This window comes from Pelobates fuscus, chromosome 11, assembly GCF_036172605.1.
Source record: "Pelobates fuscus isolate aPelFus1 chromosome 11, aPelFus1.pri, whole genome shotgun sequence".
In the NCBI taxonomy this organism is placed as follows: domain Eukaryota; kingdom Metazoa; phylum Chordata; class Amphibia; order Anura; family Pelobatidae; genus Pelobates; species Pelobates fuscus.
Window position 1 is genome coordinate 116,569,812 of NC_086327.1, and position 72,089 is coordinate 116,641,900.

Here is a 72,089-nt window from a genome sequence, read left to right on the forward strand (position 1 = left end):
AACACAATTATATCTATATGCATTTACTTGAATTTTGCTAGAGTTTTGCTAGCTTTTTAGGGCACAAATGACATACATTGATATTCCCCATGTAGGGAAACAGCGCGTGCTTGAAAAGACGTGTGCATGCTAAAAACACCAGGGCTAAAATTGGTCCAAAGTAGAATAAAATAAAGGCAAACCAACAAAATATAATGGATAAATGTGAACACAGTGAGTGAAAATAAACATATACAGTGGGGGTTGATGTCCTGCTTGCATTCAAAAAAAGACTGTGCAACCATTTGGAAATTATTTCTTTCACCTTAGATTATCATACTGTCAGGATTAATTTCCTGGATGTTCTTTTGGAGATAAGCAATACAACTATCTAAGTATTTGAACCAAAAATCTACTGGTAGAGTATCATATTTACAGGCTAGTTCCTGCCATCCCACGGTGTTTAAGAAATACTTACCATATGGACAGTTTGTTAGGACTCACAAAATATAATCTGATAATGGGTGCTGTAATGTTAGATCTGGTGAGTTGTAGCGGGCCATTACTTCCAGGGGTTATGCTCCCTTGGTGGTGACCTTGTGCAGCAAGAGAGCTAGATCTCTGGAACATGACCAGTTGCTGAAGAGGCATATGTGAGGCTTAATTAAATAATTACCCTGTGTGACTATTTTATTTTCTATTTACTTGCAAGAGATATGACATATAATCAACTAGTTTGTGTGTACAAAAAAAACTTTCTTTGCTCCCCTTTTGTGAGTACCTCTTATTTTTTTTTATTTATTTTTTTTAAGTGTGATTTTATACCAGAGAGCACTATTTGCTGTTTTATTTTTTCCATATAAATCTACAACGGTGACCCACTGCTTTAAAGTTTGGAGATACTCACAATTCCTACTGAAATCAAATCCAGATCTGTCAAGGCCCTACAAGACCACCACATCTATAGGTGGGAATGGTACCGCCCAGGTGCTACCATTTGGAGCTGATCTATAGCCCTTGAAAATTGTAATGTATTTTTATACTCCTTTTAGAAGATACTACACTATATTGTTTTCTCTTGGTTTTTTTTCTCCCCACATATCCACTGACTATCTCCTGGATTCAAGACTATCTATGAGGTGCTAATTTTAAACTTATATTTTTGGGCATTTTTTAGCACTTATATACCCCTCTTGCCAGCCATGATTGTTTATACTAACTGTATGGGCTACGTTGATTATTGTTTGTGTCTTGTTTTCTAGTAACTGTTGCCTGCAGATTGTCCTTATATATGAATGTATTTATACTTGACAGTTTTGTCTTATTTGTATTATCCATTGACTGCAATGTTGGACTAATTTTTCATTGTAATGTATAGTGTCTAAATTATTAATATGCTTATTATATATATATATATATATATATATATATATATATATATATATATATATATATATATATATATATATATATATATATATATAGATAGATAGATAGATAGATATATATAATCCTTTTCCAAGGATTATTCCATTCTGAGCATATATGCTCCTTGATAGATCTGTGAACCGGGAAAGAAGGTCTTCTCTTGTGTAGGTCTTCAAAGTGCCTATCAGAAGCTGAAAATTCTTTGACTTCCTCTGGTAAGTCCAAAGTTTGTTTGTCTGAAATCCTCATCAGACTGAATCCCAGCCAAAGCTCTCACATCTGGGCATTTTACCTCTGTTGGATTCTGAGGTACCCTCCACCACTGCTTGCTTAATCCAATAAGCTATGTCTTGGGCTAAATATGTAGAAGCTTGAGGAAACCTCCAATGTCCCGACTCTCCTGCAATCATGGATAAGCATTTAGAGCATAGCCTGCAGTTATCCAAAGGCCTTGCGCCACATGCTGGGCAGGCCACCGGTTTATCCCTTCTCCTAGATGGAGATCTAGGATCAGACCAATCTTGAGGGCTGCAAAACACAGAAGTCATATGACTGTACCCTCCATGCACTCTTTTTTGTAGAATGGAAAACTAATAAAGAAAATCTAAATGCTCACTTATGACCTAATGTAGATCTTGCAGATGGAGATGCTGGGTCTCTTTTTTTAAAAGAGGTAAATGTGATTTTAACAATATCTGAGTAGTCAGATGTATTAGACTTTCAAAAGTATAATCCATACCTGCAGAGTTGATAAGTAGCACCAGAGAGCACTTTAACTTTAAGGGAAAAGAAACAAGGGTATTATTTAATAGTTTTACCACCATTTCAAATGTCCTGCTCTGTGCCTTTAAGGGAGCGCGCATGTCTGCGACTTCGCCATCATTGAAAAAGGCAAGAGTTCATAAATCCGTCCGCATCTTGTGTGCATGTGCCGGCGTCTTACCGGAGTGTTGATTGTCTGATCGAGGTCTGGAAGTTCCGTCCTGGCTAATGCAGGCTCCAGATGCGGAGGGAACTTACCACCATGGCTCCCAGGGGTTCCCAACTCCACAGCAAATGGGCCTGGGCTTCCTGTGGAGAGAGGCTGACCTCAACAGGGAGAAGACCATATAGCATGATAAGGTGAGCATAAAAAAAAAAATTAAACAGATAACTGAGAACAAAAATAACTGTCCTAGGGCTGTGAGGACAGGAAAAAAAACAGGTGGAGTGGAAGCTACTGAGGTTCCCATTATACCAAAGGAAGGTATGCTTAATTATTTAATTGTTTGTGTTTCCTGTCCTGAGGGTTAGGGGGAGGAGCTAAACCCATATGTTAAATGCTGCCAAGATTAGCCAGAAAATTATTTTTTTTGTGACAGAGTTACTTTAAGTAGATTTTCAAGCAATGCAAAATAGCATTCTGGAATTACACAAAGCTCACTATTTAGCACAAAAACATTTGTCAATAGAGAAATGTTCTTTAAGAAAGAAAGAAAAATTACAAGAGCTCCCATTAAAGAATGAGCTGTGTTTGTTTCTTTATTTCTTGATTCATAATACAAGAACAGGTCTCAGTGTTTGGGATAATGAATTGCCAATAGAATGCAATATTAAAAAGACGCAGTGTAAAATCTCCAAAAACCTAGACTAGATGTTAGCACTTAATGAAAACATTTACAAAAAATGTTCAGTTTAAAATAGATGCTAACAAAAACAACAATATATGTGAACACAACCCAGTGAAGAAAATTTATAGATCAAAGCAAACCAGGACTTCCCTTAATATTCTAGGTGAAGCTTCCCAGTAAATCCCCGAAGACTTCCTCCTGTCTTCAATAGATATATGCACATAGGATAGGGGAAAATCTGCTAAATACAGACATAATAAAGAAACATAGCGTTTAACTGTGTGGGGACTAACACTGGTGTATAATCACAATTGGTCACTCACAAATTTGTAGAATTAAAACAGCCTTGAGTGGTATCTTTTCTTTCAGTATCCAGTGTATTGTTGTCCCTCCTCACATGTTCATCATAAAGCAGATGTGTGTATCTCAAAAGAGAAGGATATATACAAAAATGTAGTGCACTTCCAGAGTTAAGTAAAAAAGTATTTAATGACTTACATTTGAATATAAAAACAAACAGCTTGTCACCATACGTCCTACGCGTTTCGTCCCAAGTATGGACTTCCTCAGGGACTAGGTGCAATAAGGTGCAATGAAGAATAATAATAACAGCATACTGTTATTATTATTCTTCATTGCACCTTATTGCACCTAGTCCCTGAGGAAGTCCATACTTGGGACGAAACGCGTAGGACGTATGGTGACAAGCTGTTTGATTTTATATTCAAATGTTTTTATATTCAAATGTAAATCATTAAATACTTTTTTTACTTAACTCTGGAAGTGCACTACATTTTTGTATATATCCTTCTCTTTTGAGATACACACATCTGCTTTATGATGAACATGTGAGGAGGGACAACAATACACTGGATACTGAAAGAAAAGATACCACTCAAGGCTGTTTTAATTCTACAAATTTGTGAGTGACCAATTGTGATTATACACCAGTGTTAGTCCCCACACAGTTAAACGCTATGTTTCTTTATTATGTCTGTATTTAGCAGATTTTCCCCTATCCTATGTGCATATAAAATAGATGCTAATCTGGCTTTATATAATTTTACTTCAAGAAGGAATATGTTTTCAGCTCTAACTTAAAACACAAGGAAATATGACAATAGAGAACCATACACAGCCTTTCTAACTATGACTCACAATAACTTGATATTAAAATGTATTCAGTAAAAATTGTATTTCAATGAGTTACATAGTTACATAGGCTGAAAAGAGACATGTCCACCAAGTTCAGCCTTTCTAACATCTATTATTTGCTGTTGATCCAAAAGAAGGCAAAAACCACAGTTTGAAGCACTTCAAATTTTGCAACAAACTAGGAAAAAAAATCCTTCTTGACCCCAGAATGGCAGTCACAGTTATCCTTGGATCAAAAATGTATTACACCACAATTAAAAAATGATATACTTGAATATTATGCAAGTATGCATCCAATTGCTGTTTAAACATCTGTACAAACTCTGATACACCAACTTCTTCAGGCATGAATTCTACATCCTTATTGTTTTTACTGTAATTAGAACTTTCCTTTGCCTTAGACTAAATCTCTTTCTTCATAACTAAAACGTTCCATTCCTTTTATTAATTTTGTAGCCCGCCTCTGCACTTTTTTTAGTGATATAATATCCTTTTTTCGAACAGATGCCCAAAATTGCACAGCATATTCATGATTTATAAAGAGGCAAAATTATTTTCTCATCCCGAGAATGAATGCCCCTTTTTCTATATGACAGTACCGTACTGGCCTTAGTCACTAATCACTTAGTGACTGACATTGCACATTGTTGCCTAGTTTGTTGTCTATAACAGTTACCAAATGTTACTGATGTGTTGTTATCCCTAATTCACTACCATTTAGGGTATACGTTGATTGTGCATTCTTCACTCCAAAGTGCATAACTTTGCATTGTTCTACATTAAATATCATCTGCCATTTGAGTGCTCAGTACCCCAATCTATCTAAATCTCTCTGCAGCAAAGTAATATCTTGTTTACATTGTATTACTTGTCAGAGTTCCCAAACAAATTATAATATTTAGACCAAAATAGTCAAGATGGAAAACAAATCTTAACACTCAACTAAAATTAATATTGTTAAAATGTTTTTTGGAGAGTCAGAGCTTTACATTTTAATATTCAAATATACAGTTCAAGTAGTTACTTTATTGGTTTCTATTTAGGGCTCCCTTGTTTTAAATAATACTAATACAAAAAAAATGAATACATAAAAATCGATTGCCTGTAATCTAGTAGCCACTACAACCATAATGAGATCACAGTTCCTGGTGATGTCTGGTCCAGTTAAATGCTACTCATAGAGATGCTTCTCATAAAGAAGCATTTAGTAATTCAGTATCATAATGATGAATGTGAACATATTTAAAAGTCAAGGTCTTAAGGAATAAGTGCCTATAGTGTCTGTTTGTTTGTTTGTTTGTTTGTTTGTTTATTTGTTTGCTTGTCTCTCATTCACTAGAGACGTGTTCTCAGAAACATGTGAATGTTGCTTTTTATAAGAAATCAATTTTAAAATTATTTGATGTGTGTTCTTTAGTTGCATATATGGAGTGCTTATTAATCAATGAAATGTGGAGAGCTGACAAACTAATTGCAATTTTTTGTGCTAAAATAACCAATATGGAAGTATTTTTTAAGTCAGATATGTTTGATCTATTCAGCTTTTTAATTTGCATTTCCCTTGTCAGATCTTCACAAAAAAACAAACCTTTAGCTATTTATGAGATTCAGACACAAAACAATGAGATTACAAGGATTTAATAACCTCAAAGGAAAAAACTGTTTGTATTTTCAATATCTAATTTTGTATGAAATCAAACCTTCAGCGTTATTACCCTAATCTCAAACAGTATTCTTCTTAATGTTTTCATATCTTGCAATGTTTGCATTGCATTTGTATCAGCAACATGTTTTCCACTTGGCTAACCAGCCTGAGTCGAAAGTGGTCCTAGAGGAGGAAGCAAGCTAAGACACCAGTCTTATTACATACCTGCAGCTTTCAATTGCTCTGACTACTATTAAGAAGAGTAATTAAGATCAGGATAGAAGATGATGTGGAGTTAGGTGGGAATGCATCTAAGTGAAGCTGATCTCAACTGCCTGCTTTCTCCTTGGGATCTCTTCCATTCCTGATCATTGTTAGTTGCAGGCAAGCTGATATAGTGAACACAAAATCACGGATAGTAGAAATGAGGGACATCCGCCAATACTTTGAGAAATCATGAAAACCAAAATTTTCTCAGTGCACCCCCTTTTCCACCCAAGGATATTGTCAGCACTATGACATAGAGGATCTGGAGCTGTAATAAAACTATGTTGTGCCACAGACACACACACACACATATATATATATATATATATATATATATATATATATATATATATATATATATACAGCTTATGGGTGTATATGTTTCTTTCGCTGAACATTTATGGGTAACATGTGTGGGATATGCTCTCTAAACATAAATATAGCAGCAAATACATTCAGACAAACAGACATGCATACATGATCTTATATGACTACACACTGCATATTTACAAACCTAATTTGGGAGTTGTGCTAAGTTGAGGTCCTGTGTTGGCATTCCAATAGGGGTCAGGGCTGCATAATGTGGCCAGGTCAAGGAAGGCAGAAATATTTAAAGCATCTCAGTGAAATAAACAAGTTCCATCTTCTAGACTATCGATTCATCTCATATCATTAGACCTTTTAGATACTGAATAAAAGATGTGTGAATCATGGAAAAATTTGAGTTGTTAAAAAAAAAAAAAATGTTAGGAATGTCAATGCAGACAAATGTTGTCCATACAAGTGTGGCTGACCCTCAGACATCAATCATCCTTTTTCATCATTCATATTTTTTTTTTTGGTGCCATGTGTGTAACTCAAAATCATGAATTTAACTACCATGTTAATCCATTTTCCATTTACCTTGATTCATAATTCATCCATATAGCGTTTCAGAGTTAAGGATTGAAAGATGAATCAAAGATTGACCAAAACATCCAACGAATCGCAATCTGTTTGAAACCTAATGCACAAGTCTACTGAATAAACTATTAAAACGTTTCATATCAATGTCGTTACTAAGCTACATCCTTTTTTCATCTGTGCATCTTTTGTCCTAGATACATTCAAAATGTACAGATTGCAAGCCATTCGCATGTTTTAATCTTTACCTTTTGCAAAGTGTATGTAGTTGAGATAATGTGCATAAGAAACTCGTTTTACTTTGTGAGTTTTACTTATCAAAAAGAAGTAATGTCAGTTTAAGGTAAGGGCTCTTTAGCTTAGTTTGCATAAAACTTTCACTAAAGTGTGAATTATCATAAATATTCACTTTAATATTACTTGTCATTGTCATTATTATTTTTATTATTATCATTATTGGCATGTATATATCGCCAACAAAATCTGTAGCACGTTACAATATTATTAGAGGGGGAGATTTAATCATGAATACGACAATTACAAAAACTTACAGGAACAATAGGTTGAAGAGCACCCTACTCAAACAGGCTTATAGTCTATAGGCGGTGGGGTACAAAATACAATAGGTTAAAAACTGAAAGTGAATTTAAAGTCAGTTTCACATTTTAGGCAAACATAGCTATATAGAAAAAAAAATCAAGTCAACTGTGTTTTCTGCCGGCTATTTTAAATTAAATTTGAAATTCACTTTCAATTTATTTTTAAAAACGGAAACACACAACCATGTTAGATTGCTGAAATAATGTGTTTGGCATAACACATGATTGGCTATTTCTATTTAACCAGAAGTATGATCCATTAATATAGAGGCATCTGTGTATGTAGAGATTTTGAAAAACCCACCATACATGGTCTTCGTTTTTATGTATTATGCAGGTAAATATATACTAATTTTTTTTGTTTTTGACATTTTCAAATCTAGAGAATCAAAATACTCAAAAAACATTTTTACGTTAATAAACTCTGAGATAAATCTATGATTCCTTCATTTTTGTGGGTACTTTAAAACCAGCAGCAAATTAAAACATTTTTTCAATTATCACCTATCTTTTGATAGAATTGTGAATGCAGTGGAATTTTGTTTATTTGGATCTACATTAAATATAATTGGAATGTGATGTACATTGCAAAAGGATGTTTTATCTAGAGGAATTTGGTGCATAAATCAAATCCTTTTTTTCTCAGTCATTCCCTTTGCAGCTTCTTTACCTTCTCATTATCAAATAGATTAAATGGTAGATAACACATGCACGGATCAAACATGACTGATATACTGTTGCAGCATGTTTTGCTAGACCCCCTTTGTGTACTATCTTTTATATTTTTTTTAGACTTCGGAGATGCTAGAAGATGACCTAAATAATGCCAGTTTTATTTTTGTAAGTTTTAAAACCCTTATAAAACTGGTGGACAACTTTACAACATAATAAAACATGGGATAGTAGTTATCTATCTAAATCATAACGTATATTCCTGCAATGTTCTGCTAAAATTATTGCTTCCTTTTTTATCCTGCACTGGGTGTGAAGTTTGCCATCCACAAGATATCTGTTGTCAAATACACTCAATGTTGATATAATACTATATGCTTTGATTCAAGTGATACAGTGTGTCAGCTACTCCACTGTGAAAAGTGTTTGATGTCTCTAGGTAACGAACGAAAGATGGATGTGCATTTATATATAGACTCATGATGAATTATTTAACAACATTTTTTATGCAACGGGCTACATCAAAACCAGTTACAAGCACATAGAATATATGTGTCCTGACATTTGTGCCTTAACTTTTTCAATATAGAATGGATTACCTGTAACCTAGTGCAGTGCTAAAAACTTTAAACTTTAAAGTTTTTTCTTTCACAGTTTTGCTTGTGAATTCAAGAGAATTGAGTAATAAATAGTTTATTAACCTGTTATGGCATACTGGATGTCTATGTTGTTGTTACAATCTGGATCTTATAGGTTCACCTATGTCTTATAATGTTTTCATTAACAATATAATAAATACCAGTATTAGAAAAAAGGGGTCCATGCACTCGAATGTCTTTACTCACCGTTATTAGAACAAGTAGAACATTGCCACATTTTGACTCCCAATGGAGTCAATGTCAAGTTTTGTCAGATAAAAAAGATAAAGTTGATACCATTTATTAATAAATGTTCTACATAATGCATAAAAAAATATTAAACATGTAATTTGTCTTAAACGTTTAGTTTGACTAGGGCCCCGTTCCACGGCGAATAACGGGTCGAATAACGGGTAATTAACAATTTATTTGCTTACCTTAATTCAGCGCTGGGCTCCCTCAGTGTCAGGATCCCGCGGGCGGCTGTGAGGGAAGGCTGCAGTCCGCTCGCGGCACTCACCCTCCAGCCGTCCGCGGTCCCCTTCCTGCCATGTGTTCGGCGGGCGGCATCCTCCCAGCCACGGGTGCCGCCCGCGTCTTCTTCCGGGTCCCCCGGCGGCAGCATGCATGACGCTGCATGCTGGGAGACCTCCCAATTTGTTACACGCCGGGGTCAGTCACCTGACCCGGCGTTAAAGGCACAGTGCCTCAATCACAGTGGGAGGTTTAGATATCTCCCACGTGTGATTGTTAATTCTGATTGGAAATTGTCCAATCAGAATTAACCTTCTGGTTTAAATACTTACCTTTCCTCTTCCTCCTTGCCCTGTTGTGGTCTTTGCTTTATAGTATTGATTCTGAACGTGTGCTTTCTGGTTACGTACTCTCTGGCTTGTTATACTGACTTTGTGACTTTCTCCTACCCTTTGACCTCGGCTTGTTTCTCGTAATTCTGTTTTCTGGTTCCCCTTACTCGGCTTGTCTCCTGACTATTCTGTGTGTGCTCAACCCGGCCACTCTAAGGACCGGTACTGCACACTTTCTGTGTGTGTGTCTGTGTGTGTGTTAGCGTGTTGGGTTCCCCGAATCGTGACACTCAGTGCTGGTGACTTCTCCTCCTGCATCAACGTCAGCTTCCGAGTGGAGCCGAATGCTCATGCGCGGCCAGAGGCGCATGTACATTCAAACCCGCCAATAGGAAAGCATTACTCAATGCTTTCCTATGGGGATCTTTTTTGACACTGGACTCCATGAGACCATCCAGCATCAAATAAGTGTGATTTACTCCGTGTAAATTGTGAAAGCGGCCTCTAGTGGCTGTCAGGGAGAAAGCCACTAGAGGCTGGATTAACCCTGCAGTTTTTCTGAAACTATGATTTCAGCTGCAAGGTTAAAACTAGGGGGACCTGGCATCCAGACCTCTTCGTTGAGCTGATGTGGTCTGGGTGCCTATAGTGGTTCTTTAATACTTTTTGTATGAGGTCTACCATAACCTCCCACTTCCTTCAAGAGCTTATTGAAAACATAGACATGATTGAAACTAATTATGAAGCAGCACTTTTATTAGTTTACCAGCAGCACTAATAAAGTAAAATTATAGTGTTAGGAATACATAGATGTATTCTCATTAAAAAAACTTACCTGTTTCCATCACCAATGCCTCTCAGTGTTGGCTTCATCTCCTCCTTCACCAGCATCAGTGAGAGGGGGTACCTAGTGCACATGTGCAGTGAGCACTGTGTATGCATTAGGCCTTCCCAATAGAACAGCATTGAAACAATGCTTCCCTGTGGGGATTTGCAAGACACTGGACATCCTGATGCAAAGTGTGAGGATGCATAATTGCATTTCATGGAGTTAAACTATGGGAACCTGCAGGAAGTACAACTAATAACTGTCTACCGAGCAGTCTTAACCCAGTAACGTAAAGTTGCAATTTCTCTAAAACTTCAATGTTTTCAGCTGCAGGGTTAAGGGCACAGGAAGATTGCACCCAGTCAACTCTAATGAGATGAAGTGGTCTGGGTGCCTATAGTGTCCCTTTAAGGAACTTTTTGAAGGAGATATGTTTTGCAGTTATAATGAACTGGAAACTCTCTGCCTGAACATACACCGGCAGCGTATGGCTCATCTCATTGGCTGTGAGTCATTGGCTGACCCTATCAGCCAATAGGTATGTTGGCACTGCAGGGCTTAGGTCAGAAAAGCTAATTGAAGCTCCTAAGCATTTGCTTTCAGCTCTCTTGAAGGCTAAAACGAGGTGGGAAGCCGTAGATGAGAAGTCCAACCTCTCTGAAAAAATCTCTGTAGTGGACTGGCTATCGCGCTTGGGGTGTTCCTTTAAATAAATTGAACTAACAGTGCTGCTCATACATTTACAAACACTAAACTTACAAAAAAACATTATTGCTTGACAGAGAAATGCTCCACTTTGAAGCTAATATCATCCGTTTTACTTTGAGGTTTCCATCTATAGCAGTGATGACTAATCTTGGCACTTTATATATCTGTACAATACATTACTCTTAAAGTTGTCTGAGCATTATGGAAATCATAATTCAAAAATGTCTGGAATGGCAAGGTTAGCTATTAGTGACCTATGCCATTTTTCTTCTGTGGAGAACACATACCTCTCTCTGTATATTGTGCAGCCCAGACCTTCCTTTAGAATGTAAGATTGTAGTCAGGCTGCTTGAAACATTACTTAATTTATTCAACTATACAAAATGTGCCGCACTATATAAATAAATAATAATAAATACATTATTAGATACGGCCACATAACAAAATATATAAGGTTTGTCGCAATGCATTTATTATCATAATTGAAAAGACAAGCATAGTTTATCTTTGAAAATGCAAAAGAGCATATCACATTTCATCTGATAGCTGATTACTGCATTGGTATTAAAATCATTTTCTGCTACACAGCATTTGTACAAAACAGAAATGCCTTAGGGCATTTGTAAAAGCACAAATTGTTCAGCTTCAGGAAATGTATTTACTAAACTGATATTTTCGAGATAATTATATATATATACATACATACATAAAATGTACATGTATACAATTATATGTTCTCTGACTCCATGTGCATATTAATACTTACGATATATATACATAGCAGTGGATGGTAAACAGGGTGGATTGGAGATTCTGTGCAAACATTAATAAAATAGGACACCCATTGGTAGGAATGATTTTAGGTTTCCAGAGGCTTTAAGAGAAAGTGCTTATAAAAAGTGCAGAGGTGGACTTCAAAATGAATAAAAGGAATAGAACATTTTAGTTATGAAAAAAGGTTAACACATTTTAGTTTCCTTAATTTAGAAAAATAGTGTCTCAGATGGGATATGATAGCATTATACAAATATATTCAGGACCAATACAAACCATTGTCTGGAAATCTATTCATAAACAGAACTATATATATATAGCAGATGAGGTCACACATTTAGACTGGAAGAAAGGAGATTTTGTCTATAGGACAAGACATGCAGTAAGAACAATAAGTGTATGGAATTCTCGGCCTGAAGGTGGTTTTATCAGAGTCTGTACAGATGTTTAAACAGAAACTGGAGAAATAGTTGCAAAAGCAACTATTGTCACTATTGTGACGAGACCAATCTCGCCACATTGCATTGGAGGAGCCTGGTTGCCCGCCTGCTGCCTTTGGATTATGGACCGGCAGCTAAAGGGTTAATTTTACTGTGCAGAAAGATTTATTTTTTCCCTTTCTGCACAGCCATTCGGTAGATGCTATCTACCGAACAAACAGCCGTTTTTCAGACTCCCCAGAGCCGGGGGAAGCCGTCCGGTGCCGTTAATTGGCCACCCAGAAGCTGGAGTGTGCCCTCCATTTACATCCCTGAAGCTGCGGTTAACCGCAGCTTAATTGATTGTTACTGGGTGGCCGCGGTTACACTTAGCGGACACTAGATGGCGGTGTTCTGGAGCTCCCCGGGCAGCCAGCGCTTTTCTGAACGGCTTTCATGCACATAACCCGGACACTTTTACGTGCAGGCACCGCTGAACCTCCAGCCCCTGGTTCTAATTCGTATATATTTAACCGAATGCATGTAAATTCGGTAGTTTATTTTATGTGAATGTTAAGCCAGATAGCTATGCCATGGAGCCAATTCATGTAATTAAAGACTCTGGCTCCATGGCAATTAAACTGTATTCGTGTGGTCTGAGTGCCATTCACCTAATAATGTGCACTCAGACCTGAGCTATCTGGGGATATATTACATGTCTGTGTTTTATGTATAAAATGTGTCTTTATGTATTTTAATGTGATAGTCTGTCTTTGTGTCCCCACATGTGTAATGGAGTTTTTCCTTTGTCCTGGGAGATAATTGAATTACTTCTCCAGGGCAGAGAGGAGGAAGCCAGGATGCATTGTGGGGATGTTTTACTTCTGTATGTCTGTAATTGGTACTTGTCTGTCCGTTGTTACAGTCTTCCATCTGGTCCCCTAAGGGAGTGTCCACCAGGTGGGAGACCTGCATAAATACAGGGGCAGGTAGCCCTCAATAAACAGACCACTGCTTGACCCTCAACACGGAGCCTTGTCTCGTTCTTGGGGGGATTCACTGTATGCTGATAGGGACTGACTGCCAGGAGTGTAAGCTGCTTGGGGGCTTTTCCTGTTCGTCTGCTAGCAGCTATTCATGAGGTTCCAGTTCGGGAGTTTGGAGTGCTACCTTATCCCTTTGTATGCAGTTCAGGAGTTTGGTGATTCTACAGTAGCTGTGCCTGTCTTTGAAAAGGGGATTATCGCCTAAACGATTTTAACCCCTTGTCTGCTGAAACGGTCCGTTACAATAATATTCAGGGATATTATTTTTAAATTGTGGGGTACTAGCTTCTTGAGTGAAGTAGAGATCTGACTGCCGTTCTGGGATTAAAAAACTATTTTAAAAAAAAAATTATGCACAATTGGAAATCACTTCAACAGATGTGAGGAAGGCTGAACTTGATAGACGCATGTCTCTTTTCGGCTATGTAATTATGTAATAATGTTTATTTCAATTATTTTCAAATACAAGGAACATTATTCAGTTATCAAGGGAATTAAAAGGGACACGCCAGTCCCCAAAAGCACTTCAGCTTGCTAATGTCTAATTTGTATGCAGTATACATATTATCATGGTTATTCACTAAAGTGAGAATTCAAAGTGAATTCAAAGTGAATTTGAAGTTTTAAGCCAAAATTGCCAAAATGGAAACATAGCTGACTTAGAGAATCCTTTCAATTCAGCTATTTGGGCCTTAAATTTTAAATTTAATTTAGTAAAAACCCTGTATGTCATGTTCAATGTAGGTGGTAAGGTAGCAAGTGAGAGGTAAATAATCAAGTCCAGAACCAGGAGAAAAGTGGATGGGGAGGATGCATGGCAGATTGAGGGAGGGCATAGGTGTCCCCAAAAAACCTACTTAAATAATGGATGGGCCAGTGGTGGAACAAAATTTACAAAAATAAAGCAGCACTCTATAGACATCACAGAAAGCTCCACAAAGTTAGCAATGGAAGTTTCATTGTAGAGATCAATGCAAGGAAAATTGCACTGAATGCCATGGGAAAATAAACTCAGCAAATCTTGCAAGAGTTATTCTAAGTTCAGCAATGTGGCCAGTTTTAATTACACACAACTAATCATATTGCAGTGTAGGATAAGCTGAAGAATAAAAAAGCAGCAGATTCATAGATTGGTTTTAGGACAGCACTGATGGATTATTTTGTACAAGCACTATTGATTTAAATAAGTGATATAATTATTGTCTTTGCACATTACCGTGCAATGCATAGTTGGGCTTTGTGATATAGTTTTTCTCACAATCCATCACAGTGATCTTTGTTCCAGAAATGCCCTGTAGCAAACTCATACATAGTTAGGTCCGGAAATATTTGGACACTGACACAATGTTCGTAATTTTGTTTCTGTATGCCACCACAATGGCTTTGAAATGAAACAACCAGGATGCAAATTAAGTACAGACATTCAGATTTAAATCAGTTTACTTGAACATAAATATCGTATTAAACGTTTAGAAATTGCAACCATTTTCATACACAGACCCCTTATTTCGGGGACTGATATGTAAATAGACAAAGTAACACAATCATAAATAAAATGTATTTTGTTTATACTTTGTAGAGAATCATTTGCAGGCAGTGACTGCTTTAAGTCTGGAATGCCTGGACATCAACAAATGCTGGCTTTCCTCCTCTGTGATGCTTTGCCAGGCCTTTACTGCAACTGTTCCTTATTGTTTGTTCGTGTTGACTTCAGTAAGTAAAATGCATGCTCGATTGTCTTGAGATCTACTCAGCCATTGCAGAATACTCCACTAACTTGCCTTAAAAAACTGGGTTGCTTTCTGAGAATGTTTTGTGTTGTTGTCCATCTGTAAAGTAAAACACCGTCCAATCAACCTCACTGAAGTTGACTGAATCTGGGCAGACAAAATATCCCTATTGTCACATCCTGCTCTGTTCTGTGGAGATGTCTGGCTTTGGCTTCTGGTATCCAGTACTCTTTTTACAATTCTTGTTTTGTTTTTCTTGGTTTTTTGGTTTTCTAGTCTATGTCTGGTTTTCTTTATGCTGGGAATTCTGGGTTCATTCTTATATTCCGTCCCTGGATTTCACACTCTCTTGGATTCGAATCCAAGAGACTTTGTCTATTTACATATCAGTACCCGAAATAAGGGGACTGTGTATGAAAATGGTTGCAATTATTTATGTTAACTCTACTCTTTATGATAGACTTCGATAATGAAATGTCTACCTCCAGGAGAGTGTTCTTCACTGGACTGGATGCTGTGAAGCATAAGGATTGCCTGTTTCACTTGCATTGAGAGCTCTTTTGACCGCAAGTTGTGGGTTCTCAGCAACAGCGTCCAAATGTGAATTCCACACCTAGAATTAACTCCAGACCTTTTTCTGTCTCAATTTATAAAGAAATATGAAGGGATGTTCCACAACTGTCCATGAAACAGCTTTTGAGTCAATTGTATAATTACTTGAGGTCCCTTAAAAAATAGGGGGCTACATATTAAAGAGCTGTACTTCACATACCCTCCACCGATGAGACTGCAGTTTAAGCCCATATTCATTATTTAATCACAGCTTCATTGTTTGGTAAACAGACAACATAATAACATAATAACTTGTTTCAGTGTCCAAATACTTCTGGACCTAACTGTACATACAGCACATTACGGTGAGTTATGTTATGGAGTACTATAATATGTTCATGCACACTATGTATGCTCTGTCTTTATGATAGACCCAAACACACTGCTCATTAATGTTGGACAAAACCTCAGAAATATATTCAAACATACTGTACATTTCTGCAGCTTACTGTCTGTGTAATATATATACAGATTACTGTGGGGATTAGTCTCTTTTACATACTTATTGTACTTTTGGTATGTTTAGTTTTGTGCAATGTCATTAAACTGCTGCTTAGCAGTTAGGACCCAAGGGATATATATACTCAGGTAACCACAAATACTGCTGGAGCATCATAAGATCAGCTATGTTCATGCCATGCACGATCCCTCATCTAACGTCTGATCTCACTTAATAATTACTCACTTGCTAAATTGTGCATGTACTATAGTATACCCCATTGTTATACATATTGTATTTATGCCTGAGGATTGCCGTCGGGGTACCTCACGCACATCTGTTATATGGATATGCACTGCAAAAAATAAAGAATTAAAAAAATAAAACAAATAAAAAAATAAAATACATTCATACATACCAAGTGGAACTTGGTAATTCATAGTTTGACTACCAGTTTATCTGAGAGTTACTGGAGGCCATGCTCTAGACCAGTGTATTTTCCATGGGGAGACTGGAGAACTTCGAGTGCACAGCTCTGTAGCTATTACCAGTTAGTCATGTAATATCATCAGCAAACTAGGGGGTCACGGCATTGATATATTCTAATACTCTCAAAATAGGGTCAATTTGCTACACAGCAACTGTTAAAAAAAACAACAACAAAAAACACACTAGCATAGAAATAAAATACAGTTTGTGTCCAATGATTCATATTCAATTTAATTTTAAATACATTTTCTGTAAATCCAGTTATTTACTATCTACCTAGAAAATATTTTTACTTCTCTACTATGATACTTTTATCTGAATATCCATTAATGGAATCCTAGACCATTGTCCAGAAATTTAGTGATGCTCTGATTATTGTAGAGTTTAACTACTTTGCACCCTATAGTCACCCAGACCACTTCATTAAGTAGTTTAAATACAGTGTACATGTCCCTTTCACCATGCACTATAAAACACTGCAATATTTGAGAAAATGCAATGTTAACATTGCATGGTTAAGTCCTCCTCTAGTGTCTGTCAGTATGAAAGCCATTAGAGGCACTTCCACTGCACTGACCGGGTAAATCTCGGGATATGGAAGCCCCTAAGAATAGCTTGAGGGCATCTGCACAAGGTCAAAATGTTCCTCAATGAGGAGCAGTGGAATGGACCATGATGGAAGAGACCTTGCCTCCACCATGACATCACCTGGAGAAGATATGTGAGCAGCATCAAGTGAACCTTGGAGCTGGAAAAAGGTAAGTCAAAATTATTTTATTTTTTTAGCATGGGGAAGAACTTGCCTACAAGTAGGGACAGGGGCAATATAGCATTAGAAATACAGATTTGTATTACTAACCCTATAGGTGATCCTTTAAGATGACATCCAAAGGATTCTACTGTCTGAGTCAGTTCTCTTATCTAAACACAGCCTGTGCCTTATCTTAGAACTCACAATGTCAAGTCACCCTTTTGAATATTTCATCTGGCATTGCTTTGGCAGTTCATTCAACAAGTATGTTGAATAAATATGCTTCTTGGTTGATCAGAGTTCCTGGCATCCTTTCAAATGCATATCTGTATATATCACATCAATGACTACCATTTCTATCATCCCTAGCTGGAGTACTAAGGCTGGTTCATCCACTAAAGATGAGGAGACAGACAAAAATATAAAATACCAACCCCTGTGCCAGGTAGGTTTATTGAAAAACATAAAAATCTCATTATACATATATCACTCTATTATGCAAACATATCCATTGTCTTGTCCTAGAAACATGTGTCTGTCTGTTTGTAGAATATCAGAAGGGAAATGAATGTGTCATTGAGACAGAGTGACAGAGATATCAGCTTTTTTCGGTTGTACTGGCAATGGAGCTTTATCTGAAACGGGCAGATTTTGTTTCTGACATATGAATGTCACAGTCTTTAATCTACTTCACTTGCTCCAAAGGTAGTATCATTCACAATCATTGGGCCTATGGTAATATTATATTCTCAATGCATGCCACAACATTGGGAATAACTTAAATCATGCATATTTGGGTTATATGTGCTAAGAATAGTCAGACATCAAAGTAATTTATTTAAGCTATTTATATGTGACAGGCAACTTGTTGTAGCTAGATGCTTTGGCACTGAAAAACACTAGAATCGAACAGTATAGTGACAGAGGTGAAATTACTTTTAATACTGGTGAATAGAAAACAATTGGCCTACAGTCTTAATCAGACAAATTGCTCTTTGTCTGCTATTTATTGGCTTTGCATATTTTATTATTGCATATTTATTATTATTATTATAGAATGAGTCCTGAATTTGCATTTAACACATTGGATCTTGATTATACAACAGTTTGTGCTATAATCTCTGTTTATAATAATTCTTCACAGTTCTACCTTAGCTCAACTACATGTACACTCGCTTTACAAAACATATTTCAATTAAAAAAAGTATTAGATAAGAACTGAATGCAAATTGTCAACAAAATTATGTTAAATTACTTAACATTGAACTGTAAAAGTCACCTTTTTGCCCTAAAAATATTTAACCCCTTATGATATTTTTGATGTTCCACAGAAAGCACATCAACGCGGGAAGCTTATTTATCTCTAATTACTCCTCAAACTCTCAGCAAATGTTTTTTTTTTATTGAAAGTTTTTTAACAATAATAATAATAGTAAAACAATGAAATATATAGAAATGAACACAGAATAAAAAATAATAAAACAAATAAATTAAACAAACAAAAAGAAACAGCGGGAAAAATATCCATTGTAACAATGTATGTATCATGAAAAACACTACATAGTGTCAAATATGGTGTAATAAAATATCACAAATTAGAAAAGCATTTTACATGCGTTGGTGGTAAATAGTATACGTTGCGCATGTGAACAGAACAAGAGTAAAAAGATTGGGACATAATCATTATCAAAGAGTATTAGTGTTTGATATTATCCACCTATAGGTTCCAGTGGTAAGTTAATGATTATGTTGTATGTGAAAACAATCTACGGTGTATCTCGTAACTCTTTTTCTCTAATGCTTATGTTAACACTTCTTTAATAGCAGGAATTAGATTAGACTTCCAGTAACATTTTACTAGCGTAGTGGTACTATCAAGACTTAGCCTACCATTATCTTGTCCACTTTGGTAAAGTTTTTAGGAAATGATCTGAGTAAGCATAGTCTGGAGTCAGAGTCACAACTAACACAACTGCTCAAACTCTAAAAATGTTCTTTCAATTGATTGGTTGATTAGAAAATCTGTTTTATAATAACAGTCCTAATAATATTAACTATTGTAGTGGTAGTAACAGCAGCAGTAGTAGCAGCAGCAGTCACAGCAGCAGTAGTAATATTAATAGCAGCATTAATAGAAGAAGTAATAGGAACTGTAGTAGCAGCAGTAGTACCAGTAGCTGTAAAAGTAGAATCAGAAGTAGTAACAGTACTATTTACCTTATATATTGTGCTGTACATATTGTACTGTCTTGTCCCTTAGTTATACAGAGCTAAAGAATGTGTCTGTTCGTTATAAATGCCAATACAAATAATACTACTAGTAGTAGTAGCATCAGCAGCTGTTGCAGTAGTAGCAATAGCAGTAGCAGCAGAGGAAGTATAAGTAGTGCTAGTAGTAGTCGTTGTCACGGCAAGGGTGAATAATTTATTATTACACTATGGAATATTGTCCTTTAATGTAATTTGTGTAGTGCATTAATGACCTGCCGGCCTGGCAGAGATGGTATTGTCAATGTCAAAAGGGGTTAAAGGGACACTATAGTCACCTGAACAACTTTAGCTTAATGAAACATAGAATGTGACGGCAGATAAGAACCATTCGGTTCTTTCGGCCCATCTAGTCTGCCCAGTTTTCTAAATACTTTCATTAGTCCCTGGCATTATCTTATAGTTAGGATAGCCTTATGCCTATCCCACGCATGCTTAAACTCCTTTACTGTGTTAACCTCTACCACTTCAGCTGGAAGGCTATTCCATGCATCCACTACCCTCTCAGTAAAGTAATACTTCCTGATATTATTTTTAAACCTTTGTCCTTCTAATTTTAGACTATGTCCTCTGGTTGTGGTAGTTTTTCTTCTTTTAAATATAGTCTCCTCCTTTACTGTGTTGATTCCCTTTATGTATTTAAATGTTTCTATCATATCCCCCCTGTCTCGTCTTTCCTCCAAGCTATACATGTTAAGATCCTTTAACCTTTCCTGGTAAGTTTTATCCTGCAATCCATGAACAAGTTTAGTAGCCCTTCTTTGAACTCTCTCTAAGGTATCTATATCCTTCTGAAGATATGGTCTCCAGTACTGTGTACAGTACTCCAAGTGAGGTCTCACCAGTGTTCTGTACAATGGCATGAGCACTTCCCTCTTTCTACTGCTAATACCTCTCCCTATACAACCAAGCATTCTGCTAGCATTTCCTGCTGCTCTATTACATTGTCTGCCTACCTTTAAGTCCTCAGAAATAATCACCCCTAAATCCCTTTCCTCAGATGTTGAGGTTAGGACTCTATCAAATATTCTGTACTCTGCCCTTGGGTTTTTACGTCCAAGATGCATTATCTTGCACTTATCCACATTAAATGTCAGTTGCCACAAGTCTGACCATTTTTCTAGTTTACCTAAATCATTTGCCATTTGGCTTATCCCTCCTGGAACATCAACCCTGTTACATATCTTAGTATCATCCGCAAAAAGACACACCTTACCATCAAGACCTTCTGCAATATCACTAATAAAAATATTAAAGAGAATGGGTCCAAGTACAGATCCCTGAGGTACCCCACTGGTGACAAGCCCAAGCTTCGAATATACTCCATTGACTACAACCCTCTGTTGCCTGTCACTCAGCCACTGCCTTACCCATTCAACAATATTGGAATCCAAACTCAAAGATTGCAGTTTATTGATAAGCCTTCTATGTGCAACAGTGTCAAAAGCCTTACTGAAATCTAGGTAAGCAATGTCTACTGCACCACCCTTATCTATAATTTTAGTTACCCAATCAAAAAAATCAATAAGATTAGTTTGGCATGATCTCCCTGAAGTAAACCCATGTTGTCTCTGATCTTGAAATCCATGTGTTTTTAGATGTTCAACAATCCTATCCTTTAGCATGGTTTCCATCACTTTCCCCACTACTGAAGTAAGGCTTACTGGCCTATAGTTGCCCGACTCCTCCCTATTACCTTTCTTGTGAATGGGCACAACATTCGCTAACTTCCAATCTTCTGGGACTACTCCTGTTAACAATGATTGGTTAAATAAATCTCTTAATGGTTTTGCTAGTACACCACTAAGCTCTTTTAATAGCTTTGGGTGTATTCCATCAGGTCCCATTGTCTTATTTGTCTTTACTTTTGACAGTTGAAATAGAACCTCTTCCTCTGTAAACTCACGTGTAATAAATGATTCATTTATCCTTTTTTTTAACAGAGGTCCCTTTCCTTCATTTTCAGCTGTAAATACCGAACAAAAATATTCATTGAGGCAGTCAGCTAGACCTTTATCCTCATCTACATACCTTCCTTCTTTTGTTTTTAATCTAACTAATCCTTGTTTTAGTTTTCTTTTCTCATTTATGTATCTAAAAAAAGTTTTGTCCCCCTTTTTTACTGACTGTGCTATTTTCTCTTCTGTGTGTGATTTGGAAGCTCTTATAACTTGCTTAGCCTCTTTCTGCCTAATCTTATAGGTCATTCTGTCTTCCTCACTCTGGGTTTTTTTATAATTACTAAATGCTAACTTTTTGTTTTTTACTATTTTGGCCACATCTGCGGAGTACCACAGTGGTTTCTTGAATTTTTTGCTTTTACTGACAAGCCTAATGCAATTTTCTGTTGCCTTCAGTAGTGCAGCTTTTAAATAATCCCATTTATTTTGGACTCCATTTAAGTTGCTCCAGTCTGATAATGACTCCTTTACACATATTCTAATTTTAGAAAAGTCTGTTTTTCTAAAGTCTAAAACTTTTGTTTTTGTGTGGTGTGACTCAGTCACTGTTCTTATATTAAACCACACTGACTGATGATCACTGGATCCTAAACTTTCACCTACAGTAATATCTGATACCAAATCTCCATTTGTTAACACTAAATCTAGTATGACCTCTTTACGAGTTGGCTCCTCAACGACTTGTTTTAGAGACAATCCCAGTAGGGAATTTAGAATATGTGTGCTTCTGGCACAAGTAGCTATTTTTGTTTTCCAATTCACATCAGGAAGATTAAAGTCACCCATGGTGATAACTTCCCCCTTCATTGTCATTTTAGCTATTTCTTCAACTAGTAGATTATCTAACTCTTCAATTTGTCCTGGGGGCCTATAAATCACACCTACATAAACTACTGTGTGATTACCAAATTCTAACGTAACCCAAATGGACTCTGTGTTTGTCTCACTAACCTTTATTAGGCTAGATTTTATGCTATCCTTCACATACAGGGCCACCCCTCCCCCTTTCTTGCCTTCCCTGTCTTTTCTATATAAAGAGTACCCTGGTATTGCTATGTCCCAGTCATTTTTTTTCATTATACCATGTCTCAGTAACAGCGACTAAATCTACACTATCAGTTGCCATTATTGCCACAAGTTCATGGATCTTATTCCCTAAACTGCGAGCATTTGTAGACATGACTCTAAGCTTATCATTTTTTAACACACTTGCTACAGGCACCTTCTGTCCTTGTTTTGGGGGACAATTGGATTGATGTTTTATCACCCTTTTGCCCCCCCCCCTCCTAGTTTAAATACATCTTAGCAAAACCTCTGAACTGCTCACTGAGAACATTTGTTCCCTTTTGAGAAGGATGCAAACCATCTTTTTTGTACAGTTTATTTCCATTCCAAACAGAGCTACCATGAGCAATAAAGCCAAATCCTTGCTCCCGACACCATTCACCAAGCCACAAGTTAAAGTCCCTAATACGCATCCGCCTGTCATTCTGAGTGTTATGCACAGGCAGAACTTCAGAGAATGACAGTGTGGAAGCAACCTGCCGTATATCATTGGCAAAAACACTAAAAACGTCCTTAACCTCTGAAACCTCATTGCAAGCCAAGTCATTTGTCCCTAAATGGACAAGTACATCCAATTCACCTTCCTGCTTTGCTTGCTTAACAATATTACAGATACGTCTCCTGTCTCTGTGAGCAGTAGCTCCGGGAAGACACCTCACAAGACCACCATTGTCCATCTCCACACCTCTTATGATGGAATCCCCCAACAACAACTGCTTTCTATTAGGCCTCATCATAGTCTTCAAGCCTCTCTGCACAACACCACTAGCCTCAGTGCCTCTTTCCACAACACCTCTAGCCTCAGTGCCTCTCTCCACAACACCTCTAGCCTCAGTGCCTCTCTCCACAACACCACTAGCCTCAGTGCCTCTCTGCACAACACCACTAGCCTCAGTGCCTCTCTGCACAACACCACTAGCCTCAGTGAAGCAGTTTTGGTGTATAGAACATGCCCCTGCAGCCTCACTGCTCAATCCTCTGCCGTTTAGGAGTTAAATCCCTTTGTTTATGAACCCTAGTCACACCTCCCTGCATGTGACTTGCACAGCCTTCCATAAACACTTCCTGTAAAGAGAGCCCTATTTAGGCTTTCTTTATTGCAAGTTCTGTTTCATTAAGATTTTCTTATCCCCTGCTATGTTAATAGCTTGCTAGACCCTGCAAGAGCCTCCTGTATGTGATTAAAGTTCAATTTAGAGATTGAGATACGATTATTTAAGGTAAATTACATCTGTTTGAAAGTGAAACCAGTTTTTTTTTTCATGCAGGCTCTGTCAATCATAGCCAGGGGAGGTGTGGCTAGGGCTGCATAAACAGAAACAAAGTGATTTAACTCCTAAATGACAGTGAATTGAGCAGTGAAATTGCAGGGGGATGATCTATACACTAAAACTGCTTTATTTAGCTAAAGTAATTTAGGTGACTATAGTGTTACTTTAATCTGATTATATGGAGGTCAAAAGAGGTTACATCTTTTGAAGCTGGAACCCCCACAGAGGTCAGATGACAGAAGCATAGCAATGTGAAAATAATTTTACCGTATGGATGTGAATTAATCAAGGCTCTGCAAGGTGTGAGATTCTACACTTTTAAAAGCCTGAATGTCTAGCTGGCTTCAGCCATTTGGCTGTACTTTTTAATTGATGAGTTGATTTCTCTGTGATATGCTAGCGGCCATTAGCCTTGTTCCAGTATCATATGCAAAGGAAGGAAAAAAACATTCATATTTACAACACATAATAATTAATAAGGCTTATTTTTGTTATATTTGGAATGTGACAAGCGCCATCTTCTAAACAAGCCCAAACATGAGTGGCCTAACTTGACAATAGGGGAAGGAATTGTGATGTCCATTCTATTGGATCGCAAGGCTGTCATGCAACATATGTATAGAATGTGAAAATAATAACATATTCACAGATGTAATTATTATTTCTGTGGTGGGTACATAAGAGAAGATAGAGCCACATGTTTCCATTTGGATTGATGGTGGTCTGGACATAAGGGGGTGGCCCCTTAGTGTGTCTGTAGATACTGTGACGGATCACCTGGCACCCTGACTGGGCACCTCCGCCGACAGATTCTTCCAAGCTGACGCTGAGGACCATAAGCACCACACCGGACACCACAAGCACCGCAGACTCCACAACTGCCATAGCTTAACTGGAATCTCACCGTCTTCCTTCCACCCTGGACCAACCTCTGACATCCAGGACCATGTGGGAAAGACCTCTCCTACTCCAGAGAGTATAGCAGGAACAGCTCTTACAAGAGATAGTAGTGATATAGCAGTTCCCCTCCAATCACGAGACAAGGCTACATATTGAGGGTAAAACAGGAACTAAATTTTAATGGAGGCACACTGGCCTTTTATGCAGGTTTCCAAACAAAGGTGAACCTTGTTGGGCACAGGGACACAAAGTGTTCAAGCCAATAGAAACAATGTGACAATGATTGACACTCCCACATACAGTACACAATCCGTCCCCTCTGCCTGTGATATAATTAAGGTAGATAATACGTTAACTTAATTATCCCCAGACAGAAAAACCACACATTATTACAAAGTCCAATAAGTACCAAAATACAAGATATCCCCATAAAAGTCCCCTGATAGCCCTGATTTGGGTGAACAACATATCCAAAAATCACCCAGATCAGAGCAGGGGTTCAGGAAGTTCCTGTAAGTCTCTTTTTGACCGACCGCACGCATGGTTTGATGCCCAAAACAGTTTGAGAGAATTAGGCTGTGCGGTCGGTCTATTTTAACCAGTCGAAATACCGTTCGAATTACCAAACGTAATGGCGAATGGCCATAGTCAATGTGTGCCCCTTGTTCGTGGGCTTCGATTCACCGAATGCCATTCAACTCCCGTTCAAATAGTCAAAGTTCCCTGGAAGGTAACTGTTCAGCGGTGTTCGTGCCTTTGCGTGTCTGATTTGAGTTCCATGAACTTGACGAAAAAACACAGCTGAACATGTTCAATCAAATAAGATGGCCGCCGCCACATGTTCGAATGTCGAATGGAGGCCACTTCTAATACTCAGACTACTATGTCTGTATCCGAAGTGCCACTTCAACCACTTTGAAAGTTCGAAGAGCCATTGTTCACAATCCCAATAGGCATAATAAGGGTCTCTCAACCAGCATTAATTAAAGGGGCCATAGTCACAGGGTAAAAGGCAGGCAAGCAGGCCCCTCCAAAACCCAGTGGCGAGGTTACTTTTGTCACAGATATGCCTTAACTCCACCTCAGGGTGAGGCATGGTAATCCACAGGGTATATCTCTAAATAAATTGAAGTGTGCTTTATACTTGCTTGGGGCCAAAATCTAATTTTTAGTAAGTCACCATCTTCGTTGCTGGAGACCCCCTGGGCAGTTGTTTTACTTTGAAAAGTGAGTAAGTGTTTAGGATTTCTGTTAATTTATACCTTTTGTTTTTATCTGTTGTTGGTGTAACTATTTTGATCATCTATATTTTTGTATGCACTGTTACCATTTTGTGCCCATAATAAATATCACTTTATTAAATTCTGCCTTTGTCTGGCTAAGAATCACGTTACCTGAAGAGACTAATTAGTATTTTAGCAATTTCTTAAATATTGTGCTAAGTTGTATTTGGTGAGTTTTTATTATTAAGTACCTGGGGGACCAAGGCACCCCATTTATGAATTGTCTTGGTGGTGGCAGCATTAAAATAGTAATAGTTATATTATTATGTATAATTGTGGGTAGTGTTAAGGGGGATTTTGTCATTATTTCCAGTTTAGTGCAGACAAATAGTGAACTTTAACCCTTCCACCACCACAACTATGTCCCGCACACTCTTGAAGTAGGGTGCATTCATGAGAGTAGTAGTGTTGCAAAATCCTGTAGATTCCATCTTAAAAGCACAGCCCACATCCGCCCCTTTCTTACGCAAGATGCTACCAAGGAGTAATTTCCCACATTAATTATTTTCATCCTCTCCTAATTAGTCTTCCCAAAAGCCATATTGCCCCACTACAGTCTGTAATGAATGCTGATTTTCCTCTCTAGCCGGTCCTCTCACACCTCACACCTCTGTCAGTCCTAACATTGGCGTCCTGTATCCTATAGGAGGCAATTCAAAGTACTAACCCATGGGTGTGGGCATAAAGCATTGAATTCTAGCCCCTCCTACATCTCTTCACTGATTCATAGGTATGCTCCTTCTTGGCCTCTCCGTTCTGCTCGTGACCTTCTCCTGTTTTGTTGCTCACACCCGTACAGCCAAGTCATGCTTGCAGGACTTCTCACGGGCAGCTCCCTACCTATGGAATAGCCTGCCTACCACCATCAGACTCTTCCCTAGTCGTCAATCATTTAAGATGTACCTTAAAACCCATCTCTTTAGGAAAGCGTATGGCCTACCAGAGTAACCTCTACCTTACATTCTTGCTTTCCCCTAAAGGGCAGCACTCTGCTCTCTCCTCTAGCTCTGCTTCACTCCCACCTTATTTAATTGATATTTCCTGTCCTAATCTGGTTTATACCCCACCTCCTATAGACTGTAAGCTTGTTTGAGCAGAGTGAAATGGTACTATTTCCTTCAATCTTGGAATTATTCTCAGAGTTCACACGAGTTATGAAAAAAACAAAAAATACACATTTGACCCAGAAACAAAAATGAATTACTATATAACTTTGACACAGAAAAAAGTCAACTACTATATAACAGGGCAATTATACTATTCCTTCTTAGGATATAGAGTAGAGCACAACAAACTTAAAGATTCTATTTGGTCTGAATTGCAATTTGTTCAAATGTGGGATGATTGGGTGATCCATTGAAATTATGACCTCTAAGACAAAATGTAGCCTAATCATGAATTAATCAAAACACCCAATGGCCATTCATGTTCATTTTGGTCAAGATTCTGAATACTGCACATGGCAACAATAAAAGAGATGATTGATGGGAAAAAAGATGATTGATGGCTTAGGAACAGTTGCTAAATATTGATTTTCTTCACAGAAAAAGTGAGAAGTGAGCAAGATATGGAAAAAGATGGGGCAGTAAAAAAATCTATTTATACACTACATAGTTATTAATAAATATATAATGTATAATTGTAGATTTTTTGGTTGCAAGGTTTAGAGGATACATGGACATTTACAGTTGTTATTCTTACCTTCTCCTCCCAATAATGCTAAGCTCTTGGGACACCCAAAATGACAATATGAACTTTATGAAGGAAGCATATAGGCAGAGAGAGAGAAAGACAAAAAGAATTGACAGAATAAAGAGTAAAAAAGAATGGCAGGATTAAAAGAGAGATAAAACAAAATTGTGAACTAAAATCAAAATTATTAAAAGGGATTGAACATTTCAGCTATGAAGAAAGGTTAACAAATTTAAACCTCTTTAGTTTAGAATAACGTTGCCTGAGAGAGGATATGATAACATTATAAAAATATATTCAGGGCCAATACAAACCATTGTTTGGAAATCTATTCACAAACCGGACTTTACATAGGAAACAACGTTATGCGTTAAGACTGGAAGAAAGAAGATTTTGTCAAAGGCAAAGAAGGGGTATTTTTACTGAAAGAACAATAAGGATGTGGAATTCTCTGCCTGAAGAAGTGGTTTTATCCGAGTCCATACAGATGTTCAAACAGCAACTAGATGCATACTTGCAAAAACAGAATATTCAAGGTGATAATTTTTCAATGTAGGGTAATAACTTCTTGATCCAAGGATAAATCTGAGTGCCATTCTGGGGTCAAGAAGGATTTTTTTTCCTAGTTTGCAAAATTGGAAGTGCTTCAAACTGGGTTTTTTGCCTTCTTTTGGATTAACAGCAAAAAGTAAATGTGAGGAAGGCTGAAGTTCATGGACTTTTCAGCTATGTAACTATGTAACTATGTAAAATCTGATATAAATATAGCATAGCAGAACACAACTAATAGGTGAAGTGTGCATTAGACTCTGTGTACAAATAAAGAACATGCATGAAATAAAATAATTTATATTATATATGTTCAAGCTTCCTAACTGTAAGTTTACCTATACACATGATATTAAGCATTAGCCTAAATGTAAGAACAATGACGGATATAATAATGGATAAGATATTAATAACAATTTTGTATCAACTCGACTGCAAGAGCTGATAGGAAAAAATTAAACAAAAAAGCCCAGAGCTAGCAATAGGAAAATATAAAAAGAATGACACCAAAGAATGTAGACAATAGAACCCAGGCACGTTTTTGGGAAATAGAGCTGTATTGGTGCTAGGGTAAGGTGTGCCCCTGTAATATTGGGAATGGAGAGGATACATTGCACCAATGAAACTAGTTTAGACACATCTTGGTGCCTCACCAGTGCATTGTGCAGCTGCAGTACATGGATGTTATTTTTCACCCTTGCCGTCAAGGTATTTAGGATATAGAAAAAATCCCAGGCACTCACTGTGATTGTTCTCCAGGCAGATTTATTGCAACGTTTCAACCTATTCAGGTCTTTATTAAGCTAACACCACAGTGACAAAATTGCACTTATATACACACAAGTTATGAACAGACAATCCATTAATTTTATGGCAAGACAGGAGGCTTCATATTTGCTTTATCCTTCTTTACTGAACCTCCCAGCAGCAAAGAAATAGTTAACAATATTTTAAAATAGTTCAACCAATCAGAGTACATATCAGTATTATATAGCCTTGTGAAGCTCCTCCCAATTCCTCTTTCTTTGCTGCTTGCCTCCCAGGTGAGTCTATTCCAATTATTGTGCCTTACTTCATACACTTAATACCTTTATTATTTTTCATTAGTGTCTTTGATACTATTGATATTTTTATTAAGAAGTTTTTACTATTTGATATTTTTATTAAGAAGTTTTACATCTCATTATCTACATTTATACACATTTACCAGTTTTACATCTCACTACTTACACATGTTATTCTATTTTCATGATTAGTATAAGTCTGACTAAACATTGATTTTTTTTCTAAGTATGTCTCTTTAAGTTGCGGAATTTCCGTGACTGGGGTTCTACCCTTCGTTGTTTTATTCTCCTTTAGCCGCGGTATTTCCCTTTATTGAGGGACCGCGGCTTAAAAGTTAAACATTACCGCGGAATCCATTTCCCAGGAGTCCGCGGGTCTCTCTATTCGCGCCCTTTTCGGCTTCCCGCCCCTCGCATCCCACTTACCAGACGCGCTTCCTCCCGCCTTTCTCTTGCGGCGGCCATCTTCTGCGCGGTCCTCTGGCTCTCACGGCGCACTTGCACCATCTACCGCCAGATCGGGTAAGTACACTATTTATTTTCTAACAATTTTAAAGTGCCAGTTCACCTTTTGTTCAGTTTTTTTATTTCGTTTATTTTTTTTCTTATTCCTTACAGATTTACCCTGTTATAATACTCTTAATAAAGGCCTTGTGGGTGACCCCCACCTTTCTTATATTGCTCTGTGTATGAGTATTTATTGTGGGTGACCCCCACCATTACTGCCACTCTTTTTTATATTCCATAATTAAAGTGATCCCACACTGGGTATATAATAAGGACATAACCATCTGTCCAATTATTTTAGTGGTGAACCCCACTTATTCTTATTATAGTGGTACAAACCACTTGTATATATTTAGTGGTAACCCCACTATTTATTATTGTGCCGCCCTTACTCATTTACTGCGCAAGAATTTGGGTGACCCCCAATTACAATAACTCATTTTATACTCTTGGGTGAACCCCAATTTATCATATAAGACAAAATGTCCGATAATACCGAGCCAGCAATTTCTCAAGAGCTTAGAGCTTGGCTGGTCTCAACCATCGCCGAGTCTATTCCTAAGGCGCTAGCAGCCTTCCAAGAAAAGACTTCTACCGAAGTCAACCCCACCACAGGCATGCTCTCTGACTCCGAGGACTCGCAGCCCTCAGACCAGGAGACCACACGCAAACGCCCCTGGAAAGAGGATAGTAGGTCTGCTGGCAAAGGCAAGACTCCCGCCAAGTCCTTAAAATTATCTGCCCCTCAACCCGCACACGTACCCACCGACCACTTAGAGGGCTCTGCTTTTCACACGGGCGATAGAGTTGAGGATTATTTCCTTGACTACTCTGATGTAGATCCAGTGGCGTACACACAACCCATGGGGCCCTGGTGCGAAAACTGATCCGTGGGCCCCCCCGCGCGCTTACTCTGTGCGGGCTGGGGCCGCAACACATGGCGGCGGGCACCGGGTCGCAGGGCTGCGACCTGTGTGACCGCGGTATGTACGCCAGTGCATGCATAAACACATACACTTAAAGGACCACTACAGACACCCAGATCACATCAGCTCAATGAAGTGGTCTGGGTGCCAGGTCTCTAGTTTTAACCCTGCAGCTGAAAACATAGCCGTTTCAGAGAAACGGCTATGTTTCACTGAGGGTTAATCCAGCCTCTAGCGGCTGTCTCATTGACAGCCGCTAGAGGATTTTCTGCGATTCTCACTGTGAAAATCACAGTGAGAAGACGCTGAACGTCCATAGGAAAGCATTGAATAATGCTTTCCTATGGGCGGTTTGAATGCGCGCGTGGCTCTTGCCACGCATGCGCATTCGGAGCTGAGAGGCGGATCGGGGCGGAGAGATTCCCAGCGCCAAGGGAGTCCGACGCTGGAGAAAGGTAAGTGCTTAAGACACACACACTCTCATGAACAGACGCACACATTTACTGACAGACACACACTCAGTGACAGACATACATACACACTCACTAACAGATGCACACAAACATACTCAGTAACAGACACACACACTAACACACACTCTAACACACACACACACAAACACATTAACATACACTCACACACACACTCTAAGACTAACACACTAACACACACAATCTAACACTAACACACACTCACACTCACAAACACACACTAACATACACTCACACACTAACACACTCACACTATAACACACTCACACTATAACACACTCTAACACACTCACACACTAACATACACTCACACACACTAACACTCACAAACACACACTAACATACAAACACACACTAACATACACTCACACACACTCACAAACATACACTCACACTCACAAACACACACTAACATACACTCACACACACTAACACACTCACTAACACACACTCACACACACTCACACACATTAACATACACTCACACACACTAACATACACTCACACTCACAAACACACACTCACACTCACAAACACACACTAACACACACTCACACACACTAACACACTCACTAACACACACTCACACAAACTAACATACACTCACACTCACAAACACTAACATACACTAACACTCACAAACACATTTTTTTTTAAATCCCCCCAGCCTCCTTACCTGTGGGAGAGCTGAGGGGATTCCCTGGGGTCCAGTGGTGCTGCTGGGCTCCTGGGGGGCCGGTCACCCGGCGAGCAGTCAGGCTGGCCGGTCCTGTGGGCGCGAGGGAGCACTGTCTCCTGTGTGCTTCCTCTTCAGCTCCCTCGCGCGCCGCACTGATACCGGAGCCGGAAGATGACGTCATATTCCGGCTCCGGTATCAGTGCGGTGCACGAGGGAGCTGAAGAGGAAGCACCTAGGAGACAGTGCTCCCTCGCGCGCCTGCAGGACCGGCCAGCCGGGTGACAGCAGGGCCAGCCTCGGGGGGCCCTGAGGTGGCCGGCTCTTGGGCCCCCCAGGAGAAGAGGCTGGCCCAGTGACATACATACCGGGGTCGCAGGGCGGCCGGGCCCCCTGGTGGGCCGGGCCCGGTCGCAGACGCGACCCCTGCGACCCCGGTATGTACGCCACTGTGTAGATCCCTCGGCGAATGCGCTAGGGGATACTTCATCGGAGTTTGTCAAGGAGACTTTCCTTGTACCTAAAAATTCGGATACTAAAGTACCCACCCACAATGGAACCGACTCAGACATCCTCCTGGATGCTTCGGGTGTCCCATTTTTTGATCCCAGAATCATCAGGCACCCACGATCAGCCGAATGGTCTCCACCAGATCATATTGCTAATTTTTGTAAGATGTGGTTACGTAAACCACTTGATAAGGAAATCAGGGCGAAACTCAGAGCCGAGTGCCCTCGCCCAACCATCCCAAATAAGGTGGCTCTCACACCAGAGTTCGACCCATTATTTGTCACCTTCCTAAATAAGTCAGGGAAGGATCCCCGAAAGGGAATAGCACAGGGCCTCAAGACAGCCCAAGACAAACTCCTAGATATCTGGTCCTAACGTCCAAATTTTTATTCTGGCAGACGAAGCCATAACCAGTGGGGAATTTGACCCCAATACGGTTAGAGAATGGTCCCAGAGAGCCTTATGCCTCCTTGGAAACGCTAATGTGGCCATATCCACGGAAAGGCGCAGGGCGGCACTATACAAATTAGACGCTAAACTAGCCGACCTGAGCTCCCGAGAACTGGGACCAGAGGCCAATGGGTTGTTATTTGGAGACTCATTTATGAGGGACCTCTCCAAGCACGTGGCTGTATTTACGACACTTAATAAGGCCCAATCCTCCTTGCGCAGGGTCTTTCGTTCGCAGACTACTCGTTTTTCTGGGAGAGCTGGACGTTTTAGAGGCCGACCGTCCAGCAGAACTGCCTTCACAGGCTACAGGCCTCGTCCAACAGACAATTACTGGCAATCGGGACAACCCCGACCCTACCACAGGCAGCTGTTTACAAACAGAGGAGCTATCCGGGGACGTGGCTCTGCATCCCTACGCGGACGCACTGCTCAAGGTAATCAACCTTCCTTTTTTACACACACCTATTGCAGGTCGATTAAGCTATTTTTTCCCACAGTGGGAATTACTGTCACAAGACCTATGGGTTCTGCACACAGTACAAGGGTTCACAATAGACTTTCTTTCCACCCCAGTCCAGAACATGCCTCCTACACCACTACAGATGTCCACATCAGACAACCTCACATTGCAAACCGAATTGCACAAACTGCTACAAAAAGGGGCGATAGAAAAATCCCCCTTTCCCCAAACGTTTCGCAGCAACATATTTCTGGTACACAAAAAAACGGGAGATTTACGTCCAATCATCAATTTAAAAGACCTGAATCGTTTCATCAGGTACCGTCATTTAAAGATGGAAGGCATCCATCTACTCAGGGACCTACTTTGCGTGGGAGATTGGTTCTCCAGATTCGACCTCAAGGACGCATATCTCACAGTCCCAATTGCTCGCAACCATCGAGCCTTTCTCCAATTCGCCTGGCTAGACCAAATCTGGCAATTCACATGTCTCCCGTTCGGCCTTTGTTCCGCACCATGGTGTTTCACGAAACTGATGAAACCAGTGATGGCGTTACTCCGATCTCAAGGGATTCGGTCCATCATTTATTTGGACGACATCCTAATTATGGCTCAGGATTCAGACCTTCTACGCAAACATACAGACATGACAGCAACCTTACTACAAAACCTAGGGTTTGTGATCAATTTTCAGAAATCGGCCCTGGAACCTTCTCAGAAGGTTCAGTTTCTCGGTTTTCTGATAGATTCCGTACAAGCGATCTTACAGCTTCCCTCCACAAAAGTCAAATCCATAAAGAAAGAGATCCGCAAACTGCTGTCAGCCTACCAGATTCGCCTACGCGACCTGGCACATACCATAGGCCTGCTGTCCGCCTCTATCCAGGCCATTTATCCGGGACCTTTACATTACCGGGCCATGCAACGGCTCAAAACACACTATCTACACCGATCCACTTCTTACGATCAGTACATCTCCCTGACAGATGAGGTTCGGATAGAACTTCACTGGTGGCTTCACAACATGGAAGCATGGAATGGCAAAGCCATTTTCGGATCGCAACCGGATTTCATCCTGGAATCCGATGCCAGTCTCTTGGGATGGGGCGCCACGTGCACAGACAGGTCCACCGGAGGGCTATGGTCCCCCTCGGAACGAGCATTGCACATCAATTGTCTAGAATTGATTGCAGGGTCCTTTGCGATTCGCAGTTTCGCAAAGGATTGTTTCAATTGCTCACTAGTACTGCGCATGGACAACGTCTCTGCAGTGCGTTATGTGAACCGGTTAGGGGGTTCCCGGTCCAAACTATTGTCAGACCTTACCATGGAACTCTACCAGTTCTGCCTAGAGCGGAACTTATCCATCAGAGCGGAATATCTCCCGGGCACGGACAATCTAGTCGCAGACTGGTTCTCTCGCCATTGGAGAGATGTGAGCGACTGGCAATTGGACCCCCGCTTGTTTCATCACTTCCTTTGTTTTCGCGGGCCTCTCACTCTGGACTTATTCGCATCACGACTGAATCGCCAGACCGAAGCCTTCATCAGCTGGCTTCCAGATCCGCAATCCTGGGCAGTCGATGCATTCTTACATCCGTGGCCGGAGACAGGAGCCTATGAGTTCCCGCCTTTCTCCAGGATCCAGCGCACCCTCTACCGGGTCAGAGCCCTAGTAGTGACAATAGTCATTGTCACTCCGTTATGGAGAGCCCAAACCTGGTTCCCAACCCTGTTGGAAATGTCAGCGAACTATCCGATCCTGCTACCCCGATCTACCAACATTCTAACAAATCCAACGGGGCATTGTCACCCTCTCGCCCTCCAAGGACGGCTCCAACTTGTAGCCTGGACCGTTTCAGGGGATCCTGGAATGTCTCAGGACTTTCGGAAACAGCTCAGACGCTCCTATGGGATTCCTGGGCCCCAGGAACTAGACGAGCTTACCTCAATGCATGGCGAACATGGGTCAGCTGGTGTTTGGAAAGGGACACCGATCCCTTTTCAGCTCCTTTGACGATAATATTAAACTTCCTGTCTAACCTATTTGATCAAGGCAAATCCTATAGATCAATTAATGTCTTTAGATCAGCCATATCCACAGCACACGACCCTATTGATAACACACCAATAGGGAAACACCCTTCGGTTTGTAGACTGCTACGCGGGATCAGGCTAGCCAGACCCCCTCTACCTAAATATTCCAACTTTTGGGACGTTGCTCAAGTTTTTTCACTTTTGGACTCATGGCCCTCTAACGAGAACCTAACGCTACGTCAACTCTCTGCTAAACTAGCTCTACTCCTGTGTCTAGTATCCTTCCGTAGGGTCTCAGACATTCAAGCATTCGACCTCCACGCTATAACCTTCTCTCCAGAAGGCGTTACTTTTCGCATCTCCAGACGCACCAAGACTAATTCTCTCGCTGTGTTCTACCCCTACTTTCCGAACAGACAGTCACTCTGTGTGGCGCTTTGCTTAAGGCACTACATAGCTGCCACGACCACGCTGCGCCCCCCTACAGGACCACTCCTAGTGTCCTACGTCAAACCACACAAACCAGTGTCCGCCCCCACAGTTGCTCGGTGGATCAAATGGATACTAGCCCTAGCTGACATAGACTCCTCCTTTGGGGCGCACTCAGTCAGGGGAGCAGCCGCATCCTCAGCCTTTCGTGCAGGTAGCTCGCTTTCAGACATCTTGTCGTCGGCAGATTGGTCCATCCTCCATTGTACAAGAGCGTTAAAACAGCAAATATGAAGCCTCCTGTCTTGCCATAAAATTAGGGATTATTCTAGCCCTAGTGACTGAATAATCTACATTTTATTAACGACAGGAGGCGAATATTTTCCCACCCTTGTCTTCAGTACCAGGTCGACCCATCCTGAGGTAAGTTGCTATCTTCTCCTACTCGATAGGTCTTACACAATTCACGCATCACCTGTTATCAATCAGGCTTACACCACACCACTAACAGTTAATATGTTACATCTCAGACCAACTCCATAAATTTCATTTGAATAATCTCTGTTTTCCTAATATACATGCCATAAACTTGCATGCACATAGTAGGAGAACCTATACTCTCATGGTTTTCTTTTCTCTCTTCTCTAGTGTGAAGAACCCTGACATCCATAGCAGATGGATTAAGCAATCCACACAAAGTTTACACGGTTGATCCACAGTTCAAGTTACAGTTACAGTTCGGTTTACATGGTTGACACTCAAATACTGTCGGCAACAACAAGAAAGAGGAATTGGGAGGAGCTTCACAAGGCTATATAATACTGATATGTACTCTGATTGGTTGAACTATTTTAAAATATTGTTAACTATTTCTTTGCTGCTGGGAGGTTCAGTAAAGAAGGATAAAGCAAATATTCGCCTCCTGTCGTTATTAAAATTTAGATTATTCAGTCACTAGGGCTAGAATAATCCCTAATTAAGTAAACAATTAGAGATTTCTTTAAAAAAAACATATGTTAAAAATAATCAAATCAATATATCAAACCTGGACTGCTTGTATTCTTATTGACTATCTACTTCAGCCATTTATTTACTCATTCCATATCATGTTTTTGTTTACTTTTATGTATTAATGTGATATATTGATTTGATTATTTTTAACATATGTTTTTTTAATGAAATCTCTAATTGTTTACTTAATTAATGGATTGTCTGTTCATAACTTGTGTGTATATAAGTGCAATTTTGTCACTGTGGTGTTAGCTTGATAAAGACCTGAATAGGTCGAAACGTTGCAATAAATCTGCCTGGAGAACAATCACAGTGAGTGCCTGGGATTTTTTCTATTTGCCTATATTTCTTGGGGCTCTTAGCTCAGTAGCACCCTGTGTTTTATTGTTGTGACTGAGTGCGACCCTATACTTTTTTCTATAAGGTATTTGGGAGAGACAGCAAGAGAAAGAGAGAGTGTCCCACAATCTGCGGCACCTGGCTTATCAAGAGTTGTCACAAATCAGGACAGAATTATTTGCAGTGGTTGCCTGGCTGGAACTAGCTTTGAAGGACTTCATTTGCATGTGCGTGTGCAGCTACATTAGCAGAAATGGCAGGAAACAGAGAATCTCTGTGTACTAAAATATTAAAACTAAACATAATATAAAATATATAAAATGGTGTAGTGTAGACCATAGAAAAATATCTTTTCATAGTAGTATTTTGACATAGTATATGCTTAAACATTACAGATTCTGTATATATCCTCCTGGGAACCGAGGAAGAAATTGTCTTCCAATATGCCATCCATTTTTGATAAAAAAGATGAGGAAGTTCCCAGCATCCCAGCCTATCACATGACATATCACTGAAAACCCCAGGATGTCCTCTTTACAATGCAGTATGGATTGATAGAATAGCTCAAAAGAATAAAAGGAGATGCATGTGAATGGGCTGGGTCTCAGGAGGATATATATATATATATATATATATATATATATATATATATATATATATATATAACAATATAAAATGTTGGCATTATTATTATTAAACTATGTGATTACTATATGATAATATTTGAAATGAATAATATACTGATACATGCATACAAATATTAAATCCTTAATTTCCCACCTCTGTAAAGCATTCAGAAATCTACTGATGGAAGGTTTAGTGAATGCTGACTCTTCAAACTTATATTTTACTAGAGAGAAAATATTTATAAGCATTATTTTCACACAGTTTCCTCACAGCTTCTGCCTGGATTAATGATACCTTTGGTTGAGGAAGATAACAACACACACACATTAATATGTAAAAGAGAACTCTATATGGAAAAGACCTGTGTCCTCGGAAGGAGATAAAGTCTGTTGTAATGCAAGGTTAGCTGATGTGAATATTTCAGGTAATTGGTTATAGAAATGTAAGATTTTAATGAAGTTCTTGTATGTTGATATTTTGCCTGCAAGGCTCATTTGAACCATTGTATGTATATATTTAAAAAATAAACAAATAAATGTGTACAATACTGACCATAAATCTATATATATATATATATATATATATATATATATATATATATATATATATATATATATATATATATATATATATATATATATATATATATATATATATATATATTTCATATATTCAGTTTTGTGATGCATAGTTTACATAAAGAAGAGATGTCTCCAGGAGATGTAATGTCTCAAATATGTAATATAAAATGTTTGCTTGAATTTAAAATTATGGAGTATCCATACTAATTAAAATAGAAAGGGTGGTAATTGCAATTATTATTAGTGAATGTGTAGGTTAATATTCTCCAAAAGAAATATTAGTGTTTGATCCACAGGTTGTACAAGGCCTTAAAATTACGTAAGTGCTCATGACATATGAAATGAATTATAAATCTAAAATTTCACAGTCACTTAATTTGCATTTCTTGCTAATTAATAAACATTTGGAATGGGTTATCTCACTTGATATGAGTTCAGAACTTGATGACTTCTCTTTTACAACAAAGTGATTTTTCCCGAGTTTGACTTTCCCAGAGTCTAACCTCTGTTCTTTAGAATTTTCAATCTTCCCTGAGACACTATCGTCAGTAGCACTCTCTAATGGCAGATATTTTCAGAATTTTACAGAGCAGGGCACCGGATACAGTCAGGCTAATTCATTAATCACCTAAATGAAGTGAATAGAAGATGTAAATGCAAAATGTAAGCTAAAATAGGTGAGTGGAATATAATTGAGTGTAGCTGAGCTTTTCTCTAAGCAGTTTTCTAATCAGCTATATAGACCTAAAGTTTCCCATTTGCTGCATTTCACAACAATGTGGTGTTTAGTGAATGAACACATTTGTTCATTCAGTCATATATATTCCAGTGTGGTACAGTATTGGTTTCATTTTCTCAAGTTGGCAATTGGTGTGTAGGCAATTAATGATAAATAGTGTATTGCCTAATATCTCTGACAAAGCCCGGAATGGGCGTAATGTCATGAGGAAGCAGAGCCAGGAACCAGAGCTATCGGCACATAGGAATATCTGCTGTGTACCCGAGTTTTTAAATACTTTAGCGTTTATGTGGATTTTCTGCTGTGCATACCCACTTTTATGCAAGTAGGCATATTTTATTTGCGTGCCAATAAAACCTTTAGTTATACTGTGCCATTGGGGGTTCTGTGCATGCTTGTCTCTCCTATACAGTGCAATCTTAAATAAGACTTCACTGTAATTCTGGATATCCTTCTGTGGGGTTTGTTCCCTCTGGAAGAAGACTGGGTTGATAGGGGTCTGAGATATGTTAGTGTATTCTACATAAGTTTTTTTGTGAATACCCTTTACTTAAAGGACCACTCTAGTGCCAGGAAAACATACTCGTTTTCCTGGCACTAGAGTGCCCTGAGGGTGCCCCCACCCTCAGGGACCCACTCCCGCCGGGCTCTGGGGGGAGGAAGGGGTTAAACTCTACTCCTCCTCCTCTTCTTCCTCGCGACGTCATCGGCTGAATGCGCATGCACGGCAGGAGCCGCGCTCGCATTCAGCCGGTCGCATAGGAAAGCATTCATAATGCTTTCCTATGGACGCTTGCGTGCTCTCACTGTGATTTTCACAGTGAGAAGCACGCAAGCGCCTCTAGCGGCTGTCAGTGAGACAGCCACTAGAGGCTCTGGAGGCTGGCTTAACCCTCAGAATAAACATAGCAGTTTCTCTGAAACTGCTATGTTTATAAAAAAAAGGGTAAAAGCTAGCTGGACCTGGCACCCAGACCACTTCATTAAGCTGAAGTGGTCTGGGTGCCTAGAGTGGTCCTTTAAATTATATCCGATGGTCTGCACTATATGCTTTTTAAATTTCCTTTTTTAGGCATTTCATTTTGAAATATTGCTCTACATTGTCAAGTATCAATGCAACATAATTATCTGGTTTTTGTATTGTATTCACTGTGTGCTTGCAGCTGGAGGGGATACACACATTTACATTTGAATTTGCGTTAATCGGTTTTAGCCCTGTCCACTTTTTGAGTTATTGTAATGTCTCTCTTCAATCCTTTTTATTCTGTCCAGGTTTTGCACCTCCATTCTCTTCTCATTACTTATTCCCGTTTCCACTTCGAGGAATTTTCCCATGCTACCCCATGAATTCCTTATCTTGCTCTGCATACAAAAACATAGAACATTTGAAAAGAAGTAAATTGACATCCTTTGTCATGTTTTGAGCCATATTTTATGATTTAGTATTTATGAAAACTATAAAGAGATATTTATTAGGATGACGTTTTAGAGTCATTTATTTTGAATGTTACAATGATGAGTTGCATAGAAAAGCTTACTGTGTCACTAAGTTAAACCTGTTTGGGTTGGTCTGTTCTGAAATTTCCAGTCTTAAGATATTAAAAATAGCGATACAAAAGAATATGCCTACTTTATAGCACACTAGAAAAACACCCCCCCAAAAAAGTGTACCTCACACACACTATACAGAATACGTGCACAAGACGTGTATATAACCCCAAGGGTAGTATACACTAGTAGAGGGTGGTACAGATCAATACAACCTGGATATGGCTGATAATGAACGTGGAATCTACAAAAATGACAAAATACTAAATATGGTGAAGTATGTAAGAATAGGATAAGTAGCACACATGGTAGAGAACTTACAAAAGAGAAGTTCACATCTGTCACCCTTTCAGGGGTACTGTCCAAACCAGAGACCATATGTATGGATTGGGACTGGATAGCAGTGGACACAGATGGTAATCCCACAAGATGTAAAAAAAAAAGAATTCCAAACTCATTTGTTTACACGATAATATGATTTCTTTTTAGACTATATAAAAGGAGAATTCCAAACTCATTCGTTTACACGATAATATAATTATTTCTTCTTAGACTCCAGTCCTAATTCATACATCTGGTCTCTGGTTTGGACAGTACCCCTGAAAGGGTGACAGGCGTGAACATAACTTCTCTTTTGTAAGTTCTCTACCACGTGCGCTACTTATCCCATTCTTACATACTTCACCATATTTTGTATTTTGTCATTTTTGTATATTAAAATATCACCTACAAATTTTAACACAGGAAAACAAATGGTAGAATTGTCTATTATACCCAATTGAAAAAAAAAGGATGACAGAAGCAATGTTTACATACTGTAAATATGTTATTTCAGGAACCCAGTTTTGTTTTGAATTCAACGGAATTATTATATGTGTTTAGAAACCGAACTGGATGTATCTTCTGACTAATCCATCAAGGAATTATTTGTGGTTTAAATTGTACCTTCCTGAGTTTATTTCTAATTCACTGAAATGTAAGCATCTTTTATCATTTTTTAAGTGCTTTTATCTATTACAAATAAGATAGAAGAACCATGTTTAGAAGAGAGGGGTGCTAAGGGAAATGAGGACACACTATTGTAATGTAGAATGCTTGGTACCCAGTGGGAATGTAATGATACCTTCATGTAATCACTATCCACACAATGATGAAAACAACCAAAAATGGCAAAAAGCTTTGTGATGTTTATTTCACATTAGAATATATGCACTCAAAGATGTTTAATTCATTCATCAAAAATACATTCCATATGTTCGCCCGCCGCTGCGACCGCGAACAAGCTATGTTCGCCGGCGAATAGTTCCCGGCGAACTGTTCGGGACATCTCTAGTCAAATACCCTCCTCAAATAATAATTAATTCCAAGAGGACTTGGACCAATGAGAGGTAAGACATGCCTATATATACTTACCTCCCACATTCCTTGTTGCACTATTGAGGTTCATGTTAGCCCTTGTATGGTTAAGTTCCTCTTGTATCTTTATTGGTATTCATTTCTGGCTCTCGTTTATCTGGCTCTCTTCCTGTCTTCTGTGATCCTTTTGACCTCGGTTTGTTTAACGTTTATTCACTTTTCTGTTTCCCTTTAACCTCGGCTATTCTAACTGACTCTGTTTGTCTGTTAGCCCGGCCATTCTAAGGACCGGTATATGGAAAGTCTATTTAGTGACTCAGTCTGTGCATTCTGATTTCACCTGATCCTGACAAGCCTGCAATGATACTGTGATACAGACACATCTTCCATTACAACATTATACAAACTATGCAGGAGGAAGCTGTGGGGACCCTGAGGATAAGATGTGAATTAGTAGTGGTTATATTTTTAAGCAATCTTGCAAAACTAAAGCTTCATTTCAGTTTGAGTGCATATGTTTTGGAGTGTGCAGGGGATCACAGGGATAATATGTTTGAAGCACTTGATTCTCTTACATTATTGATTTTTAAATGTTTAATTTAAGTTCTCCATATTTAGTGTAACTTCAACTTTCCCTTTGCAAAATAGGAAATTTCGTATCATTCAAATTTTCTTGAATCCCAAATACCTCTCTATTTATTTAACTAAAGTATCTGTTCTAATGCTTTTTGGGATTCGAAAGTTAATATTGACTGACAAAGAAGCAGACTTGTTATGAAATATTGCTAAAGCTTACATGCTGCGTTTGCATTGAACACAAACTATTATCCAATTGTTCCAGAGCGCACATTCTAAGTCATCCTTTTTCTTAGACTTACCCAGGATCATGTTAAAATGAGCTAATAGCAATGTCTGAATTTACCTGTAAATATTTTCCACTGAGCTCATTAAAATAGAAGCCTTACATAGTCCATTGCATTATAACGAAACTACTGTTGGCATATCTGCATCACTTCCAGCCACTCTTGTTGATTAATGACATGTTCTTTGCTAGTAGTAAATTATTTAAATATTTGTGGCATTTTGAACATAAACTCTCTGATTTACTAGAGCCCAACACAAATTGGAATTGGGGCAAAGATATAACAAAAAAATCGTTTTTACTAACTAACGTAACTTTGCCACAATGCCAATTAGTAAAAAACAGAGTACAAGTGCTCCATGGAAACGCATAATAATTAAACAAGGTTAAACAATAATATGTATATATATAAATTTGTATATGTATAATAAATAAATTTGTAAAGAAATGGTATCCGCTTATTTAAAACCACTTGCCAAATATATATTATATATTTATATATACATAGTTTCATTCTAAGTGTATTTATATATTATTTATATATATATATATATATATATATATATATATATATATATATATATATATATATATATTTATATTTATATTATTGCATTAATTATATATTGGGGGACCTGCCTTAAATCCCAGGTAGAAATTCCAGAGAATTTCATTTTCAAGCCTTATATTTGGCCCTGTAACCTTCCAAAACCCCATAAAACATGTAGATGTGGGAAACTGTTCTCCTCCTCAGACTTCACTGAATACAAGTATGACTGTTTTTAGAGTAGCGAAACATAATGATGATGATACCATAAGTGAAAGTTCAACTTGTGTGTGAAAAATGAAAATAATAAATACAAACACTAACTTTGGCCAGGATTTTTGACTAAGTGGTAACTAAAAAAGACTGGACATACCCCATTTTAAATACCTTGGATTGTCTACTTTTGCAAATGGTATGCCATGATGGCCATGATGGGGGTAATTTTCATTCCTGCAACACTAACACACCAACACACTAGTTAACCCTAAAGGGAAAATGAGTGGAGTGTGTGGCTGCAATATAACAAGACTTTGCAATTCAAAATCAGTTAAAACACACATACTTTGGCCAGCATTAAAAATTACTCTTTGTGGCTGCAATTTCTATTGAATTTAATACCAATATATACTTCTGACAGGTCAAAAATGAAGGGGTATGAGCACTATATCCCAAACCATATTGTACATTTAAAAAAAAAAAAACGTCAAGGCCAACTTCTTTGTAGATTCCATTGTAAGTTTATTTGAGAAATGCTTTCTTAAGTTTTTTTTTCTAACATTTTGCTTATGCAAATTGTAAAATTGAGAAATCACAATAAACTGCGTACACATACAAATGGGAATACATTGTTTATAATGCTGTGTGCAGGGAATGCATAGCACACTTGTCAAACTGCTAGTTGCGTAGTGCAGTCAACTCTGGGGAATTAATGTACGGTAATTAAAAGCGCAGGGAGTCAAAAGGTGTTGTATAAGATTTAACCATAGGCTTTTGATGTATGATTCATAATCCAATAACTGTAGTTGATAATATATTATGTATGAAATTAAGTTGCTCAGTATTACATGTGTGACAATGTAACTCAGTTAAAATATATTAAATACATTAAAATACAAGTGCAGAATTCCATATTTAGTTTTATTTCCCAACACAACAGGATGTAGGGTAGAAAAATGTCATTACAGAAGAACAATATATTTGCTGTTCTACTGGAACTGATTTTATCTTGGGAAGAGTGTTGAATGTGTACCATTGACTCAGCACTGAATGGGGTGCAATTGGTCCATGTTTATATCACGCAAGATGCATGGTTGCTATGGAAACCAGGTATCTATGATAAAGTAATATTAAAATACTCAAAAATTGCATACATTTATCTTGTGTGAGGAGGAATGATTTAGTAGATGTATATGCTATGTATCTTTAAAATGAGACGTTTATTTTATAGATATTTTATTGGACTTTAAATAGTCATTGGGAAAGGAGAATAAATAGCCAAAGATATGCATTGAAGAGAAATACAATACAAATATACATCTTGCAAATAAATACTTCTGTCATATTCACTCAATGACTCTCAATGCTATTATAGAGAGGGTCACTATACGCACCCAGACCATGCCATCTCAATGAATGGTCTGCGTGCAGTGTTCCTGTCTTTTTTTTAAGCCTGGAATGTAAAACATTGCCATTTTGTAGAACACACCTCTAGTGGTTGTCAGGAAGAAAGACACCAGAGGCCCTTCCCTTGCTATAAATTTTATAAATAGCTAGTAAAATATTGCATGTTACCCAGAGATGCTTCTGATCACAAAGAATTAGAAAATAGCAACACGGTCAACAGATACAGGGAAAGAAATGAATAATGCGTGATGCATGAATCTCACGAAAATATATATTCTTCTGCTGTATGTATTCTTTTAGCATATAAAAAAGGTCAGCACTCATCAGAATCATACAATGCATGTGATCAAGGTGAAGCCAGAGGTTAGAGGATATGCAGTATAAAATGTCAAATGACAAACATCAACAAATGAGTCCTATCATGAAGTTTTAACTCCTTAACTCTGTTAGGGCATAACATGCAACCCTGCACAATGTGGGTTTAAACATGGTTAGGGCAGCATGGTACACTCTAATGGTTTCCAGTCCTCCTGGCTAAATAAACTTACCTGCACTGGTGATTCACATCCAACCCTCCCGAGCCATGTGATCATGATGGGTTGTCTGGCAGTCCCCAAAATACTATATAATGGAAGAGAGGAAAAAAAAGTAATTTCTAAAAAATAGCACTGTGCAGGCACAATAAAAAAAAAGCAAGGAGAGAGCCAGTAGCGCTACCCTCATTGTCATTATTATGTTATTATTATGTTATTATTTATATAGCGCCAACAAATTCTGCAGCGCTTTACAGTGGGTGGACGAACAAACATGTAGTTGTACCAGATAAGTTGGACACACAGGAACAGAGGGGTTGAGGGCCCTGCTCAATGAGCTTACATGCTAGAGGGAGTGGGATAAAGTGACACCAAAGGTAAGGATAGTATTAGACTAATACTAATCAAACATACATATACATTAGCATTAAGCACATAGAAACATAATCCGAGAATATTCTATGATAATAATCACCAATAGGGGTGTTCATCGGCACTGGGGCGTTTGAACTGATAGTGGGAGGCATAGTGCTTGTGTAAGTGAACTATATAGGTTAGAGAATAAGTGAACAGGGTTAAGATACCCTTTTTTTTAATGATGCAGTATGTAACAAAGCACCTCCATAGAGGGTCACTGTTTAGGGTAGTGCCAAAGGCAATAGGGACTGAATGGGTGGTTTTAAATAAAGCACAGTAACACAGTTTTTCAAAAATAACAGGGTCACAGTGCTCCTTGGCAGGCAGCACATTGAGATTGAGAAAAGGATACTTGGGACCATGTCCCAGTTTAAAGTGTCTCTATCTTTAGATGGCGTGGCACAGTCCTTAGAAGGCGGATTCAGGTGTTGTTTCTTCTTCTGTGATTTCTGCTACCTTGGTCGCTGTTGTAGAGCTTGAGGGAAGGTGTAGGTAAGGCCTGTCCAGTCTTTAACTGCTTCGTCAGGTAGGTTTAATGCCTTCTGGAATGCTGATACTTCCATCGGTGAGGATATGGTGTAAGACTTCCCTTGATGGATGGTAGTGAGGGTGAAGGGATAGTTCCATCGGAACCTGATGCCACGTTCGTTGAGTGCCAACATGACCGGCTTTAATGCTCGCCTGGCCTGCAGAGTTGCCTGGGAGATATCTGGGAAGATCAGGGCAGGTTGACCTCTAAAGGAGGTGGGACCTTGATTTTTTCAGTATCTCCTCTTTGAGTGTATAGTAGTGCAGCCTGTAACTTTCCATAATACCAAAAGACCTGTATATAGGGGTACAGTTGTACCCGTGAGACATCGCTCAACACAATTACTAGTGTTTTAGAGCATTAAAACATATAATACTGATGATATCATTGGTGAAAAGGCAGTAATGTTTTATGAAAAATGCAAAAAACTATGTAAATGAATATAAAAAATATGTTTATTTCAATTTATGTAGTAAAACTAACAGTATTATGACATTCACAGTAAGAATGACATGCAGAACTAAGAAAATAACATTTCTTAATTTTTCACACTTTTTTAGATTTTATTCATATAAAATTATGTTTAATTTATAAATATTTGATGTAAAATGAAAGACCTGTGTCTCTTATATAAAATGATATATAATACATGTGGGTACACTTACTATGAATTGGGTAAATTATGGTTGAACAGTCATACAGCTCAAATTCTAGGGTTTGTTTACATTTTGTTTTGATCAGAATGTGTACAATTGCTTCCGTCCTTAAGGGGTTAAGATGATGGGATGACGGACTTTACCCATGGAATTTGACTCCACCCACTTTCTCTGGAATCAACACCTCTCCACCTCTTGATCAGTTGGACTCATACAGTTTATCAAAACCACCCTCTGTAGTGCTTATAGTGCCAGGAGTGTCCAGAAACTTATCCGAGTCATTTCTATATATATTTACCACCAGCTAGAATAAATGGTCTATAAGTTAAGTGTTTTTCTCACATTATGTGAATAAAGTACATAATGTAAATAAAAAAATAAAAAATATGTGAACAAATCCTCTCTCTTTCTTAATATAATGCAGACTGAGTAAGCCCTTCTTGGTAAATACATCTCTGGCTTAGCACCTTGATATTTACCTGAGTACACTTGCATTTTATAATGGGGGGTATGGCAAGAGAGTGTTGAATACACCCCATGCTACGTAGAAGAATCAGTCTGATATGATGTTTATTTCTAAAAGATATTCAACCTGTTCTCCCACAAAGTCTCACTTTATTTCAAAATACATATTTTGGCTGATTCTGCTTGAGTCTTTCTATTTTTTATTTTGCAAAAGCTGTGCTTCAGTTATATTATGAACGTAGTGGTTAAATAATCTAGAATTCTAGAATCTACATGACATTGACAAAGCCTAAATGTGCGTTTTGTGCTTAAATTACTTCTACTGTTTTAAAATAACACTGATTATTGTTTCTCTTGTTTAATTGTTTTTTAATCTGTATGTTTAGTTTTAAGTGAAATATTTCAGATGAGCTATTTCTGTTTTTTTTTTTTTTTTGTTCTTTGATTCCAACATGTAGTCTTACTGTAAGTTCTACAATGAAGCTTATTGTCAGAATCCTTCTTTTTATCCGCATTAGATGGTGGATATTCATCAAATTTATATACAGCCTCTCCGTGAAAATTTAAAGACCTGGATATACTTCATCCTCAAGAAGCTGAGAATGTCAGTAAAATTTGCAGTAGAACACAATAAGATCAATAAATCAGGAACCTTTCTAGCTCTGACACCCACCTGAAACTGCATTAAAGCTCCCTTAAAAAGCTCTTGGAATTTTTGGACTAATTTCAAGCAACTTTGTATGCGATCAAAGGTATTTTAATCTTTTCTGTAGTGCACTTTTTGTTTGGGTTACTGATAAAGTCACAATAGCCAACCATTTTATCTTAGATATTATAAAATAAAAATAAATCATCCACTAGTAATTACATGAACACTAGATTCACTATCCTAACTCAATAGTCTTTGAAGGGAAATAAATCTAATTTAACCCTTTAAGACCGGAGGGCGTACAATTACGCCCTATTTTAAGCAGCTCTAAATGCCGCCGGGCGTAATTGTACGCCCTCTGTTTTTTTCTTACTTACCTGGTCGCTGGCGATCCCCCGGGGCACATCCGCCCTCCAGCAGCCCCCCCAGCCATGTGAGAGTGAGGTCCTTGTGAGGACCTCACAATCACATGGTCGGGTTAGCTGACTCAGGCATTGCCAGCAGGGGAACTACCTGTAATGACAGGTAGTCCCCCTGCTGGCTGGAAATCAAATAAAATGAATTAAAATAAGTGTAAAAAAAAATTATACACTTAGATCATATATATATTATATATATATGATCTAAGTATATATATACACATATACATACACACACATACACTGTCTAGGTGTATTTCACTATTAACATATATATAATTATATATATATATATATATATATATATATATATATATATATATATTCAAATGGAAAGAGTGCACTCAAAGGTCTTCTTAAGGATATAAACGATTTATTTTGCCAAAATTTCAAAAGACATACAAGTCGACGTTTCAGTCCTCGTGGGACTTTTTTCAAGACAATGAAAGGCAGGAAAACAGTGATTTAAATATGCATTACAGGTGATTTGATTGGAGAGTAGATTATATGAAAGAGAGGCTGTGCAAACGTGAAAAAGATTATTCAACTTTGAAAGTAGGGATTAACCCCTTGAGTGCCTAAAGTAAAAAAAGGCCTGGCAGTGTTTGTGATTACGGCCAAATATCTAATAATCTGCGCTCGCAGACATATTTTAAAATTCAAGGATAAGAAATAAGAAATAAGAAATACCAAGGCCTCCTTAAAAATGGCTAAGTGTTTACGAATCTTTTTGACTATTTTTAACAAATTTGTTAAACTATGTTAGACAATATTTTACATTTGCTACATTTTTAACATTTTTTAACACTAACATACGGTGGCTGCGTATAAATTGGAATTCCCAATATAAAGCGAAACTTTTTAACAAATCTTCAAAGTATGATTGAGAACCTCGCCAGGTTACTATGTATATACTTAATTATGTTACAGATTTACGGCCGTACAGTCTATAAAGTCTGGCTGGAACTACCATCGGCCAACATATTCTAGCAAAAATAATAATAATAATATGAAAAATATATAGTTGAAAAAAGTCTCATGAATAAATCACCCGTTATGATTTTTCTTTAACTTTTAGTACAAATATATCAATATATCAATTACTGTGCTCTTCTTTATCTTTTCGGGGTGAAGCAGCTAAGTGGGTTAATTTCATTAAGTCCCCCCGGGGACAAGGTTCCTAGTGTAAAGATCCAAAAGGCTTCTCTTTGAAGAAGTAAGACATCTCTGTCACCCCCCCTGTTCGGGGCCGGAACATGTTCAATGCCCATGAATTTCAATGTGGGCAGTGTGTGTCCTGCTTCCAAAAAATGTTTGGCTATGGGGGTGGTTGCTATGCCACTAGATAACGCAGTCCTGATAGTGGATCTGTGTCCCCTCATGCGCTCCCTGAGGTCATTAGACGTTTTACCAATATACATGAGTCCACATGGGCAGATGATACGATATATTACATGTGTAGTGGTACACGTGATCCTTTGCCTTATCTTGTATTCTTTGCCTGATCGAGGGTGGTAAAACACTTTGCCCGGGGTCATACTATTGCAAGCCATGCATTTCAGACAACGATAGCAGCCTGGGTTTTGAACAGACTGTTGTGCCATAGATATATCCGTATGAACCAGATAGTCTCTTAGGTTCCTATTTCTCCTATAACTAATCATAGGAGTGTTTTGAAATATCGTCGGTAGTGTTTTATCTTTTTTGAGAACCTCCCAATTGTGTCTTATTTTCTGGGACATCTCTCCCGATAGTGAATGGAACGTTTGAGGGAAAATCATTCTATTTTGGTTATTTTTGATTTCAGGACCGTCTGTGTAATTTTTAAGTGCTTTTGAATATGCACCCTCCAGCAGTTGTCTTGGGTATCCACGTTGTGCAAACTTTTCAAACATTTCTTGTACCTGGTTTGCTGCTTTTGTAGAGTCAGAGTTATTTCTCAGTATTCTCATAAACTGAGATACCGGTAAAGATTTTATAAGGTTGGGTGGATGGTGACTGCTGGCGTGTAGTAGCGTATTGCGATCAGTTTCCTTGGCAAATAAAGTATACCCCAGCTTGTTATCTTCTATGAAAATTCGAAGATCTAAGAAATCAATTTGTTGGTTGTTAATTTGATGGGTAAGTCTTACTGGTGAGTCCAGTTGGTTCAATGACCCTATCATATCATGGAGGCTTTGTTCATCACCTGTCCATATGATGAGCACGTCATCGATGTATCTTAGGTATTTCAAGATATACTGACCATATTTTTGAAGTATGTGTGTCTGTTCGTATGCATGCATATATGCATTGGCATACATGGGTGCCATAGGGGCACCCATCGATGTTCCGGATATTTGTATATAGAATGCCTTTTCGAATCGAAAATAATTAAGTGTGAGGCATAGTTCCAATAATTCAAGTATATATTCAATCGGGGGCTCTATACGTTCTTGGTACTGTGTTAGTACTTGGCGCATCGCCTGGATTCCCTCCTCATGGGGAATTATGGTGTATAAACTGCTTACGTCGATGGCTGCTAAGTAGACTCCTTGTGGGGGGAGTTCTATAGAGTGCCCGATCATATATACAGTGCCTAAGGTTCATAAAAATCTGGAGTGCCCACCAGGACGTCCGATTGTATCGGCGATCGGGGGACTATTAGAACCCATAGGGAAATGGTTAGACGCAAAATTTAAAAAACCAGTAATGTCATTACCTACCTATGTTAAGGACTCTGCGCAAGTCATAGCAGCCTTAAACTCTATAGAACTCCCCCCACAAGGAGTCTACTTAGCAGCCATCGACGTAAGCAGTTTATACACCATAATTCCCCATGAGGAGGGAATCCAGGCGATGCGCCAAGTACTAACACAGTACCAAGAACGTATAGAGCCCCCGATTGAATATATACTTGAATTATTGGAACTATGCCTCACACTTAATTATTTTCGATTCGAAAAGGCATTCTATATACAAATATCCGGAACATCGATGGGTGCCCCTATGGCACCCATGTATGCCAATGCATATATGCATGCATACGAACAGACACACATACTTCAAAAATATGGTCAGTATATCTTGAAATACCTAAGATACATCGATGACGTGCTCATCATATGGACAGGTGATGAACAAAGCCTCCATGATATGATAGGGTCATTGAACCAACTGGACTCACCAGTAAGACTTACCCATCAAATTAACAACCAACAAATTGATTTCTTAGATCTTCGAATTTTCATAGAAGATAACAAGCTGGGGTATACTTTATTTGCCAAGGAAACTGATCGCAATACGCTACTACACGCCAGCAGTCACCATCCACCCAACCTTATAAAATCTTTACCGGTATCTCAGTTTATGAGAATACTGAGAAATAACTCTGACTCTACAAAAGCAGCAAACCAGGTACAAGAAATGTTTGAAAAGTTTGCACAACGTGGATACCCAAGACAACTGCTGGAGGGTGCATATTCAAAAGCACTTAAAAATTACACAGACGGTCCTGAAATCAAAAATAACCAAAATAGAATGATTTTCCCTCAAACGTTCCATTCACTATCGGGAGAGATGTCCCAGAAAATAAGACACAATTGGGAGGTTCTAAAAAAAGATAAAACACTACCGACGATATTTCAAAACACTCCTATGATTAGTTATAGGAGAAATAGGAACCTAAGAGACTATCTGGTTCATACGGATATATCTATGGCACAACAGTCTGTTCAAAACCCAGGCTGCTATCGTTGTCTGAAATGCATGGCTTGCAATAGTATGACCCCGGGCAAAGTGTTTTACCACCCTCGATCAGGCAAAGAATACAAGATAAGGCAAAGGATCACGTGTACCACTACACATGTAATATATCGTATCATCTGCCCATGTGGACTCATGTATATTGGTAAAACGTCTAATGACCTCAGGGAGCGCATGAGGGGACACAGATTCACTATCAGGACTGCGTTATCTAGTGGCATAGCAACCACCCCCATAGCCAAACATTTTTTGGAAGCAGGACACACACTGCCCACATTGAAATTCATGGGCATTGAACATGTTCCGGCCCCGAACAGGGGGGGTGACAGAGATGTCTTACTTCTTCAAAGAGAAGCCTTTTGGATCTTTACACTAGGAACCTTGTCCCCGGGGGGACTTAATGAAATTAACCCACTTAGCTGCTTCACCCCGAAAAGATAAAGAAGAGCACAGTAATTGATATATTGATATATTTGTACTAAAAGTTAAAGAAAAATCATAACGGGTGATTTATTCATGAGACTTTTTTCAACTATATATTTTTCATATTATTATTATTATTTTTGCTAGAATATGTTGGCCGATGGTAGTTCCAGCCAGACTTTATAGACTGTACGGCCGTAAATCTGTAACATAATTAAGTATATACATAGTAACCTGGCGAGGTTCTCAATCATACTTTGAAGATTTGTTAAAAAGTTTCGCTTTATATTGGGAATTCCAATTTATACGCAGCCACCGTATGTTAGTGTTAAAAAATGTTAAAAATGTAGCAAATGTAAAATATTGTCTAACATAGTTTAACAAATTTGTTAAAAATAGTCAAAAAGATTCGTAAACACTTAGCCATTTTTAAGGTGGCCTTGGTATTTCTTATTTCTTATTTCTTATCCTTGAATTTTAAAATATGTCTGCGAGCGCAGATTATTAGATATTTGGCCGTAATCACAAACACTGCCAGGCCTTTTTTTACTTTAGGCACTCAAGGGGTTAATCCCTACTTTCAAAGTTGAATAATCTTTTTCACGTTTGCACAGCCTCTCTTTCATATAATCTACTCTCCAATCAAATCACCTGTAATGCATATTTAAATCACTGTTTTCCTGCCTTTCATTGTCTTGAAAAAAGTCCCACGAGGACTGAAACGTCGACTTGTATGTCTTTTGAAATTTTGGCAAAATAAATCGTTTATATCCTTAAGAAGACCTTTGAGTGCACTCTTTCCATTTGAATATATTGAAGGCTGAGGCAGCACCGAGGCAAGCACAAGACCGGTACATTGAGTGCGGGACATTTGCAGTTTGTATATATATATATATATATATATATATATATTAATGTCAAATTACACGTAGACTGATACAGATTAAATATATATATAATTATTGTTATATATATTTATATATAATATAAAAAATATGTAAATACGTAATAAAATAAAATAAAATAAATCATTAAAAATAAATAATTAAAAAATATATAGATGTGTGTTATTTCATTCTAACTGTATTGTGATATTAATATATATATATATATACATACATAAATATATACCTATATATCACTATATATATACCTATATATAAATAAAAATATTTAAAAAAAATTATATATATATATATATATATATATATATATATATATACATATATATACACATATGTATATCTATACATATATTAATTCTACACATATATTTATGTAATATTTTTACATAATTAGGTATCCTAATTAATTACAATTAGCAGGACCTGCCTGAGAACCCATGCCGAAAGTATAGGGAATTTAATTTGCTAGCACTATATTTAACCCTATAACTTTCCAAGACACCATAAAACCTGTACATGGGGGGTACTGGTTTACTCAGGAGACTTCGCTGAACACAAATATTAGTGTTTCAAAACAGTAACATATATTACAACGATGATATCGCCAGTAAAAGTGAAGTTTTTGCATTTTTCACACACAAACAGCACTTACACGGACGATATTATTGCAGTGATACTTTTTACTGTTTTGAAACACAAATATTTGTGTTCAGCGAAGTCTCCCAAGTACAACAGTACCCCTCATGTACAGGTTTTATGGTGTTTTCAAAAGTTACAGCGTCAAATATAAGGCTTGTGTTTTATTTTTTTCACATAAAAAATTGCCATATTGCTTACGTTGCCTTTGTGACCCTATGGTAGCCCAAGAATGAAAATTACCCCTATGATGGCATACCAATTGCAATAGTAGACAACCCAAGGTATTGCAAATGGGGTATGTCCAGTCTTTTTTAGTAGCCACTTAGTCACAAACCCTGGCCAAAATTGGCGTTTTTTGCATTTTTCACACACAAACAAATACTAATGCTAACTTTGGCCAGTGTTTGTGACCAAATGGCTACTAAAAAAGACTGGACATACCCCATTTGCAATACCTTGGGTTGTCTACTATTGCAAATGGTATGACATTATGGGTGTAAATTTATTTCCTGGGCTATTATACAGTCTCAAAGGCAAAGTAACCAATCTGGCGAATTTCAATTTCAAATGCAACACGCTATATTTGACCCTGTAACTTCCCAAAACACCATAAAACCTGTACATAGGGGGTACTGTTTTACACATGAGACTTTGCTGAAGATAAATATGTGTATTTGATTGCAGTAAAAGCAAACAGTATTATGAAATTGACAGTTAAAATGTCATGTAGAACTAAAAAAATAACACAATTTCTTATTTTCTCCCATTTTTTTCATATTAAATTATGTTTCATAGCTACATATTTGATATTAAATGAAAGCCCTGTTTCCCCTGAATAAAATGATATATAATAAGGGGGGTGCATTTATTATGAAAGAGGTGAATTACGGTTGGACAGACATATAGCGCAAATGCCAGGTTTTGTTTACGTTTTGTTCTGTTCACAACGTGTACATTTGGCTCAGTCCTTAAGGGGTTAAACAATACAGGTTATACATTGTTATTATACAGGGGTCAAGTCCTGGGTAAAAAAGTGCAGGAACTCACCCAAGATCCACTCCCCGCCCCCTCCGCCCCCTCCCCCCAACCCCCAAAAATGATACGCTTGTATGCAGGGGCTGAGTAAGGGCACGGGGCTGAGGAGGGGGACAGGAGCTGAGGAAGAGAAACAGGAGCTTAGGGGGGGGGACATGGGCTGAGGAAGGGGACAAGGGCTGAGGTAAGGGATAGGAACTGAGGAAAGGGACAGGAACTGAGGAAAGTGACAGGAACTGAGGAAAGGGACAGGAACTGAGGAAAGGGACAGGAACTGAGGAAAGGGACAGGAACTGAGGGGCTGAGGAGAGGGACAGGGGCTGACTAAGGGGGCCAGGGGCTGACTAAGGGGGCAGGGGCTGAGGAGGGGGCATGGGCTGAGGAGAGGGGACAGGGGCTGAGGAAGGGGGACAGGGGCTGAGGAAGGGGGACAGGGGCTGAGGAAGGGGGACAGGGGCTGAGGAAGGGGGACAGGGGCTGAGGAAGGGGGACAGGGCTGAGGAAGGGGGACAGGGACTGAGGAAGGGGGACAGGCGCTGAGGAAGAGGGACAGGTGCTGAGGAAGAGGGACAGGCGCTGAGGAAGAGGGGTAGGGGCTGAGGAAGAGGGGTAGGGGCTGAGGAAGAGGGGTAGGGGCTGAGGAAGAGGGACAGGGGCTGAGGAAGAGGGGCAGGGACTGAGGGGGGGACAGGGGCTGATGCTCGTATGCAGGGGCTGAGTAAGAGCACTGGGCTGAGTAAGGTGGACAGGGGCTGAGTAAGGTGGACAGGGGCTGAGTAAGGTGGACAGGGGCTGAGTAAGGTGGACAGGGGCTAAGTAAGGGGACAGTGCTGTGGAAAAGGGACAGGAGCTTAGGAGGAGGGGGGGACATGGGTTGAGGAAGGGGCCATGGGCTGAGGAAGAGGGACAGGAGCTTAGGAGGAGGGGGGGCATGGGCTGAGGAAGGGGCCATGGGCTGAGGAAAGGGACAGGGGCTGATGAAGGGAGCAGGGGCTGAGGAGGGGGACAGGGACTGAGGAGGGAGACAGGGACTGAGGAGGGAGACAGGGACTGAGGAGGGAGACAGGGACTGAGGAGGGAGACAGGGACTGAGTAAGGGAGACAGGGACTGAGGAGGGGGACAGAGACTGAGGAGGGGGACAGAGACTGAGGAAAGGGACAGGGACTGAGGAGGGGGGCAAGGACTGAGGAGGGAGACAGGGCTTGAGGAGGGGGGCAGGGACTGAGGAGGGAGACAGGGACCGAGTAAGGGGACAGGGCTGAAGGAGGGGGCAGGGACTGTGGAGGGAGACAGGCACTGAGTAAGGGGACAGGACTTGAGGAGGGGGGCAGGGACTGAGGAAAGGGACAGGGACTGAGGAGGGAGACAGGGACTGAGGAGGGAGACAGGGACTGAGGAGGGAGACAGGGACTGAGGAGGGAGACAGGGACTGAGGAGGGAGACAGGGACTGAGGAGGGAGACAGGGACTGAGGAGGGAGACAGGGACTGAGGAGGGAGACAGGGACTGAGGAGGGAGACAGGGACTGAGTAACGGGACAGGGCCTTAAATAAGGGGACAGGGCCTTAAATAATGGGACAGGGACTGAGGAGGGGGGCAGGAACTGAGGAGGGGGGACAGGGCCTTAAATAGGGGGACAGGGACTGAGGAGGGGGACAGGGACAGGCCTGAGGAAGGGGGACAGGGCCTTAGGAAAGGGACAGGCCTGAGGAAAGGGACAGGCCTGAGGAAAGGGACAGGCCTGAGGAAAGGGACAGGCCTGAGGAAGGGGGACAGGGCCTTAAATAGGGGGACAGGGACAGGCCTGAGGAGGGGGACAGGGCATTAAATAGGGGGACAGGGACTCAGGAAAGGGACAGGCCTGAGGAGGGGGACAGGGACTGAGGAGGGGGATAGTGCTTGAGGAGGGGGACAGGGACTGGGGAAAGGGACTAAGGAGGGGGGTAGGAACTGAGGAGGGGGGACAGGGCCTTAAAAAGGGGGACAGGGACTGAGGAGGGGGGCAGGGACAGGCCTGAGGAAGGGGGACAGGGCCTTAAATAGGGGGACAGGGACTCAGGAAAGGGACAGGCCTGAGGATGGGGGCAGGGACTGAGGAGGGGGACAGGTACTAAGTAAGGGGATAGGGCTTGAGGAGGGGGACAGGGACTGGGGAAAGTAACTAAGGAGGGGGGGCAGGAACTGAGGAGGGGGGGCAGGGCCTTAAATAGGGGGACAGGGACTGAGGAAAGGGACAGGCCTGAGGAGGGGGACAGGGACTGAGGAGGGGGACAAGGACTGGGGAAAGGGACTAAGGAGGGGGGCAGGAACTGAGGAGGGGGGACAGGGCCTTAAATAGGGGGACAGGGACTGAGGAGGGGGACAGGGACTGAGGTAAGGGATAAAAAAAAAAAAAAAAAACTAAAGTGCCTTCCCCACTCCCTGAGGCTTACCTTGGGCCAGGAGGGGTGGGACAGGATCTGGAACCTGCAGCCTGCAGTCAGTGGAGTCGTCCGGCCTCTCCTGATGATGTCAGGAGGAGGGGGCGTGACTTCCTCTGCTCCCCAGTGGTCCTGTGAGAAGAGCAGAGAAAGTCACGCCCCCTCCTCCTGACATCATCAGGAGAGGCCGGACGACTCCACTGACTGCAGGGGGAGAGGTGAGTTTAAAAATCCGAGTCCCCAGTCAGAGACAGGGGATTCGGATTTGTGCTCCCCCTGCTCTGGCAGCCGCTTGTGCCAGCCCTGGGTCCTGCAGGACTAGTAATGGGAACGGCGTTCCTGCTGTGGAAATAGTGCAGGAACGCCGTTCCCACGCGTTCCTGCAGGACTCGAGCCCTGTTATTATATCCAAAACATTAACATTCAAGACAAATGTTTGTCAAATGCAGTTGATGTGTCAAAAACAAATAAATAAGAATTATCAAATCATATGCATAGAAATATTACTAAGGAACCTGATGGTGTTTGTTGAAATGTAACGTCATGAAAATCTAAGCAGGCAATGTACAAACATATCAGTAGGTTGACATAAGGGCTATATAGAGCTGTAAAGTTGCATTGAAGTATTGTACTATACAGGGCTTTGCAAGATGCTATTTAATCGTTTTAATAATTCATGTCCCTTGCTGATTTAGTTTGTTAGAATGAATAAACAAAGTTTCTATTTTCAACGTGCTTACTATTGGGAGGTGGGAAGAGGGACTTGGCATTTAATTTGCACTCATTTGAAATTGTGGAGTGGTTTGGCAGAGAAAGATGTTTTTCTGCAGTCTGAATGTTGACCAAAAAGAAGGTAAGTGATTCTTTATGAAATATGTAAATTTATTTTGTTATCTAAAGCAAAATGAGAGTAACGAACATTGTAGTGTGATCACTGCTTTCTAAATAAATAAAATATCTTAATCTTATCGAAAAGAGCAGGCATAAATAATCTTGCTCCTTTATTTGCTGATTAATTACTCTGTCAACAGCTGGCAAAAACAAGGATCAACGCATTTTTAAAACAGTAGCCCAGCCACGTTCTAGAGTATAGTGGATGACTTATTAGATACTAGTAATTCACACAAACTGTAGAACACCGCAGTCTTGCTTCAGAATCCAGGTGCTCCAGACCCAGGGCTGGTAAACCCCAATATAGTAGACAAAAATAAATTGGGTGCAGGCACTCTGGATATCACAAATGGCAGCTTTTTTAAAACAGCAGCAACATTTCGGCCTGCACAGAGGCCTTTGCCATTAGATACATAATTAGAGACATTTTCTAGCACATCTATTTGCCAGGGGAACTTCAGAGGAAGTGGGTAGGGTTAACTGTTGGCATTACTAACCTATAAACAATAAATCTATTTATCATATATATTTATTTACTTTGAGAAAAATAAATTAACTTCCCCACTAATATCAGTGGAGATATGTTGGTCAAATTGAATAAATGATAAAGAGAGGTTAAATTAATGGTCAATAGCTTTCCCTCCCTGCACCCTGATTCCTCTCTTACAACTGTCATTAAAAAAAAAAAAAAAACCCTACAAGTTTTTCACAAAGTGAATACAATCCTACAACCTACTTTTCTACCCTACCTGTAACACACACTCCTTCCCATGAACATTTGCCACAAACTCTTGGAGGAGTGTGAAAACTAACCTGTTCGGCCAACTCCAGTGGATTTCCCTCAGTGCCCCTGGTTTGTCTCTTTCCTTTAACAAGCTGAACCAAACACTCGCTCAGTAGCGGGACGTTAGCATGAACAAAACCCCAAAACGGTTCTCAGCGGTACTTAGCCGTGACTGCTATTGAACTATTCGGCATGAGGATTTCATGGTTCCTGGTCATCTTGGTTCGTTCGTACGAACCAACTCGCGAACGGCCCTCAGCAGTACTTAACCGTCCACCTCGTTTGGTTAAAAATACGTGTCTGTTAGTCCACCCATTGTACAGAGCTATAGAATTTGTTGGCGCTTTATAAATAATAATAATAATAATAACTATTATTATTATTACTACTATTATTATTATTATTATTATTATTATTATTATTAATATTATAAATTATTATTAAATAGTATTATTAATAATTTAAAAAAACAAATTAAGAAATATAATTGTAGCCCAGATATTAAATGGACACCAGTAAAACATAATGTAGTGGTTTTTATTCCAGGAGTTTCTTGGTGCCAATCTCCTCTCCAAATAATCCTCCACATCACTGACTGCTTTTTGACAATGAAGTCAACACATTTGGTTTGAATACACTACAGTGATATCTTTCTTCAAATATTTTTTTTTCACTGCTTATGATTAAAACATTACACTATATATGTATATTTATGTTTTCCTGATTCATTTCAATTTTAAGATTGTGTTTTATTTGCCATGACTATTTTTGGTGCTACTTTATTGTACTTTCTAAAAAATTAAATAAAATGTAGAACAAAAAAAAATACACATTTGATGCTACAAATATTGCAGATATATAAAATACATGTATAAAATAACAATGACTTCAGTTGCATATTCATTGACTTTAGATAGATATCAAATTTCAGTAACATGAAAGTAAAATCATAAAATGAAATCAATTTCCTCGTCAAGTATAAATACATTTACATCTAGCTATTGCATTTCCATTGAACACAGTATTGAACAAACTGCCAAAGGTTGGTCTGCAGCACAATTGATGTTGAATACCTTAGTTCATAATTATTGGATTTTCATTATCAACCTCAACGAGAAGTTGACTGAAACCAGAGGATATTGGGCATGCATCTAAATGCATCCACAATAAGATAAGAGATTATATCTTTATACTAAGAACTCTGGACAATATCTAATTTCAAATATTTATGTTTATCAAAATATCACATAATAAAATTGTTATAATTAAGACCACATTTATTTTACCAGCACAACATATTTATCACAGTCGTAAGAATTTAAAACAATTAGAGTGCATTAAAATCTCTTCATTTTTAACATGCCTCATTTTTAAATGCTTTCCATCACATTGTCTATGTCCTTTAAATTGTTAGATATTTTGAGACCAGTTGAATCAAATACTATAACAATTATGCAAATCAAATGACATCAGAAAATATTTCTGGCAATGTTACACTATATGCACACAGTCCAAGATGTTTAGAAATGCTGGTTTAGATCAACCTCCATCCCCTTTTTTAATAAAAGTAGAGCATGGTCATGCTAATATTGGATGTGAGGTCTCCCGTTTCATTAAACACATTGTTACCAGATAAGTGAGACTCTGCACAAAAGGTTACTGGTAAAACTGAAATCAGTTGGGTTATATGAAAAGATGGAACGCTGGCTTAAAAATAGACTGCAGAGAGTAGTTGTAAATGGAAAATTATAAAATTGGACAAAAGTAGTAAGTGCCTTGGAGTTCTGTCCTGGGTCCACTTTTCTTGTATCTATTTGTAAATGATCTTGAAGAGGACTTTGAAGGTCATTTGTCTGGGTTTGCAGATGACAATACTAGGTAAGAAAATATAGTCTGAACATAATGTGGTTTTGCTACAGAGGCGTTTGAATAAATTGGGGGACTGGGCGGGTAACTGGTAGATGGGAATCAATACAGATATGTGATGTATTTTGGAATGATAAACCCACAAGCTACTTATACATTAAATGGGTTAAAGCTAGGAATAATATTGAATAAAAAGGAATTGGGAACAATTATAGATCACAAACTAGGCAGCACCACGCAATACCGGTCTGCTGTTGCAAAAGCTAATAAGGTGCTTTAGTGCATAAACAGGGGATTTGATTTATGTGATCTAAATATAATTTTGACTCAATGGTAAGACCCCACCTTGAATATGCAGTGCAATTTTGGGCACCAGTTTTAAATAAGGATATTACATTACTAGAAAAAGTGCAGAGATAAGTTACAAAACTAGTAAGGGGGATGGAGAACATTATGTATGTATAAAGGCTAGAAAAACTGGAACTGTTTTCTATATAAAAAATAGCACAATAAAACTATTTACTGGATCAATGCAAACTGCTATGTGCTAAGAGCCTACAGCAAGGGAAAGGCTCTTATAGTAAGAACATTAAATATGTAGAATTCTCTGTCCAAAGAGGCTGTGTTATAATATTGTATAGAATTATTTAAAAAGTGTTGGATTTTATTTTTGCATAAACAGCATATTAAAGGCTATAACTGATATGTATGTAAATAGGTTGCTAATCCAAGGATAAATCTGATTGCCATCATGGAGTTATGAAGCATTTTCTTTCTTTTTTGTGGAATAATTGGAAATGGCTACAATTATTTGTTTTTTCGCCTTCTTTTGGTTCAACCATAAAAGAATGGGCTCTGCAGTTGGACTTGATGGACTTTAATCCTTTTTCAACCTAGACAATTATGTAACTATGTAATTGTAATTTTAGTAGTAGTCAAATAAAAGCAGGAAACATTTTACTGGATATTAGAAACAACAGAGAAAAAAAAAACGAATACAGAAAGACAGAAATCAGAAACTCACTTAGTAAAAATGGACATTCAACGCCAACAAAGCTTTAACCCATTTGACAGGTTTAGGTTATCAAAAATACTGTATTATTTGCATGTTAACAGTTTTGTAGTTTTTGAAGTGCGTGTACAAAGCTCGGCCACTGACAGCACTGCCTGAGCTGAACTGCTGAAAGTCATGCAGCTTGCATTAGAAGAATACGAACTGTACTTGAGGCCTCCAAACACATTCATTAGAAATAATAACTCATGTTGCTTCTCCAAAACAGGGTTAGTATTAATTTCAGGCTAAACATGTTGTTTTGAACATCATGTTTGTGCAGATTAATAACATATGATGGGTTAAAGTTAATGCTATCAGTCACAGATGGACTATGTCCTGTTTCCAAACACCAAACATTGTAGTAATTAATATTTAATTACAATATAAGAATGTTGAGGTTTATGAGATCCATGTTATGCAAGTTTGCAAATGTGCAAGACATATTCACATTTAGAAGAGGAGAGATATGGTAACGAAAATGATTCATCTTGCAAATCTCATTTATCTGAATGTATACAGTCCCTGTAATGGATGTATAGCTACAGTCACCTTAAAATGTTTCAGTCCTCCACCAGCCCTTATTGAAAGCCACACAATCAATTATTTTTTTGTTTACAAATGTTTTCCTTTATTAACAAAATGACATAGACAAATATAGAACATTCAAATAAGAAAAAGTACCCAAAACATCACACTCTCACTTGTAAAAAAATGGAATACATAATACACACTGCGTACAGGGGTATTGAGGGAAGTTAACCGTTGAACAATATCTCAAGTTAAATAGTTTTTTAAGAAAAGTTACCACCGGTTCTGATTAGATATCCAAATTGGTAACCTTTTTTTTATCCAATGTTCACACTCAAGATGTTTGTTAGGAACTAGTCCCTTGGATCAATATAGTAGTGCTTCCATATTTAATTGATACAGCACCTGTGAATTCAGGTTAGCTAATGTAAAGTATTTGGGGATTTCCAATTATGGCAATAAGAATTTTCACTGCAATCATAAAGTGAATATAAATAAATACATCTTTCTTTTGCAGTTGGTTTATATTCAGATGTAAAATAACGGTCTCTGGAGCTTTGGGAATAGGTTTAGTTAACAAAATGTCTAGTTCTGCAAAAGCCTCTTTCCACTTATTTTGAATTGTATCGCAGTCCCACCACATATATATGTAACGGGCACCCCGACTGGGTAGCTCCGTTGAAGGATGTTCCTAGCGCTTCCTGAGGGTTCCAAACACTCCAGCAGACACCATAACCACCATAGACTCCTCCAGAGAGCAAGGCAGGAACAAGCTCTTACAAGAGCTTAGTAGTGATTTAGCAAGGGAGTATGACAAGCATAGCAATCCCTTGTAGCAGATTCCTCCAATAAGAGACGGCCCTCCAAATTGAGGATGAAGTAGAACTGTCTAAAACTTTATTTTACTTGGGACTAGCCCATATGGTCATAACATTAACAATGTAGTGAAAACTCAATAAAATTACAAACAGTCAAATCATAGCAGGCAACATACAGTGACTTATTATAACATAATTACATATTTATAAATGGGTGGGGAAGACCATAATTAACACAAAATGTCTCTCCTGCATGCAGAATTAGTGATATGTAAATCTACCCAAATATGCAAATTACCAGTCTTGCTATTCAGGTAGTGCATATTACTGTTGCTACCAAGAGAGGTCACTACACAAGCTCCATAGCCAAATCCACCTAGTTGGTAGCAATCCTCAGCAGTACAGGAGAGCAGGCAATACATCCCAGGGGCCATAGTCACATGGCAGAAGGCTGGCAATCAGTCTACTCCAATGCCCAGTGGTGAGGTTGGTTCCGCCACAATGGATAAAAGACCCAAGTTATCTATTGCATCTCCAGCATAGTGGGGATGCAGAGTTATACATTTTAGCTATTCTCATCGGGACCAGATACCATCTATTCCTTACTTTGAATAACATATCTGTTAGATTTAAGCAGTGGACCATTTTACAGGTATTAGAAAGAACTAGGCACCACTCTTCTCTGTTTAAAAATACAATTTTTAGATCTTTTTCCCTTTTTTTACATGCTGGAATGGTTTTGGGAACATCCATTTTTAACATAGCCCTCATAACTTTTAACCTTATCTATTGGCTCTTTTATAAACAATGAACAGAAGTCTTTGACCCCCTCTGAGTTGTTACAAAGAATATTTTGATTAAAAAAAATGTTCATTCTCATATACAGAAAAATCTCTTTGTTAGATAGTTGAAAATCTTGAACTATTTGAGGAAAGAATTTATGTTTATCTAGCTCCATTAACTGATCTATTCGTACAATATTTTTTTGTAACCACTTGTCTAGATTAAGATCTTCTACATAATATGGTATGTATGATAATTTTTATTTTATTTTTATTTTTTGCAGTGCAGATAAATGGTACAAGCAGGCATGAGGTGCCCCAAAAGCAGTCCTCAGGCATTTTCAACGTGTAACATATGGGACATCATAGTAACAGGCACATTTTTTATATTATAGTCAGGTTTAGTTGATCAACGTTAAGAGTAAGTTTAAACTGTAATTAGGCTTGTTCAGTACATAAGCTAGTCTATTAATGACAGTAGTACTATAGATTAACATTCAGGCTAGGTCTAGGTAGGTTACTTTAGCAAAGATATCACCCTGGTTGTTTGTGGTTGCCAAAACTGCCTCAGTGGGGAGGGCCATCATCATGGAGGTCCTGAGTTCTTACATATAGGGGCAGTTTTCACCCCTTCAGCAACTGGGGATTGGGGGGTGGGAGGGAGAGGGAACATGCAGTGCCAGGAAAACAGATTGTTTTCCTGGCACTGGAGTTTTCCTTTAAGCAAAGGCAAATCATATAGCTTCTCATAGTATGAATTAAAAAATTGAACTATTGCTTTAGGGATCAAGTGTATTACATTATCAACCACTAGTCTGGTGATTTTATTTGATGCAATCTTGTCTCAGTTTCTGCATCATCAATTTGTCATCTCAATTGCCCTTACTGTATGACTTCATTCTTAACCTTTCCATAATTTTAACATTTCGTTCTAAAATTTGTTGGTTAATTTGCTTCTGAATGTTTTTTATGGATTCTAAATTTGTTTTTGATGAAGAGTCCTTATTTCTTCTAGAAGCTTTTTCTAGATCAGAGTATAAGGTCGACAGTTCAACTTTGTTATATTTTTTAAGGTTAGAATTTAGACTAATCAAGTTGCCTCTTTTTGAAACCACACCAGTTGATAGCATACAAAGTATCTCTTGTCTTGTTTTCTTCAAAAAATTCTATTTTTTAAAATATTCTAAATTCTTTGGATTAGATAAGAGAAGTCATTATTGCACCAGGTATGTCTATTATTTATACTCCATTGTTCTTTCATGGACCAGACAATAATATTGTGGTCTATGTATTCTCTAATATATTTTCAAGAGAGAGAGGATTGCCCCAAACCATGTCGATACGAGCGTAAGAGTAATAAACTCTAGAAAAATGGGTGTATTCCCTTTTATCTGGATATAAAGATCTCCACAAGTGAAGATAGTCAAATGTATTCATACTATTAGTTAGAGATTTAGCCATCTTGATACGTTTCTTATCCAGAATTTGATGCTTAGGTAGTTATCTCTACTAGGATCTAGCACACAATTAAAATCTCCTGCTATTACACATAATCCGGTCTTTAATCAATCTATCTGTTCCTTTTATTTTATTAAGTGTTGTAACCGGGGAATAATTTGGAAGGTATATTTTGACCAGTGTGTACATGATCTCATTCAGTTTGCATGTAACAATCAAATATCTTCCCTCTGTATCTGTGTATTGATATAAAAATTCCAATTTTACAGAATAAGCAAAAACAATAACGACCCCCCGTTTCTTTTTATCCTTTAGGGAAGCTTGTATAATAGTGGGGAACCAGTTGCATTCCCATTTAATATTATCAGCTTCTCTCCAGTGGGTTTCTTGAAGAAAGCCCACTTCTGCTTTTTCTTCAGACAAAAAGTTGTATACCAATGATCTTTTATTTGGAGAATTCAGACCCCAGGAATTAACTGATATCATTTTAACCATCTTTTAAATGAAAGAACAAGAAATCCCCCAAGGCCCTTCAGCACTGTGTTTACAGTGAGACAGCAAAACATAATGACAATCAGAATTAAACTTACAAACATACATACTAGACCTAAATACTAAGTCATACCTATCATACTAGAACAGTGAGGCCTCTCGTCCAAATTGACAAGAGCTCAACTTGCGAGTATAGGATAAAATTAATCCCAAGCCGGTATTTGTGTCCCAAATTGGGGCTACCTCACGTCACACCAATAGCTGGGAGAAGGTGTCGGGATTTTCCTGCTGTTTGCAAACCGCTCTCGCCTCGTGGCAACTCCTAGCCCCACCTCCCGACGTCAACGTCAATTACATCATACGTCCACTCCAAGAGACAAGATTTTACGACTACAATACAAACTATGTGAGACACACATACATTTTTAAAGGGACAGACCATAGCCTAAAGCATTTCAGCTTGCTAAAGAGCTTTATGTGTAAAGAAAAGAGTATGTCCTATTTTTTATTTTTTTTATTTAATTTTACAAAAAGTGAGGACTTCGATAGGAATTGCCAGTTTTATAAATTATTCTTGTTATACTCCCGGCTGTAAATCAGACAGCCGGTCTTGTTACTTCCTGGTTTGTTGAGTTCAGTGGAGCTAAACTCAAGAGCACCTGCTTTGCAAAGACTTTTTATTGAGCAGCATTAAGAAGCTTATGAATGGAAAGCCACCATAGAATGTGGGGTTAGAAGGGGAGGGCTTTCAAAAGCTTCAGAGAGGAGGTCTAAAGCTTTTGAAAGTTTCTAGTTATACCTTTTAATAAAAATAAACATAGTTAAACATTATTGTTTTTATTGGTGTATATCTACCTAAAATTGATTTTTATTTTTGATATATTTAATTTGGACAGTAAGTGTCCCTATGAGATAAGCAAAAAATGTATAATCCAATAATATATCTATTCGTCTTTTAGTAATATTTTCTTTGTGACTCAGTGTTTTACCTCCATATTCATCATTACATCATCAATACACACTATTAGTCTCAATTAGGGTAACATGAATTCAATGGTGAAACCTTAAAATAATTAAATAGCACATATGTCTTGTTATAAAACATAAATATTAGACGAACCAGTGCATTCAAAAAAGTGCATCCAAACTTGCAATACTATAATATCAGCATCATATGTTTGGAACAAAATTTATGGGAGTCTGGATTCATTTCTTATTGAGAGGACATTAATAGTTGCATGGCAATAACAACTATGTTTATTGAAGTGTGGCTAACACTCCTCATTTTGTGAGGATAGTAATCACATGCATTTTAAATATACTAAATAAAAAATATGGTTTTAGGCTATTTAGCTTTACTTATAAAATTGATCTTGAGGCTACTGACATTGTTTACTACATTTTATTGTAATGAGTGCTCATTCTTTGAGCATGCCTTTCCATAGCAGTGTTTGATTTACATGAATACATTCTTTAAAACACTTCTTAAATAAACAGGTTCACAGGGATTGCAGTATTAAAACATCCTTCTTAAATTTCAGCTGAATTAACTGGATTCCATCCAAACAACCAAACCTTAAGTCACTAAATACGAATAAATGACTTATTCATTATACTTGGCTTCATTCTCATACAATGGGGATTTGTATTTAATATTTTATAGTGCTTAGCTCATCATTTAGTCTAATTGTTATGCATTTCTGTGAGCATGCTCAAATATGAATCTGCATTTATTGGTTTCAAAATATATGAAGAATTGAACTTCTTGTGTAAGCAGTTAATACTGAGATTGTCTTTAAAACAGCAGCCACGTTTTCAGCATTGATGTATCTATTTAAGACTATAAAAAGTTGAACAATAAAGGCAATAAGCTAATTTAATAAAATTAGACACTTTCTAAGTAAAGAAAGAGGCACTGAGTTTGTATAATTAAATTAGTTTTCTATTCTGCATATATTATGTTTACTGTAGCTGTTGGATACTACCCAAATCTTCATAAAGATACATTTTATACCGAAGCAGTAAAAAGGTATATTTACAAAAGAATACATACAGAAATCATGTTCCAGTGAATCTTATTCTGCTTGTATAACACAGGAAAATAGACAAAGCTAGATTAGAGAGAGCAGTGTCTTAAAAAGGAGGCAGCTAAGTAATCTGGTCCAATAGTTTCTGGTTCCTCTGTATCACATTACAACTAGCCAGACTCCACAGCCCCATTTTCACCCAATCTTTAAATCTTTAAATCTTCAGATAAGACACAGTGGCAGGTGTAAATTAGTTGTAGTAAGGTGAGGTGTTTGTGGCAGGGTGGAGGGTGTAAATTAAGAGGTTGGGAACTACAGAATAGCATTGGCAATGACATTAATTGGAAATTAGGGGGAGGTATATGACAGGGTGGTTGGTTTAAACTTATTGAAGGTGACCTGGAATGTATATATCAGAGTGTTAGGTGTAAATTAAATGAATACTATATGAACCATGGCCATCTCACTGTTTTTAAGTGATCATGGTACTTGGAGTTTGTAGCATTTCAGTTTGGAACACTGTTTGAAAAGAGATATATTACATTGCTGCCTGAGGTTTAACTCTACCTTAATCATGGGTTTTATCCAGTCTGAACAAAAGGTCCATGGGAAGTATATACAAATGTCCAGGCACACCCAATGGTTTCTTCTGAAAGTAGTCTTTATGTGGAACAAAATAGCATAAAATACATTTGGGCTTCTACAGAAACATGTGCTAAGTATCAATCCTAATCCTATCCTTAATCCTAAACCAAAACCCAATTCTAAAATAAATCCTAGTCCTAATCATATAAATCATCCTAATCCTATCATTAATATTAAACCCTAGCAATAGTGATCTCAGCAGAGGAATGCCCTTGAAACAAAATTACCTGCACTCTTTCCACATCCCTATGTATTTTTAAACAAATGGAAGGGAATTCCCTTGCTGGTTTCAGCAGAGAGATTCCCTTGGTGGCCCTAATCCTAAACTGAACCCTAAACAATATCCTAATCCAAATCCTAATCCTAAAACTAATTTTAAACCTTAATCCTAAACATAAACCTCATATTAATGCAAACCTTATACTAATCTTTAATCTATTCTAGTATAGTTCTGATATTAGCAAAGTGAATTCAAAGCTAAAATAGATTTATATAAGAGTGATAAGAGAGTGGTATGTTACCACCCTGTCATACTGAATGTGCCATTACTATGCGATTGCTGCTGGTCAACTGGCAAATCCCAGCACTGATCAAAATGTGTGTAGGTCATGCTCTTATTGAATAGTTGGTGGCCCAGACTTGCTCTGGCTGAGCGCAGTCACTTAGCCACCGTCATTTAAAAGGTTGCATGCAGCACTCACTTAGAGTGCTGCATAAAGCTAATCTGTCAGCCTGCAACTGCTAAAAATGACCCCAGACTGACAGAGGGGAGTCAGAGGTATCAATTGATATCTGGGTTTCCCTGTTGTGAGCAGCTGCTATCCCTCTAACAATGGTTAACCCTATAACTCAATATGGCTATAGGAAAATGGGCACCCCTTACAAGTAAAGGAACTCTTGAAGTACCATAAGCACTACAGCAATGCCCCCAATGTAAGTTGGTAAACAATTTGGTAATGGTTTGATTTCTTACCTGGGTCCACTGAAACACCCTGGGTAGGAAGTAAAACTATTGACAAGCCTTTGACTACTTACATTAAGGGGAGTCGGGGAACTGCAGTGCTGTGTGCTGCAGTGAATATGGTGCCTAGAGTGTTCCTTTGAAGAAGTTAAACCCTTGGGGGTTATTATGGTCCCAAAAGACTGAGTATCTTCTGGGATTTATATTTATTACTCTCTTCCCATTGACCATGAAAAAAAAGAGAGGCCATATGGTGCCCAGGCCAGCCCCATCTCGTAGCCAGGATACTAACAAATAGCAATTTGCTAACTATTTTGTATACATTAACAGAAGCACATCCAGCCACCATAGAATGTTTTTTTTTTTCCTGAGGTCCATTCACAATGCTACATTCATCCCTTTATAGAACATACACATAGAATGTGATGGCAGCTAAGCACCATTCAGGCCATATAGTCTGCCCAATTTTCTAAATATTGCATTAGTCCATGGACTTATCTTATATCAAGTATAGCCTTATGCCTATCCCACACATGCTTAAACTCACTTACTGTGTTAACCTCTAACATTTCAGTTGGAAGGCTATCCCATGCACCCACTACCATCTCGGTAAAGTAACATGTCCTGATGTTATTTTTAAAGCTTTGCCACTCTATCTTATCTATGTTTTTCACTATATCTGTAAAATTCCATTAACCCTAGTTTGCATTGAATACAAAAAGTTATATGCTAGGAGGTATATAGGTATAGGTATTTTATAAATGGATATACAGATGTTTTGCAGTCTGGTGTGCTTTTCTTGCAAGCTGAGATCCAGAGAAGGAAAATTAGGTCTCCCCATTCAGAACCCCAAAATAACACTCAATGATCAATTTTTCTGTTGACAAATCTCTCAAAATCTTTCTAATTATTTTACTAAAATAAGATAATTTTTCCATTGCTAAATCTGCTGGCAAACATATTTTTATTAATTTGACTTTAATTTAAGTTTTCATCTGTGCCGGAAGAAACTGAACACTCCATGTGTAATTCGGCTTTGAGCATCAAGACTATTAATAAGAAACGCACTGCAGATAATAATCCCTTCACTTGGCATCCAAGACTAGCACAACTGTAAAACAATACCAGGCAGATGTTCTCTCTCTGATATTCACAGACAAGGAAAAGGAATCAGCTCACGTTGACACTTTATTGTAAGAGCAAGGTAAAGCTATTGCAGAGATGTTCATATTTGCATACAAAACATTGGGATCACAAGAAAAGTCAAATTAGATGCATAAATCAGCTGGCTCATGGTTTAGTCATGAGAACTGGCTAAAGCACAATACTCTACAAGACAAATGTTTCTCTAGCTATAGACATTTGAAGAATGATTTTGCCAGTAGAAAGAATATGTATTCTGACTCATCACATTTTTCTCAATTGAATAGTCTTTTCTATTTCTTGACTCTGCCCACTTTTTCTTTCTCTCTTTTTCTATTTATATAGACACAAGTTCAAATTTATAATAAGCCTATATAACAAAATCCATCTTTAAATAACCAAAATCTACGTGAGGCTACATTAAACAGCTTTTTATATTCCGAAAGCTTCTATGACATCTTCTGTTGGCCAAGATCAATGAAACAAATCCAAAGCAGGTGGGCAGACTAAATCTAGAAGAGCTAACATAGCT